The sequence below is a fragment of the Silene latifolia genome, chromosome Y (genome assembly GCF_048544455.1).
Source record: "Silene latifolia isolate original U9 population chromosome Y, ASM4854445v1, whole genome shotgun sequence".
NCBI lineage: Eukaryota > Viridiplantae > Streptophyta > Magnoliopsida > Caryophyllales > Caryophyllaceae > Silene > Silene latifolia.
The window spans coordinates 248,875,969-248,948,057 of NC_133538.1; positions in this window are offsets into that span (position 1 = coordinate 248,875,969).

A 72,089-nucleotide genomic window follows, 5' to 3' on the forward strand; every position below is an offset into this window, starting at 1 on the left:
GGCTCGCGCCTAAATCGGGTATTCAGACCAGAAATCAACCGTGTTTGTTCTCGTCATTTCCATTAATCCATTTTTCATATTTGTAATCGGTTTTTACCATTTCAAGTATTTTCGAAACCTTTTTGTTTCGTTTCACATGTTTTAACCATAAAGCATTTTTCACCCTTGGTTCTTCATACCATGACGGTTAAATCCGTGTTTCGGTGATAATATTTGGTTAATGACATTTAGAAGTTATTTTAAAGCCTTTTATTTCATTTCTTTACATTTCCAAATAAACATATTAGTCACCAACACAAAATCATCCTTGGTTCTACATACCATGCCGGATTTTAACCCGGGCACGATGACGAGTATCGACTAATTACATTCAAAATGGACTTAAAACAATTAGTCCAGAATCATTTTCCAAAACTATTCATGTCAAGTTTGTCAAATCGAACCCGACACCGAATATTATCAAATAATGATGATTATTCGTGTCTAGTTCTTCAAATCAACAAATGCGGTCTAAACGACCCTTTCAAAATCAAACCGGGTTCAAATACCCATTTTCAACACGTTTTATAACGTTTTCCAAAAGGTCAGAACACGGCATACAACCGTTGGCTAACCCGCGCCTCAAGCAGGCCTTTTCTTTCTCATTTTCAAAACCAGAGGGAGGCTCCTTACACCGCCGGCTGGCTCGCGCCTCTTATAGCCGCCGCCAGTACGGGGGCCTGTTCCCTTCCAACATTAGTCTAAGACGATCCCGACTCCGGCTAACCCGGATATAGGACGGATCAGATGACTATTCATTTATTCAAAACCATATTTGCAAAATTCCTTACTAAGACAAATGGATCATGTTATGCACCCTAAACCAAATACGGTAAATGGATGTTTAATTTCCGTCTTGCATGCAAATCAACCATTAATCCAATTCGACATCTTATACTTGATACTTGGATTAAATCAACCGACTTAGAAAGCTCTCACATGTTAGTTTTAAATCATTGGATGTGCATTCATGCATTTAAGCCGTTTTATCAACTTTTGCATTCAACCAACCAAGATCGATCAGTAGAGGCCGCTAAACGCTGGCGGGATTAGGTGTCTGATTAAAGGGCTTCCCAATACGTACCTTCACCTCTTACTCAAAAACTTTAGATAGTGGACGACCTTATCCAGGGCGTACGAGAGTCATTCTAGAGATAGGATGCTAAAGAGGGACGATTTCCTTATCTTTAGTACCTATGTCAAACGCTGCTTTGTGCTTCGATTTGACCGAGGTATAAAGTGAAATTCGAACGGGTTCCAGGCATCCCACAAATGCTTGGTGGCGACTCCGAACATCTCTAATCGTTTTGAGACCCTTACCGAGACGAAACCGACCGATCTAAAACGATCCGGTCGAAAGCATCTTTACGCCGCCGAGCGTGGCTTTCAAAAGACCGCTGCATGTCAACTGATTGGCCTGGCGTGCAGGTGGCCCGCGACTGCGGACCGGTAGGTGGCCCCAAATCCACAGACTGAGACGTGGCCCATGACCACAAATAGGTTGATCATTTTCTTTTACCAACGATTTAAGTTGACACTAATGTGTTCACTTAATAAGGTAAAAGGAGAAATCTTTTAAGAAGTTCAAAGAGTTCCAGGAATCACGGTTTAGTCGTGATGGGATTATCAAAGTAAAGACTTTGATATAAGCCAAAGATAATGTGATATAGTATCACAAGTTAATCTCTCTTAGCGCGCATTATGGGATAAGGTGTGGTTAAATGAAAATATCACACCTTATTCGATATGGTTTGGACTTTAATCAAGTTACTTTAAGTTACTTGATCCTTTTTGGGGATTTTATCATTTTGTCTAAATTTATTTTTACCACTAAATCTAAATTGATTCATATGAGATATGAAAAAGTAAGGTACCATGCTTGTAAGTTTTCACAAGAAACAAATGCTCATTTTTCTTACAATAATCCGAGTACAACGGGTTTGTGGCTCGTGAAGCTGTCTTTCTAGAATACAAGTTTATTTCTAGAAGACAGAGTGGGATAAAATATTCAAGAGCCACAAAATAATTGTGTCAAAATTTGTATGAAATTGTATGTCGCAAGAAACTGTATTTTCTTGGCTACATGACGTTGTTTCTTCGAAACCTAGGAAGTTAAATTCATCACTTGTTGAAGATGATGAATTCATGTTACTTTTAAGAAAGTAAAGAGCTTACAACTTACAAATAAATTGTTTGATTCAAGTTACTTATGGAAAGTAATGAATATATGACTTACATGAGAGTGGTTAAGTCACAACTCAATACAAGGCTTAGAGCCATGAAAATCCGAAATAAATTCCAAGTGAATTGTTAGATATCAAAACTTGATTGGTGGCAAAGGGTTTTGCACTAGTTGAAATGCTTAGGTCTATTTGGATCTTCTTAGGGATTGTGTTTCATTATGAGATATATAGCGAGTGAATCTAAAACCCACTTCTTCAATTAGAAAGAATGTATTCAATACATGTCTTGAGTTTTGTAGATTCTTGCAATCCTAAGATAATGTGAAACTTAAGAGAGGGTCTTAAGTAGGACATCAATGAGTTGGAATCAATGTTTTGATCATGTTATAAAACTGTTCTCGATAAGTCGTGAAGTTGTGTTTATACATCGAGTTTAGTGGGAGTTACGGTAATTTTAATTAGTGTAATATGTGGATGACATATTAATCATTGGGAATGATTTAAGACTTGGAGAAATATAATACATCTTTAATATCTAGATTTATGGAGATAAATCCACATGATATTAGCGTCAAAAAAGAATTCTTATGTTGATAAGATTCATCACTAGTTCAATCAAGTTGAACATATTTGATTGATTCCATTTGCTTCCGCTGCCGGGTCATTAAATGAGTAATGATGTATAGCACTTCATATACTTTGAGTATGATGAATTGTTTTAAAATCGAATTTAAATAATAGTTATCAAATAGCCATATAGATTATTCTTAAGTGCTTGAAGAAGCATTAAGGATGGAAAGTTAAGTGTTTTTGATGCAATACACAAATTTTGTAAGGGCTTACACTAATAACTGTTGAGATTGCATAAGGTTTCGGACAAAAACCGTATTCGAAACACCTAAAGATGGTTAAAGAACCATTGTGGCTATGTTATTTAAGAAATGGATTTGCTAGAATCGTTCCAGGAAATAAAGAACAATGAGAGATGCTTACAACGGAAATTGAGAGATGTGCGAGAGGGATGGGTCCCGCACATTGTGAAAAACAGTGGGAGCTATTCTATGACTAGAGAGCTTTTCTCTAGATTGGATCTTGACACGTACTCAAAAAGTTTTGTAATACAAATATATACATTACAAAGGAAAACGAATATGTAGTAAGGTTAAGTAAGGTAGAAGAAGTTGATAAAACCTACTAACCAAAGCCTTCTCATAGGCTTAACATGATGAGTCATGTCATTTCAATTGGATTGAGATGAACAACTACATACATGATCAAATTTTATTATAAGAATATGAAGTAGTAATCAGGTATTGACTACATATATGATAATCACATTTGTCGTTCGAGTTTTTATCTAAAAACTCCTTTTATACTTTGTTACATCCAAATGGGTTGTGGAGACAATGTTAAACCCCGTTAAAGTGAATTCGGATTAACATAGTATTCGCCCATAATCACTTGTATGAGGTGACATCTCGAAGTAACTAGAGTGTGATATGATTGATGGCAAGTTCATGTGCCATAGAGTTATATGAGATGACTAGTCGATCACATAGGCAGACTGTTAGGAACACTTTGTCGGGCAGTGATCGCTAATAGAGTCCTGGCAAATTTATAAAGCCTGGCCGTGGCGAGAGCTACTATAGTATTCTGATGAGTTGATTCTTTTGACTAAAGACTGTTTGCCTAAGGTGGCACGGTTTCAGATTAACTTTGATTTATGTTACTACGACCTTCGTAAATGGGGTCAAATGGGCATATTTTGGGTTATGATGGCTGTCGCTAGTCGAAGGGAATAGTGCGATAGGAATTGTCCACACCTTGTCAGGGTTAAAACAATATCTCAGGGCCACTCGAGGAGTAATAAACTGGAAATGCGTGGCCACGCTCGGAAGGTATCTATGGTAGATAATTCCCGTCAAATCAGTTGTTCTCCAGATTAAGGAAACCACTCTCGATATGATCACTTACAATTACGACTCGAAAGACATCTTGCATTGAGTGGGAGATAGTAATAGGACAAGAGAATTGTTGACGCACACTTGTCGAGGAAAAGTGGGAGATTGTTGGAGTGTCCCTGACAATAATGCGATCACATTGTCAATGTCATAATTAAATCTCATAATAAGAATACGCAAGGGATGATTCAATTATATAGTCAACTGATCAACATTAATCGGTAACGATTGGCTTGCTAGAGTTTGACGTTACTGTCGTGGGACGGTGGTGGTCAGTTGATCCCTAAGGTCACACCTAAAGGATGATGCCCTTATCTGTAAAGTTGATTAATTGTATGACGATACGAGTTAATCAATTCCTTAAAATTGAACAATTCATTTGTGAGAGAGAATATATTCATCTTATTGTAATGGGATTAAATAAGATTTATTTTAGTAATAAAAATGCTTTGTTACTAAAATTGTTTATTGTTTGAGAAACAATAGAGATAAGAATGAATGGTTAGTTATAATTACAAGATGTTATGAATTATAATTATATGACCCATTTTATTTATGTGATCAAGTATCACTAGTCAATTTGTTGTATGTAATTAATTAATTCATAAAATGATATTTATGTGATAAATATGCATTAAATTAATTAATAGCATGTAATATACTACGTGTGACATATTGTGTGACAATTGACAAAATAAAATGGTAGTCCATTTTATATAAGTGGACCGAAATAATGAGAGTAATGGGTGTTAGTGGGTGAATTATTTTATGAGATAAAATAAGCTAATGATACCTAATCTACACCTAGCCTTACAAGCCTAAGGTATTGATAAGAACAAAAGGAAAAGTGAAGGACCATATATTAGTCCTCCTCCTCCCCAAAACCGGTGGACACTCCCTTATTTTGGAGGTTTTTTGTTCTTCATTTATTCCTCTTATAATTATTCATTCACATGCATCATTTACTTATGCATCTTTCCTCTTTTCTCTTCCATCTTTCTCATAAACTTGATAAATGATGATCCAAATTGTTTAATCACATGACTAATATTTTACATGTAATATATGAGTATTAGTAATCAATTTTAAGGTAAACTACTAAACAAATATCTAGCACATATTATTTTGTAGAGATAAGGGATAATCTTGGGTGAAATCAAGAGGAGTGGCTTCTATACATGAAGTCTTTGGAGGATCATCCTAACATATGGAAAGCTCAAGAACAAGTGAGGTAGGAGACTTCACTTGTGCCCAAAATGGCCGAAAATAAGATGGTGAGAAATCGTTTTTTCATCTTTTTTTATTAAGTTTGCATGTATAAGATCATGTATTTATTTTATGACTAAATAAATAAATTAATATATGAATATGTATCTTATTGAGTTTAAAGAAACACAACACTTCCCACTGAGATCAGCCTTCAACTCGTCTGGTCAGCTTCATAAGACCTTCCTTCACGCATTCTGAGGTACGACTCTTGCTCTAATATCTCCGTCTTCTCACAATGCATGCTAAATAGGACGAATAAGATTCGATTCCACTACTTTTGGGTCCATTTATGCAATTAAGACAAAACAAACCAAAGTAGCCAATTCGGGGCATTTTGCAATACAAAGCGATACAAATAGAATAGAAATGCGTGCAATAAAAGGCTAAAAAGTCTATATAAATTGCACGTATCAGCACGCATTTAGGGAGTTGGAAGGTTTTGAGCAGAAGTAGTATGCCTCGGGAAGCGTGACGGAATCTCAGAAGCTAATGAATGATGAAAACGAGCTGTTTCAGTAGCTGAGCACTCGATCGAAGACTTTTGTTAGTCCTTCTATTCGATCGAGTTAGTATGGTGGTCCAAGATGCTCGATCGTGTCCCTGCTGAGCTCAATCGAAATGCGCTGATTTAAAGGTTGTCGATCGAAGTCCCTAATTGTTCGATCAAGAGGATTGGTTGAAGGTTTGCTCGATCGAGTAGATTAAATTTATTCGATCGAGTAGATTGATATATAACACAGGATTTTATTCCGTGTTAGACTTAATAAGTATCTTAGTTTGTTTATTAAATATCTTCCCTATATAACGTGAAGACGTCATTAGGTTAAGATATTAGGTTTATTTACCTCTTATTAGACTCCTCTAATAATGAACTAATTAACGTTTTAATTATTTGTTCTTTAGATCTAGTGCATGCATAACAAAATAAGAGATTTATAAGAAAAACAATGTCCCTTACATTGTAAATTTCGGATTTATGGGCACAAGTAAGGTCTCCTACCTTCACTTGTTCTTGAGCTATAATGAATATTAGGATGATCTTCCAAAATCCCAATGTAGAGATTCTCCTCCTGATTGCACCCAAGATTAGCCCTTATCTCTACTAAATAATATTTGCTAGATATTTAGTTAGTAGTCTACCTTAAACTTGATTACTAATACTCATATATTACACTAATAATATTAGTAATTTATTTGAAAAATTTGAATCAAAACTTCTCATGTTTTGATGAAGAAGGAATGAATATGTGAGAGGTTTTTGCATGTTATGAACATAAGCATCTTTTGAGAGAATAAAATGAGAAAAAAAAGAACAACAAAGTGTTGTGTGCTCTAGTGTGGTCTGGCCACTATGCTTCCTTTTTTAGCATTTTTTTCTCTTCCCAATTTGTCTTATGCAAATAGTGTAGGTAGTAGGCTTTAGTAAAGTGTTGTCATAAGTTGTTGGAGCATCTTTCCAACAACTAAATGACAAAAACAAAAAACTCCACCATCTTATGTTTTGGATGGTACATATGTACCTATATGGGTCCATTTTTGTCTTATAATATTTGTTCCAAATATGCTTATAAGTCTTATGTTTAATGATCTTACATAATTAAATATTAATTTAATCACACAACAATTATGTGACAAATTAATAAACATATATTCACTCAACTTATTGAGTAATATTTTATCATTATATCAACATATAATGGGTCCCATAATAGCTAGTTAGTTAAATTTACAACCTCTTGTAAATGTAAATAACTAATTACCTCTACCTCGAAATATTTATAAAACCTTAACATAATTTAGTGAATTAACATATTAATTTACTAAATCGAATCTTATTTAATCAAATTACAATAAGATACATATTTCCTCTCATAAATATAAATTGTTCATATTTAAGGAATTAATCAACTTGTATCGACATACAATTAATTAACTTTACTGATAAGGGCATCATCCTTTAGGTGTGACCTTAAGGGATCAACTGACCACCACCGTCCTACGACAGTAACGTCAAACTCTAGCAAGCCAATCATTACCGATTAATGTTGATCAGTTGACTATAAAATATGTGGACAAGGCCCTCGGGAACTGCGTCCGCGGGATCCACGCTAGGCATAATCGACTCGAGGTTCTTTCGAATCGAATTAAGACAAATTAGAGTCGCCACCAAGTTTTTTGGGAACTTGGAATCGTTCAAGTCAACTTTACACCTTTCATCGAAAAGCATAAAGCCAATCGACTACGAGTGATTAAAGATAAAGACTTGTACCCTATATCACTCGATTTGAATGACTCTCGTAATCCAATGGTATTTAGACGGATCCACAAACCATATATCTTGTGTAAGGGGTGAGGGTACGTGTTAGGAAGCCCGTAAGGACACCTAACCCCGCCCATCAATAACGGCCTCTACTAAGTCAAGTGTCGGATTTCAAACAAGGTCATAGCTACTACGATATATGATATGCAAACATCGTTTTCAAAACCCTAACATGTGAAGTTTCTATGTCGATTTAGATGCAACTAAACTAACTTTGTCAAAGTTGTAATTTAGCATGTGGGTTGATTGATCTAACAACATATAAACGAAACAAACAAGGCTTGATGGGAATGGGGGAGCCGTTGGGATCTATCCTATTACAACCCAGGCATTTCATGCCGACACAACGATAAATTAAAGATACAACTCGATCTAAATACAATTGCTATACGCAAAACCGCACACAACGCATTACACGGCCATTCGGCCTAGGAAAACGTGCACAAGGGGGGGTGGCCCACGGCTTACAGGACTCACAGCCTTGGGTCACTCCTCGTAATGTGTGCTTTCACTTAATCTCATCGAATTAGACATATGGCTACGCACCAAAGCATGCATTAGCATAAATCGGGCCATGTTGCTTTAAACAACATGCGATTTAGTACGCTCTTACATGCATTGGGGCACAACCGTCTAACCAAACAAGACTAAGGTTTTAGGAAGAGGTTTTGACTCGATGAAAGAAAGCTAACTTGAAAATTACAACTCGATGAACAAACGATAAATTACAGGCGACAAAACAATAAAGAACAAACGATGTAAAACAAACGAAACAAGAAAGACCAAAGGACACGGCCAAGCCTCACGGCCTAAAGCCACGTCCAACCCTAGGTCCTAGGTCAGGTTCATTAGTTAGATCAATTGATTGCGAAACAAGTTCGAAAGCGGGCTAGAAAACAAGTTAGAAACGACGTTGATCGATTGAAAAGATGTCTTGCAAATGTGTATTCTACACGGCCTAAAGGGGTCAAATTAGGTCAAGAAGTTACGATATTAACGCTACTCATCGAGTGTTAATAGGAAGGTTTTAATCACGCACTCCTATGCTAGCGAGAAATCGAGTGAAAAGAGAGATGCGTTCAATTAGGTTATAGAATTGTTAGTTGATTTTTAAAGCTATGTCGATGTACCCTAACGTGTCAAATTAGGTTATTAAATTGATCTAATGTCATCCAAACGAGTTATATGTTAACAATCAGAGGTCATACTAACATGTGAATGGTCCTAAGGTGGGTCGAATTACACGAAACAAAAGAGGGATCAAAAGCGAGGAACGAAGTTAGAAATCGTTTTATTAATGCCCTACCTTGAACACGAGGATATGTAAATGAGACGGGGTGTACGACCGACCGATGTGGCGGATTTCTTTCCCATCTCAAGTCAACGCGGGTGTTCGTGGTGATACTTTAACTCATACTCGGACTAAACTAGTTTCATAGTTAACGATAACAAACGATAAACAAAATAAAACGAAACAAATAAAAAACAAACATAAAAAACGAAATAAAAGGGAGAAAGAGGAGGATTTGATGCACCCTCAACCTACATGTATCGTTGACACCGTCTTGGGTCGTAATCGATGGTAGATTTTATCTCGAGAGGCCGTCGTCGACGAAGAAACAAAGCAAACAACACGTTTTTTGCAAATCTGGACAACAACTTTCAAACTGCGATTTCTCCCTCGTTTCACGGTGAAAATTCGATTTAAAAGATGTTTTGAAAACTAGAAAGAGAGGAGAACAGATATCTTAAAACAATCCCTGCTCGTTTTGAGTTATTGGGCACGAAAAACGAGCACAAACAGAACTGGACAGACAGGAAAGGCCGCGAAAACAGAGTGTCTAACACTGTTTTTCGAGGGGATTCGTGTACTCTCAAGGGCAATTTGGCTCGTAAATCTTTGTCTAAGATTAAGATGGATGTTGTGTGGTTAATTTGGAACAAGAAACTAGAATTTTAATGGAGGTTTGATGGTTGAACGGACGGTTTCAAAGAGGACACACAAACTGATTCTCAGTTTGTAAGTCGGTTTCGTCGAGGGTTTTTGGGAGGCAATTAGGGTTTGTTTCTGGAGTTTAAAGCTTGTAAGTGAAGGTAGTATGTATGTAGAACTTAGAGGAATGAATGTATGGTGAAGGGGGGGGGGGGGGGGGGGTATTTATAAGGAGTTTCGAAGGGTAGAAGTAGGGCAACAAGCAGTCGGGCCTGTTTCGCATAGCTGCTGTCCATCAGCTATTCGTGAGGTTTTTAAGGTTTGTATGGGGGGTTTGCTTGGTGGTTAAGCTAAGGTAATATGGGTAGGATACTAGGGTATGGTGTAGGGTTAATGGGCACGGGTTTTGGTGGTGTTTGGAACGGGTTTTGGGCTCGGGATTGAGCACGCAAAACAGGGGGGGGGCTGCTTGTGTTGCGGGCTGTTTGGGGAGTATTTGGGACGGGAATTGGATGGGTTTTGTGGTGTTCTAGGTGCTGGGTTATTGTGGGTAATGTGGAGCACGGGTTGGTGGTGATGGGTTGCGGGTTTGGACCAAATTTGAGTCGGTTTAGAAGGACTTTCGATGGGCTATACAAAACGGGTAGAGGAGGGAATTGGGCTGTGTTGGGGGGATGTTTGGGACGAGATTTGGGATGTGGATAAGGGGGTTCGAACTGGGGTTGGATGGGTAGAGGCCTAGGTTGGTTAGTGTACTCGAGATTCGTGCCAACTCGTAAAGAAAACGGGCTCAAAAACCGAGTTATAATCGAGCTCCAAAACGCGTGTTTAGAACGGGTTTTTTCGATTTTTAAATCGATTTTTCAAATCGATTAACACATTAAAATAAATGATTTTTCAAATCAAATATACTCATAAAATGATTTTTCAAATCAAATATTTATTTTATTTTCAATAAAATAAACTTGAGAAAATAAATTCAAAATAAAATGAATTGAATTCACCTTAAAAAAAGCTTTAATTTAAAAATCATTTAAATTAATAAAATACTCCGTCGACAACGCTCATTCTACATCGTAAAACGAAACCCAAATAATGACAATGAAAACTAATAAATACATGTGTCCTATCATCATCGGGTGTTTGTCGGGTTCTCTATAAATTCCAATATCGACGGATACGGGTATCTACAGAGCCCCCACTTTGACTGAGGCTTGGACAAGGCGAAAGTCAAAGTATACCCCAGTCCCTTTCGACTGAGGATTCCGCTGGTCGTTTATAGTCCATTAGACTTGCGTATATAAGCTACTTTGCCATAAGAAGAGATCATACCGAAACTTATTTGGGGATTAACTCTTGCTTCTGTTGTGTCAAATTATCATCGTTGGTCATCGACCCATAAAATTGCATATATGGTGGATTGAGCCTTATCCTTAGGCGCCTACGTATCCGTTTCTGACGGAATCAAACCCGCGTCGTAGTTCGGCAACTACTGACACATGCCCAAAGTTTATCATCTGCTGGCATATGTCCAAAATTCATCATCTGCTGACATTTGCCCAAAATTTATCATCTGCTGGCGCTTGTCCGAATGGGACGGGACTTTCGAAGGAGGTTGCCGCCGTTTTCATCATTTGCTTTCAGCTACGGAATTCTTCCATTTCATACTCTTGTATTGAATTGAATTCTTGGTGGATGTCATCCCTTTCATCTTAATAATGGTCTCTGAAGCCAACGGCTTCAGAGCCCCCAGTTTGCAATGGCTCTAAAGTCGAAGACTTTAGAGCCCCCAGTTGAAGCATATCCTGCTATATTTGAAACACAAAAACGTACTAGCAATAAACATCACATAAGCACATTTGGATCATCGATCTTAAAATTGGATCATTTGAAATATTAGGTCATCGACCCGAAAATTGAATTTGAAAATTTTGAATAATTGGGCCATCGACCCGAAGTTTAAATTTGACATCACTTGGTATGTTGGGCCATCGACCCTTCAAAAATTGAATTTGAAATTTTGGAATAATTGGGCCATCGACCCGCAAAGATTCTATTACTTGGATCATCTGTCCACGATCCGCAAAAAGTTTTTGGAATTTTGAAATTTTGAAATTTTTGAAATCGAACCTTGATGGGTGAGCATGAACTATGACACAGACACTCTGTATGACCCGTAAACAAACGTGGGCGTAGCCCGCTACCGTAAAACAAAAAAGGAAAATAAAACCCTAAGTGTGCACGGGTTTTAATTCAATTATGGACTTGTTGGGGGTAAAAATGTAAATTGGCCATTCTGGCACCAAAAGATGGCAAATGGGAATCACTAGGTCGCCGGACTTGAGACAGAGATATCGTATGGCATGGGCGTGCTCCCAATGGCACATGGGAATCAAGATCACTTGGCATTGACAAGGTGGATTAAACTCATGGAGCATTAACGTTACCTTCGCCTAGACACTAAACACAGACTGATTTTATGAGAACAGTTGGATATCACACATCACTCTTGTTGGGAACATTCTGCCACTCTTCTCCTCGCCTCCTTTCTTTTCAGCGAGTATTCATCATTTCTTGCCACCGCCTTCTTTCTTTTCAGTGGGCTTTTACTATTTTTCTTCCACGCCTTCTTTCTTTTCAGCGGGTTTTTCATATTTTCTGTTCCCAACAAAAACCCACATCTATCTGACTGAGCATCTTTGCCTACACCGTTAGATAAAGCTCATTCTGAGACTTGATACTATTCATCTGAACCTATATCCTTATCCTAGCTTACATCGAGTACTAAGACCAACTCAAACTAAGGTGGCTTCATTTGGACTTGGTTAAAACCCGTAAGAAACCGACAAGATGACAACTTGGTTGATGAGTGGATTGAATCCCTTATTCTGAAGGACTGCCTACGTATTCGCGTGGAGCGAAATCAAATCCGACGTAGTTCGATCAAGGTGCGTAAACTTGGCATATTGATTGTGTGTACACACTCAAAGGTTTCACCTAAGGTATCATGTCGTATCCCATTCTAGCCTGTAAGGTACCGTTGTATCCCGTGTCTAGGGTTGGTACAAAAGGCTTGGATCTTTTGGGATGTGGAGCTTGGTAATAAAAAGTTGGAATGGTTAACCATCATTCTGAAGGTTTGTTTTGTGGTGCTAAGGCCAAGGGCTATGGCTGTTGATGTGGTTGGAATGGGTGTCTCGGGTTTGATGAACCACGAGTGCAAATGGGTTGAAAAATGATGTGGGTTCAAATTTCCATGTCTGGACCCTAAAGGTTGGGTGTAACAACACAAGCGGAATGATTCTCAAAATTCCCGACTATCCCCTTGTAACTGTCTCAGGAAGGACTTAGGGGTAAAGAGGTTACTACTTAAGCTTTTGGGCTTCGCCCATTGAACTTTAACTATGGGTACTTGACTTGACTTCTGGCTTCTGTAATTTCGACATTCAACCATAAACCTTTTGCAATAACTTCAACATCTTTTTTTTTTTTTTTTTCTATCATCACTTTTCTTTTTCTTCTTTCTTTTTTCGTCTCTTTTTCCTTTTTCTTCCTGAAAATGATCTTCCACCCATACTGCTTGTTACCATTGAATTCACACTGAAAACTGGGCTTCGCCAACTAAATTGGGTTAGAACTAACAATTCCTTGTTAAAATGGGTTGGTCTCTTCTCTCTTCGAGAGGGGATGATTCTGTGGGAAAAAGGCTTGCCTTCCATCATCGATAGGGAAACCAGGAGCTAGTCCGGGTTCATCATAGAATCATCTAAAGGCTTGTGTTAAGCATTGGTTTTGATGGAGGTTTTCTATCGCCAGACATGGAATAGGTAAAGGAATCAAACACGGGATCCTAGTGTACCTTACATTTTGAAACGGGACATATTTCTACCCCAGGGATGCCTTTGAGTGTGTTGTGCATTTTATCATATTTCGGAATGATTGAGGATGGGAAACAAGACATATTTGGAAACAAAACTGCAACTTTTTATTGGAAAGGCAAATGCTTAACAGACTCGAAGGAACGATTCCTAGGACACACCCTAGGTCACCGCGGAACAAACGACTCAACTTCAGGAAAAGAAAGTCCTAGACTCGACTCGGCTAAGATAAGAAAACAGATCCCGACTCATAATTTCAAATCTGGTCATGAGCTTTCCTTTGTTCAGCTGTCATCTTAGATGCTCGGCTCTTGTCCTTGATCCTTATGATGGTCTGCCTCCATTCCAAGGTAGTCCTCTGAGGATCTACGCCAGTGATGAAGGTTGGTGAATCGAATTGTCCTTTATTAACTTCGTTAACGAGAGGAGTACATTCTAGAGCGAGACTCCCGACTTGAATTTCATTCTTCGGGTTTGGCAAGAATTCAGAGCAATCCAAAAATATTTTCCCGATAAACACCCCTTTCAAGTGACATGGGAGGATAAGATGGGAGTAATCGACATTGTCTTCGATAGAAACAACGTTGGCGTGATCGCCAAATGGATTGGTGATGTTATTGGGTTTGACAGCTGGGATTGGGAGTGTTCCATTCTCAATCATGTCTTGGATTTCGTGCTTCAGTCGATAGCACCTTTCAGTATCATGGCCTTTCCCTTGATGAAAGGCACAGTAGGCATTTGGTTTATACCATTTACCTTGTTGATCAGCGGGAGGGTCCGAAGTTGGACCAATAGGCTTCAGCTTTCCTTGGGCTATGAGCCTTTGGAGAGCGTATGTATAAGTGCATCCGATATCGGTGAATGCCCTAGGTGTTTGGCGCTGCGACTTCTTCTATTGCCCTTCTAAGAGATTGATGTCTTCATCAATATGGGCCGTTGCTGGGGCCTTGCCCTTTGACGATGAGGCCCCTTGGTACCCTTTTGGCCTTTCAGCCTCTGCCCTTATGACATCATCTTCTACCTTTATCCCGATTCTTATCAATTCTTTTAAAGAGCCAAAATTCTGGTATTTCAGAGCATTGTGGTAAATAGGTCGTAGATTCTTTACGAACTTATCTACCATTTCAACTTCATCAGGCTTCTTGGCTAATTTCACGCTTTCAGCGCGCCATCTTGCAAGGAATTCAGTAAAGCCTTCTTTTTCTTTCTGTGTCATCACCTCCAATGTTCTTATGTTGGTTTGAATCTCGACATTATCAGCATAGTGCTTGCAGAACTCCACCGTAATATCTTCGAAGGTAGGGAAATTCTTAAGGTCCAGATTATAGAACCACGCCTTCGGGTGTTCATCTAGAGATTGAGCGAAAATTTCTGAGAGCATGTCAGCAGGTACTCCCTTCAGTGTTAAGTACCCCTTATAGGCCTTAACATGGTGGACCGGATCTTCTGTGCCCTTAAACTTTGGGATATCAGTGAGTACCATGTTTGTGGGCAACTTATCCTGAACTGGGGCATAGACCCTAGCATTTTCGTAGTGGATATTCTTCCCCTGAGAGAGTTTCAGACGGTCTTCGATGAACTTGAACCGTTTCTCCAGATCAGTCAGAGGTGGGGTAGATGGAGGGGAATCTTCACCCAGCTTAGATTCGATTGCATCCATTCAGGTCATCAAGAGGTTCACGGCCTCGGTGAGTTTGTTAACAGCAACTTCCATTGCTTGACGTCGGGTTTTTGGCGGCCTTTCTACAAGAAAACCCCGAACTGAGTCAATATTCGAATGTAAGAGCCCCTGCACACTTAAGGACACGACACCAACTTGACTCAAACAAAAACTCGACTTGAGACTGATTAACCAAAAGGTTCGACTCACGGTTGGATTTAGACCTTGATTCATTTTGGACTCGACAAAACGACACGATCCGAACCATCATAATTCGGTTCTAAACCGGACTCGTTATGACTAAACCCGTGATTGGACTAACATAGCCCATAGGTTCGCATGAAACGTCCACAATGGCCTAGCTTGGACGTTTCTGTGGACTATCCTAGACAAAAAGGTGGACCAACATGACTCGAATCCCAAGAGGTGAGCTTGGGTGACCTAACAAGGTCGTGTTCTAGACACTTAGGACGAAAACACGCCTAGCCAAACACGGCCAGGACCGGGACTCGACTTGACGCATTTCATGCTTGGTTAAGGTTCGAGAAACATTTTGGATTGAATTTGAAAAAAAACGAAAAATCGATTTGAAAATGAGATTTAAAATGGGCAACATGCCGGCTATAAAAGCTCATTTTGGGCCGAAAAATCTAGTTCTACTTGGGCAGCATTCCACGTTTTTAAAACCATGCTATTTTGAAAGTAAGTTGTTCAAAAGTTCGGTTTTGAAATCGATACGGAAAATTTTGAAAAAACTCGGGAAATTCATTTCGCACATTGTCATTCTCATGTTATAAGGATGTATGCTCCTAGCCATCTCTAAGTCTCGACAAGTCTTCTACAAGAAGGTCTATGCCCTCCATCCTTTTTGGGTCTTATAGAGCAAGGGCCTTTAGGTAGAGTACCTAGAAGAGCATCCCCACCATCAAGAACCACGACGAGGCGGAGTGGAAGCAAGCAATGTGCGAGTTCCTGGCAGGACGTCGCCCCCCACGCATCACAAAGAAACGCTGGGACGGCCCGGGAAAGTCCTTAAGGGTTTTTGCATGAATCGTAGCACTATGAGTAATGTTTTACTTTCCAATACTTTCTTTTCAAGTTTCACCTCGGAGGAAAAGACCCTAGAAACAAAGTGTAACTAGTCCTCTTTTCCCCAGCAGAGTCGCCAAACTGTGGACAGGGCCCTCGAAAACTGCGTCCGCGGGATCCACACTAGGCATAATCGACTCGAGGTTCTTTCGAATCGAATTAAGACAAATTAGAGTCGCCACCAAGTTTTTTGGGAACTTGGAACCGTTCAAGTCAACTTTTTACCTTTCATCGAAAAGCATAAAGCCAATCGACTACGAGTGATTAAAGATAAAGACTTGTACCCTATATCACTCGATTTGAATGACTCTCGTAATCCAATGGTATTTAGACGGATCCACAAACCATAGATCTTGAGTAAGGGGTGAGGGTACGTGTTAGGAAGCCCGTAAGGACACCTAACCCCGCCCGTCAATAACGGCCTCTACTAAGTCAAGTGTCGGATTTCAAACAAGGTCATAGCTACTACGATATATGATATGCAAACATCGTTTTCAAAGCCCTAGCATGTGGGTTGATTGATCTAACAACATATAAACGAAACAAACAAGGCTTGATGGGAATGGGGGAGCCGTTGGGATCTATCCTATTACAACCCAGGCATTTCATGCCGACACAACGATAAATTAAAGATAAAACTCGATCTAAATACAATTGCTATACGCAAAACCCCACACAACGCATTACACGGCCATTCGGCCTAGGAAAACGTGCACAAGGGGTGGTGGCCCACGGCTTACAGGACTCACAGCCTTGGGTCACTCCTCGTAATGTGTGCTTTCACTTAATCTCATCGAATTAGACATATGGCTACGCACCAAAGCATGCATTAGCATAAATCGGGCCATGTTGCTTTAAACAACATCCGATTTACTACGCTCTTACATGCATTGGGGCACAACCGTCTAACCAAACAAGAGTAAGGTTTTTGGAAGAGATTTTGACTCGATGAAAGAAAGCTAACTTGAAAATTACAACTCGATGAACAAACGATAAATTACAAGCGACAAAACAATAAAGAACAAACGATGTAAAACAAACGAAACAAGAAAGACCAAAGGACACGGCCAAGCCTCACGGCCTAAAGCCACGTCCAACCCTAGGTCCTAGGTCAGGTTCATTAGTTAGATCAATTGATTGCGAAACAAGTTCGAAAGCGGGCTAGAAAACAAGTTAGAAAAGACGTTGATCGATTGAAAAGATGTCTTGCAAATGTGTATTCTACACGGCCTAAAGGGGTCAAATTAGGTCAAGAAGTTATGATATTAATGCTACTCATCGAGTGTTAATAGGAAGGTGTTAATCACGCACTCCTATGCTAGCGAGAAATCGAGTGAAAAGAGAGATGCGTTCAATTAGGTTATAGAATTGTTAGTTGATTTTTAAAGCTATGTCGATGTACCCTAACGTGTCTAATTAGGTTATTAAATTGATCTAATGTCATCCAAACGAGTTATATGTTAACAATCAGAGGTCTACTAACATGTGAATGGTCCTAAGGTGGGTCGAATTACACGAAACAAAAGAGGGATCAAAAGCGAGGAACGAAGTTAGAAATCGTTTTATTAATGCCCTACCTTGAACACGAGGATATGTAAATGAGACGGGGTGTACGACCGACCGATGTGGCGGATTTCTTTCCCATCTCAAGTCAACGCGGGTGTTCGTGATGGTACTTTAACTCATACTCGGACTAAACTAGTTTCATAGTTAACGATAACAAACGATAAACAAAATAAAACGAAACAAATAAAAAACAAACATAAAAAACGAAGTAAAAGGGAGAAAGAGGAGGATTTGATGCACCCTCAACCTACATGTATCGTTGACACCGTCTTGGGTCGTAATCGATGGTAGATTTTATCTCGAGAGGCCGTCGTCGACGAAGAAACAAAGCAAACAACACGTTTTTTGCAAATCTGGACAGCAACTTTCAAACTGCGATTTCTCCCTCGTTTCACGGTGAAAATTCGATTTAAAAGATGTTTTGAAAACTAGAAAGAGAGGAGAACAGAGATCTTAATACAATCCTTGATCTTTTTGAGTTATTGAGCACGAAAAACGAGCACAAACAGAACTGGACAGACAGGAAAGGCCGCAAAAACAGAGTGTATAACACTCTGTTTTTCGAGGGGATTCGTGTACTCTCAAGGGCAATTTGGCTCGTAAATATTTGTCTAAGATGTAGACGGATGTTGTGTGGTTAATTTGGAACAAGAAACTCGAATTTTAATGGAGGTTTGATGGTTGAGCGAATGGTTTCAAAGAGGACACACAAACTGATTCTCAGTTTGTAAGTCGGTTTTGTCGAGGGTTTTTGGGAGGAAATTAGGGTTTTTTTCTTGAGTTTAAAGCTTGTAAGTGAAGGTAGTATGTATGTAGAACTTATAGGAATGAATTTATGGTGAAGGGGGGGGGGGGATTTATAAGGAGTTTCGAAGGGTAGAAGTAGGGCAACAAGCAGTCGGGCCTGTTTCGCATAGCTGCTGTCCATCAGCTATTCGTGAGGTTTTTAGGGTTTGTATGGGGGGTTTGCTTGGTGGTTAAGCTAAGGTAATATGGGTAGGATAATAGGGTATGGTGTAGGGTTAATGGGCACGGGTTTTGGTGGTGTTTGGAACGGGTTTTGGGCTCGTGATTGAGCACGCAAAACAAGGGGGGCTGCTTGTGTTGCGGGCTGTTTGGGGAGTATTTGGGACGGGAATTGGATGGGTTTTGTGGTGTTCTAGGTGCTGGGTTATTGTGGTTAATGTGTAGCACGGGTTGGTGGTTTTGGGTTGCGGGTTTGGACCAAGTTTGAGTCGGTTTAGAAGGACTTTCGATGGGCTATACAAACACGGGTAGAGGAGGGAATTGGGCTGTGTTGGGGGGATGTTTGGGACGAGATTTGGGATATGGATAAGGGGGTTCGATCTGGGGTTGGATGGGTAGAGGCCTAGGTTGGTTAGTGTACTCGAGATTCGTGCCAACTCGTAAAGAAAACGGGCTCAAAAACCGAGTTATAATCGAGCTCCAAAACGCGTGTTTAGAGCGGGTTTTTTCGATTTTTAAATCGATTTTTCAAATCGATTAACACATTAAAATAAATGATTTTTCAAATCAAATATACTCATAAAATGATTTTTCAAATCAAATATTTATTTTATTTTCAATAAAATAAACTTGAGAAAATAAATTCAAAATAAAATGAATTGAATTCACCTAAAAAAAAGCTTTAATTTAAAAATCATTTAAATTAATAAAATACTCCGTCGACAACGCTCATTCTACATCGTAAAACGAAAACCAAATAATGACGATGACAACTAATAAATACATGTGTCCTATCATCATCGGGTGTTTGTCGGGTTCTCTATAAATTCCAATATCGACGGATACGGGTATCTACAAAATAAATCATCCCTTTTGTATTCTTATTATGAGATTTAATTATGATATTTAAATCATGTGATCGCACTATTGTTGAGGACACATATTTCAACAATCTCCCACTTGTCCAAGACAAGTGTGCGTCACCAATTCTCTTGTCATATTACAATCACCCACTCAATGCAAGGTGTCTTGCAGGTCGTACTTGCACTTGATCATATCTTGAATGTTTCCTCGATCTGGAGTGTAACTGTTTGACTGGAATTATCTACCATACACTACTACAAATTTAGGCAACTACAACGCCCCTTTAACAACGATTATTCACGAAAATCACAATAGACGTTGTAGAATGTATGGCGCGAATTTAACTAAAATCAATTACAACGGGTATAGTTATAAAAACCGTTGTTATTATTTTTAACAATGGGTCACACATGCGGAACCGTTGTTAATAATTTGGCGCAAAATTGGCGCAAAGTTAGTGAAAAGTAATCACAACGGTTACTTTTGAAACCCGTTGTTAAAACATATTTGACAACGGGTGTTTTTTACAACCGTTGTTAAAACATATTTCACAACGGTTGTTGTTTAATAATCGTTGTCAATACCTTCCATACTATAAACCACACAAACAAGTCTGCTGCGTAGACCACAAAACACAACCCTTAATACACAAACACAAACACAACAGACAAACAAACACAAAACACATACACACTCTCTTTCTCTCTTTCTCTATTTCTCTCTTTCTCATCGTCGCTTTATCTTCTCGCCGTCATTGTGATTTCATCGTCTATTACGTTCTGTATTTATCAGGTAAATCTCGCCACTTTGTCATCGTCATTATTTTCTTTTTCTATTTATTTCTTTTGCATATATGTGTTTTTATCGACCATTATGTTATTTGTTTAAGTATTGTTCGCATAATTAGTTACTAAAACAATGAAGAATCAAGATGAAGAAGTAAGATAAACATAATTAATATATATATATATATATATATTTATAAATACATAAATTAAAAAAAAATTACATATGTAAAAATGCAATTCTTATATTTTCATGGAGGATCTTATTGTGCTCTATCGTATCCATCCTCTCCTCCTTGGCTATTTGGAGGTTCCGTTCGATTCTTGCTATATCGTCATATATTTGCAATCGTCTGCCTTCGTCAAGCCATCTTCTTTGGCGTGCTTGATGCGGATCGAGCTTCCGCAAGGTAGCTCCTGAAACTTTCCTCAATATGGAGGAACCGGCGGATGAAGTTGTTGTTGTTCTCGATCATGGTAAGAGTCTTTAGGATGAAATCATTCATTTTCTTAGAGTTTTTGAGTTTGATTTGAAAGATTAAGTAGAGTTTGTTTTAACGATTAGAGTTTGGAGATGAATATATGAGATAATGGAAATGTTAGTTGAGATATGCAATGTATTTATACTAAGCAATGTGTGGGTTGAGTTAATTGCTTTTTAATTAATATATATGTTAGGAAGTTGTGCCATAATCATCATCATCTCTCTCAATAATGCTGCTTCAAATCCTATTACTAACCCTTCTCATTCCATATTATCCGTTCATATGTACAGTGAATGTCAGTAATAATGCATGCATTGGAATTCTAACAGGCCGTAATTATGCATGCATCTAGTAATATTTAATTTTTTTTTTTTTTTTTTTTTTAAGAACAAACAACAACGGTTATTTTAAAACAACCCGTTGTCTTTAGTTATAACAACGGTTTTGTATATTACAACCCGTTGTTATAACTTTCCCCCCAAAATTGAGTCACACTTTCCACAACGGGTTTTTATACATAAAACCGTGGTTAATAGTTTTAACAACGGTTTCCTTAAGTAAACCAACCGTTGTTAAAACCTTCTACAACGGACGCTTTAACAACGTCCGCTTTTTTATATAACAACGGTTTTTGACCGTTGTTATAGCCTGTATCTGTAGTAGTGATAGATACCTTCCGAGCGTGACCACGCATTTCCAGTTAACTACTCCTCGAGTGGCCTTGAGATTTCAAACAACCCTGACAAGGGTTGGACAATTCCTATCGCACTATTCCCTTCGTTCAGCCACAATTCATCATAACCCAAAATATACCCATTTGACCTCATTTATGATAGTCGTAGAGCATAAATCAAAGCTAATCAGAAATTTGTGCCAACTTGGGCGAACAGTCTCTAGTCAAAAGAATTGACTCACTAGAATACTATAGTAGCTCTTGCCACAACCAGGCTTTATGAATTACCAGAACTCTATAAGCGGTCACTGCCCGACAGAGTGTCCCATACAGTCTGCCTATATGATCGACTAGTCATCCCATATGATTCTATGGCACTTGAACTTGCCATCAATCGCATCACACTCTAGTCACTTCGAGACGTCACTTCATATAAGTAACTAGGGGCGAATACCATGTCAATTCAGTTCACTTTAATGGGGTTCAATTTGTCTCTACAACCCATTTGGATATAACGAGGTAACGGGTGAGTTTAATAAAACTCAAACGATAAATGCGATTATCACATATGAATAGTCAATACACTATTACTACTTCATATCTTATAATCTTTAGTGTATCTTTTACACTAGTTAAAATGCAATAAAAGCTTGGCAAGTGGATATACCCTATATCCAAACATTCCAACTTTATCAATTGTTATTTCCTTCTTTTCAATGTTATTTCTAATAACTTGAATTTATCTCTAAGTATATGTCTAGTCTTCTTGCTAGACTTGGGCTCTTTAACTTGAAATATGCTCCCACTATTATCGCATAACTTGTGATAAAGTCATTTGTAGAGGGATTCACCCTTAATCCCTACGTTGACCATTTTATCACAATTTTCTTAGATTCCTTTTGTAGAATTGCTATGTACGAAACTAAAACACTTTTCTAGTCTTTTACCAAGTCAATAAGACATCCTAGATTTCAACAAATCCCTTTTGGTTTGGAAACTAAATTTTGTGCAACCCTTCAACACATAACTTAGTTTATCATCCAAACATATGAACGAATCCGTAATTCTTCTCAAGAATCTCAAGGATGTTCTTTAAGGCTTTCACAAGCTATATCATGGGAATTATCTTGTTATTGACTTATTATGCTCTTAGCATATGATACATCATGGCATGTGCGTCTGTTGGCATACATGATCATTCTAATGACGTAAACATTAGAGATTAATTTCATGTAATCAACAACCTAATAGGTTCAGTGAATGACTATGACTCCATCATAGTAATTCCACTTCCATCAACATGAATAACCCATTGAACCTTGTTGATGTTAAACATATATGAAAGATCTTATCCTGATAAGACTCTCAACTCTATGCCAATATTATCTCACATAGATTCAAAAATCTAGAATACTTTGCATCCCCTTCCAAGTCTCCAATCACTCTTTCACATAAGAGAGCATTGGTACATTATTCTCAATAAGTAATATGTCATCAACATATAAGACATGGAGAAACAATTCTAGCTCCCACTTAACTTCATGTATAATCATGATTCTTCAATCATGTGAATGAAACCATTCACTATTGTCACATGAACGAAAAGTATAATCCCTTTAATGCTTGCTTAAGACCATTCTAGGATCACTTAAGAAAGCTACGCATAAGATGTTAGGATTGTTAGATCTTTATCTAAGGTTTTGTGTTCCAAAGACATCCTTCTCTAAATTCCCATTTTAGAAAAGCGTATTTTTAATATCATTTGCCATCCTTCGTCAAAATGAAATGTGGCGATTCCTAACATAATTTATCTTGATCAACATCTTCATGTCAATCTTATGCATTTGAGTACTCTAAAGCTCTATTTACTTTTAAAGAGACCCTCGCTTTAAAGTAAATCTACTCTTTAGTAAAAATTTTTGGATTGTAATGCTATGGCTCATATGTAACAAGGTCAATTTGGGACAAGGTCATAATACCATTACTTTCACAAAGCAACATTTTAACAACAAAACATGTGTGCTAAACTCCCACTGAGCTATACTCCCATTCTATCTTTATAGATTATAGTTCCATTACTTTCACAAAGTAACTCATTAACTAAAAGACATGTTTGTGACGATCTAATCTACTCCCACTCTATCTCTTAGAAATACCTCTATCTTCTTAAGAGATAGCTTTGTGAGTTACAAACATATATTGTGGAGTAATTGGAAGTTCGTCTAGACTGACGTGTTAGCACATAAAAATACCATCTCTATCATGGCTGTTTTATTCATGTCATATGCGTTTCTGATCCATGTGATTTGTTAAATATACTCTCTATTTCAGGTAACACCTGGTTTACCATCCGTTTAGAATTATTTGTCTGTTTTGGAATGCAAATTCCCAAAATTGAGTTCAATAACTCAAACTGACTCATTTTAGTTTGATCTTATGGGTAGTGACACTTGGTCATAATCCATATTTTAATAAATCAAATTCATTACTTAGATCTTTGCCACTATGATCGAATCATAATGCTTTATTACTTTGTTCAATTGGTTCTCTACGTCATTTAGAAATTTCTCAAATTCCTCAAATGCTTCACTTTATACTTGATTAAGTAAATATACCCATATCTACATAAATCATTGGTAAAAGTGACAAAGTAGTCATAAATTCCCCTTGCGGGGATTCTCATTAGAACACATACATCGGCATGTATTAGTCCCAATAAATTTCTTGCTCGTGTCCCTTTACCACTAAAGGGAGTGCAAATAATTTTATGAAGGAGATAAGCTTCGCATATTCCATATGAGTGAAAATCAAATGGCCCAATAAATCTAGTCTACACTAGCCTTTTAATGCGTTTCTTATTTATGTGACCTAATCGAAAAAGCCAAATGTACAAATCATTTGGATTAGTAGTTTGAGTCTTTTGGATCGTATTATGAAGATATATTTGCTTGAGTTGGAAGTGTCTAAAACTTGTATATCATAAAGATAAGGGACATGGCTCACAGCCATGTCTATTTTCAACAAAATAAATCCTTTCATGTCTAACATGGAAATGCAAATAATGTTTTAGACAAGGTGAGTAGATAATAACTATTATGTAGATTACAACTCAAAGCTATTAGCAAAAACAAGTACATAAGTCCCTCTCGAAGTGGCGGCTACCCTAGCTCCATTTCCTTGTCGGAGATTTATCTCACTCTTTTTTAGCTTTTCCACATTTCCGAGTCCCACTTGGAGTAATAAGTCCAACTTTGATATCTCCCAAATACTTGGGGCAATTTCGCTTCCAATGGCCCATGACATTACAATAATGACATTCTTTATAAGATTGGGCACCGTTTTTGGTGTTGGTTATGGTAGTCTCACTATCCATTTCCAATTCATTATCAGGTTTGAGTTTCTTACCCATCTTTGCCTTCCCTTTAATAATACCAATACTCCTTTCAGTTGCAAGGACACTCTTACTAGAACTCCCACTCAATTTTATATTTCTCCTTGTTTCTTCAAACAAGGACGCCCTTGGTTTACTGAGATTTTCTTCACAAGATTTTCTTACCAAAGTGGTGGGCATTAATATTGGAGTGGGTGGTATGGAGGTGGTAAAGAAGCAAAAATTTCCATCCTGACCAATGCCAACGCGTAATTCTCTAATTGTATCATTGTCATACTTGGAGCATTTTTCATCGAATGATTGGAGCCATGAATCAATGGTGATTGGTGTAGGAGTATTGGATGAATTCATTGCATATAAGTAACTACAAAAATGGAAATGAAGGAAATAATTAACATCTATCGTTTTAAAATTACTTGTAAACAAGTATTGCATTTATATAGTGACCTCTACCCAACTATTATAAATGATTCCGAGATCCAAATTCATATTAATACGGGTACGGTGACCCGAGTCATCCCTTATTAATATAACTCGGTGGATTAATCTCTTAATCGATTCTACTTCTAGAGCTCTCGGTCGATCAAAATTACTTTAATGTTTATCTTTAGCCCGGAACACATGTGACTACGGTCACGAATACTTCCTTTGAGCTCAATCCAAATTTTGATGTAATAACATTTTATTACCCACTTACCTAACGTAACAAGTTTAGTACCACGGTGAGCCAAATCTACTTCCATATGAAATTGGGATTCATGGTTTCTACTATTTGGTAAGGATAATTCTCAATTATTAAAAGTGAGAGGTCTTGTCAATTGATTATCTATCACATTTTAAGTGAACTAAAGCGGTGAACTACGATAATTATAATTGACACGGTCGATGACTCGATATGATATGCATGTATAGTTATGGCGATTTGGCAATGCATGCAACATATTAAAAGAAATGCAAATCAATAATAGTAAATTCCTAGTATGACCTTCCTAAAAATAGAAAATCAAATAATTTATTACATATTCGGAAACCAATTCCTTTGGTCCCTTGAATCTTCAAGTGGCACGCCTCCCAAGAACACCGTCTTTGTCGGAACGCCTTTCCAAATGGCACCGTCTTGAAGAAACTCCATGATTAATAAAAATAATAAAAATACAAAGCTATTCCTATTATACATTTGTAATATGAAAAACTAGTAAAAATAAAAGTGATACGAGATCACATTAAATTACAACCGAATCAATATTCCCTTTCATTACGGGTAATATCGATTAAAACTAAGGCCATAATAAGATAAAATTACATAATTCAAAATTATATAAATAAAAGACATTCAACAATTGAAATATGCAGCATTATAATATGTATCCATCATGCCAAATTATGTGCCAAATCGCCCTATTTAACTTACATCGTATATATAACTCGGTTTTATGGAAATGCGTGATAATAACTTCTTAAAATCACAAATTAATACTTAAATCACATCTAAGCTCAAGTTAATTATTCTAACACTCTTAGGACTCAAAAATTAGTCATCACTCAATTTTTGACAATAATTCAACTTGATTTAGTTTTTATGCTCACTTTTGACCTTAAAAACATAACATTTATGAAATAAATCCAAATTAAATACAATAATTTCAAAATTTAAATTTTAAATTTTTGAACATTCTGGAATAATTCCATGACACTCATAATGTCAAAAATCATGGTTAAAAGTTTCGAATTAATTTCGAGAAAATATAGTTTATCCGTTTTATCTCATAAAACATCAAAAGTATATAAAAATCAATCCAATAAATTTTAAAACTATAGATCTGATTAGTGGGATATTTATGCAACCTAAAATACTTTTCTCATGCCATGCAATTCGTTTAGCTATTTATGCTAAAATAATCACTATTTATGCCATTTTTACTCTAAAAATTCATAAATAATGCTAAATGAGATAATTTGATCTCAAAACTTACATACACTCTGTAAATCATGCATGTGAAAACATATTAAACTGTCATGGCCTAATTCAAAATTTAACTATTTTTAACCATTTTACCTCTTTTAATCCATTTTTATCTCATTAAAATCATAAATCATGCAATATTAATCCAATTAATACGAGATTTTACACACTACTTGTAAAATATGCATGTGAGTCATTTTAACCTCTATTTATGCCATTTTTACACTAAAAATTCATAATCATGAAATATTAATCACATTAATATGATATTTTACATGCAATACATAAAATATTCATGTGAGGTCATACTAAAATACCACGGCCATTAGTGAAGGTTAACTTATTTTAGTGAATAAAAGTTCATTTTACTCATAAAAATGTAATAAAATCACTAAAAATCATTACAATGAGCAATAAATTTCCATAAATCATAAAAATGACCTAAAAAACATTTTAGGACCAGAATACATAACATGCAAAAATTTTTGTGGCTTTAACATTTTAACTCGGAAAAACAATAACCGATTATGCATGCAACATCCTATGCTCTGATACCACTTGTTAGGTTTATCTACCTCTTATTAGACTCCTCTAATAATGAACTAATTAACTTCCTAATTATTTTTTCTTTAGATCTAGTGCATGCATAACAAAATAAGAGATTTATAAGAAAAACAATGTCCCTTACATTGTAAATTTCGGATTTATGGGCATAAGTAAATTTCGGATTTATGGGCACAAGTAAGGTCTCCTACCTTCACTTGTTCTTGAGCTATAATGAATATTAGGATGATCCTCCGAAATCCCAATGTAGAGATTCTCCTCTTGATTGCACCCGAGATTAGCCCTTATCTCTACTAAATAATATTTGCTAGATAGTTAATTAGTAGTCTACCTTAAAATTGATTACTAATACTCATATATTACACTAATAATATTAGTACCTTCTTCGAACAATTTGAATCAAAACTTCTCATGTTTTGATGAAGAAGGAATGAATATTGGAGAGGTTTTTGCATGTTATGAACATGAGCATCTTTTGGGAGAATAAAATGAGAAAAAAAAGAACAACAAAGTGTTGTGTGCTCTAGTGTGGTCCGGCCACTATGCTCCCTTTTTTAGCATTTTTCCTCTTCTCAATTTGTCTTATGCAAATAGTGTAGGTAGTAGGCTTTAGTAAAGTGTTGTCATAAGTTGTTGGAGCATCATTCCAATAACTAAATGACAAAAACAAAAAACTCCACCATCTTATGTTTTGGACGGTACATATGTACCTATATGGGTCCATTTTTGTCTTATAATATTTGTCCCACAAATGCTTATAAGTCTTATGTTTAATTATCTTACATAATTAAATATTAATTTGATCATACAACAATTATGTGACAAATTAATAAACATATGTTCACTCAACTTATTGAGTAATATTTTATCATTATATCAACATATAATGGGTCCCATAATAGCTAGTTAGTTAAATTTACAACCTCTTGTGAATGTAAATAACTAATTACCTGTACCTCAAAATATTTATAAAACTTCAACATAATTTAGTGAATTAACATATTAATTTACTAAATCGAATCTTATTTAATCACATTACAATAAGATACATATTTCCTCTCATAAATATAAATTGTTCATACTTAAGGAATTAATCAACTTGTATCGACATACAATTAATTAACTTTATTGATAAGGGCATCATCCTTTAGGTGTGACCTTAAGGGATCAACTGACCACCACCGTCTTACGACAGTAACGTCAAACTCTAGCAAGCCAATCGTTACCGATTAATATTGATCAGTTGACTATAAAATAAATCATCCCTTTTGTATTCTTATTATGAGATTTAATTATGATATTTAAATGATGTGATCGCACTATTGTTGAGGACACATATTCCAACATAAGAAACATCTCTTAATCACTCTTTAATATGAGAAACTTAATTACTACTTAGACTCTTTTCTCTCCTTTTGCTACGTTGCTTTGTTCATTTGGCCGGATTCTAAACTTTGTAATCTTTCTCTACTCTTTATACTTAATTTAATTTCATCTTTTGCATCCGTAATTACTAGTCTCTTAATTACTGTTTTAATTAATTATTTTTATTAGTTTATGCAATTTCATTCTCTTAATCCCTATATCATGTCTCTTGCTATTTCATCCATTGTTGTTATTGCCTATTTCATTAGAACCATGAGTAGATAATTTTCTTGATGTTAGGATAAGGGGAGCCATGGTAGTGAATTAATGATGTTGTGAATGGATTAGGAAGTTTACATGTGAGAACTGTTTTATGACAATATAATTGTAATCGTTTAGTTGAGTGCACGCTTCTAAATCGGTTAATTTGGTTAAATTCAGAACTAGATCGAGAGATTGGAATGAATAGACCTGTTATGAACAGTAGACTACACTAATGAGGGCGAGAGCTAAGTTAGTTGTATTTTAGGGCAGAAAGTGGACCGAGAGGACCTTTACTTTACCCTTATCACATTTAGACCGACTAAGCTATTTATGACTGAATTGACTAATTGCCATTGTGAACCGACATCCTAGAATCCTTCTCTTTATTTGATCACAACTTATTTCTCTTTATTCTTATTGCCCTTTTTCTCTTGCCTTAATCTCATTTAGTTGATTAGAAAATAAATCAAAACATCCAATTGTTACCGTGACAGACTTAGATAGTAGGTAGATATAATAGCCTCCCTGTGGAGTACGATACCCGACTTACCTCTATTATATTTATTTTGGCGCCGTTGCCGGGGACACAATTAGCCTATTTATCTGCTTATTTTCGTTTGTCTCAGTCTCAGGGAATTTTTATTTCCTTGAGACAGTTCTTATTTATTTTCTCTAGTTTTGTTTATGCCCAGGTCTAACAGGTCAGAATTAGTACCAGCTGATCCTGAACCCGAGCGGACTTTTCACTATAGACAAAGTTTGTTGATAAAGAATCGTCAAAAGGAAGCCTTGAGTACTTTTCACCCTGATATTGAACACTTTCTATTTGCAGAAGCCCAGTCTTTTAAAGAAGATACTTCTATTTCTGCAGCCAAATATGTGAAGATGCCTAATACCGCGAGCCATTCTAAGCCTACAGCTGACTCCATTCCCAAAGGTTTCAACCTTGGAACTGAAGATGGTAATACATTTGATATCCAGCCATCTTATATTAATTTGGTTGAGAGGAACTTATATCGTGGAGTAGCCGGTAAGGATCTGCAAAACAACATGGAAGTTTTCATAGACTACTGTTCTACCATTCCCGCTACAAAGGGAGTGACCCAACATAAGATTAAGGAGTTTCTATTTCCTTTCTCTTTGACTGATAGAGCCCGAGAGTCGCTCACCGATCTTGATAGGACTACAGCTGGGATTACCAACTGGGAGACCCTGGCCCTAGCCTTTTACAAAAGGTGCTTTCCTCCACAGAGAACTAATAAATTGAGGGGAAAGATTACAAGTTTCAAGCAAACTCCAGATGAGAACTTGTATGAGGCGTAGGGAAGGTTCAAAAAGCTAGTTTGGTCCGTCTCTCATCATGGTTTCAATCAGTGGCTTTTGTGCAACCAGTATGATGACCACCGTGCCATATTAGATGCTACAGCCAACGAACGATTCCAAAAGAATATTGATGATGACAAAGGTTGGGGAATCATTGAGGAGATGGCCACCCATTGTGCTGAATATGGGAATCCTAGAGGGGGTATTTGGACAGTTTCTAGTGTTGATAGTGCACTTGTGGCCCAGCTGGAAGCCATGAATGCCAGATTTGATAAACTTGAGTTGAAGGCAGCAGGAGATCAACAGACGGTTCACTTGTTGACTCGACAAGAAACCGTTTCATGTGAGAGATATGGTGGTAATGACGGTCACACTACTATTACAATAATCAAGGTGGAGTCCATCCTAACTTAAGATGGACAAGTCAAAATATTTTGAATCCAACACCTCCACCGCAACAACAACAGGCTTATATACCACCTCACAAAGCTTAACAACAAGTCTTTCAAAAGCGTCCATCTTTCCCACCGCCGCAACAAGGTGTCTCTTCTAGTGGAATAAATGATGTAGCTGAGCTGAAGTCGATGATACAGTCATTGACCATTCAATTGCAGAAAAGTGACCAACAAAAAGATGACTCTATCAACTCACTGGAATCATAAAATAGCTCAACTCGCTACCAATCAAGCTTCGAGCCAACCGGGTCATTTACCGTCCCAATCTGAAAAGAAACATCACGAGACGGTAAATCTGATAAATTTGAGGAGCGGTCTTTCCTATGAGGTACCTAAAATGCCGACTTAAAATGATAAATCAGACCCGAAAGTTGAAGTTCCTATGTAGAAACAGTCGTCATCTGACGAAATATTGCTGAATCCAAGAAAAGTACTCGATCGATTGATATCTGGAGGTCGATCGAGAGGAATTGCTGTGGAAGTTGCTCGATCGAATGGTGATGTTGCTCGATCGAGCACTGTTGAAAACGGAGCTCTCGATCGAGTGAATGTAAGTACTCGATCGAGTGAAGTTGCTGAGAATGTTACTCGATTGAGAGGAATTGATACTCGATCGAGTAAACCTGATGCCGATTATGAGAATTTGTTGGCAAAAAGAAACGAAGGACTAGGTATTCCCATTACGGTCCCATTTTCGAGGCGATTGCAGAACAAAAAGGTCGATCAACAATTCGGTAAATTTGCTGAAATTTTGAAGAGCCTTCATGTCAATGTTCCCTTCGCCGAGTTGCTAACCCAGGTAGCCTCTTATATGAAATTTATGAAAGAAATTTTAACACATAAGAGGCACATTGATGATTATGAGACGGTTGCTTTAACCGAAGCGGGCACTGCCCTAATTCAAAATAAGACTCCACCTAAATTATCTGACCCAGGTAGCTTCTCTATTCCGTGTCATATAGGGACCCACTTAATCGATAATGCATTATGTGATTTGGGAGCTAGTGTGAGTATCTTACAGTTGTCTTTCGCTAAGAGACTCGGTTTGACCAAATTTCATTGTACTAATATGACTGTGCAGATGGTCGACTTTACTTTATCACGGCCCTTAGGTGTCTTAGAGGACATACCTGTTAGGATCGGGAAATTATTTATTCCCGTTGATTTTGTAGTCTTGGACATCCCCGAAGACTCTCACACTCCTATCATTTTAGGACGACCATTCCTATTTACCACTTGTATAGTAATAGTTGTCGGGGGGAAGACTCTAACCTTTCAGGTAGGCGATGAAGAGTTAACTTTTTACCAGTCTAGCGTTCGTAGGGCTCCTATGTAGGTACAGCCTTGCTACGCACTTGTAACACCCCCGCACACCAGGATGCCTTACCAAGCAACATCCCAGTGTATGAAGGTGTTACCATCTCGGTCACCCGAGGTAGTAGATCAACCAAACAATGGAAGAATGTTCATATTATAGTACTATAAGTCTTTACAATCAAACTACAAAACGTAATACAAAGTGATAGTTATGACTATTATAGAACTCGCGCGTCAAGACATCTATTCCGATGGCGTGGTGACTCGAATCCCTCTAAGCCCATCAGCAAACAGACCAACTGTACCTGCTAAATCAACTGCTCACCATCCCCGAATAAATCACCACAGTTTTGAAAACACAACACGGGGTCAGTTACTGAACAATTAAAGTAAGACAAGTACAATATGCAACCAGCTGATCATCCTCCTCCGCCGGTCTCCCGATCTCACACAGTAACCGACTACACACCGAAGTGTGTAGCCCTGCCAGATTACCCATCGCAATAGGTAATCCTCGCCGCCAGTGGGGGGACCGTATCCAATCCCCATCAAAGTCCTGCTCATCAACGAGCGATATCCCTGTCAATTAATGTGCACATCCCCTCCCGTGGCGGGTTCCACGGAGAGCGAACTAGGGTGTGAAGCTACTCCCACAAGTGACCCCACCCCAATCATCATAACACCAACACTATCACCACACCAACACCGCACCAACACTCCAACGATGATCAGTACACTAACAATCGTACGCAAAACAACATAATCTCAAATCAATTAAACAAGAACTGAGTAGGAAAACCCAACCTCGTCGCCAACCATTTAAAATGCTTCCACAAACAGCCAAGCAAGACTCCGAGACGCATCCTAGTGAAGCGGACCAACGGTGACAAAGACGACATCCTCGCACGCATACTCCTTATGTACACCCATCCCCTTCTATGGTTAAGGTCTAGGCTATATGAGAGTGAAAGGAGATATAGGTGATAGGTGAGAGAGAGAGAGAGAGAGAGAGAGAGAGAGAAAGAGAGATAAATTAGGGTAGAGTGAAATGGAACCGTCGAAAAGAAATGAGACTTGCTAACTTGCATTTTATATTAACTTGTCAACAACAGCTATACTCGGTCGAGTACTCTCACACTCGGCCGAGTAAGCTCTACTCGGTCGAGTATTCACACTACTCGACCGAGTAGTCCTTATTAGGTCGAGCAACCATTCTCGTAAGACATTTATCTTTGCTTAACCTCTTACCTATCCCCTCCTCAGGTCTTCTATGGTCAAAGGGTCGGTCAAAAGGGTCCTTAAGCATTGTGCGTATTACAGTCTTCCCCCCTTGAAAGGAGCTTCGTCCTCGAAGTTCAACCCATATGTCCTAACTGCGAGGGTCGCCGGCTAAGCGACGTTCGATACTACATGCAAGATGTACAAGACTCCGACCATCACAAAACACACAATATCTACCACTACCAAAACACACAATACGCAAGACTCTGACCACTACAAAGTTCGTGACCACATTGCCCAGATATAGCATCCAATTCTAATTCTAATTTAGTTCGTGGCAACATAAAAGAAAAGATGGCATAGAAAGAGGGCATCATAGATTTCACTTTGGTTTATATGATTTTTTTTTTTATATGAACTTTATGTCGCGATATGTTATCTACCCCTCTAAAAAGGAACTTTGTCCCGAAGATCGCTTCTCCCAACAACTACGATCAACCGAAAGTCAAACAACCGTTATGTAATATATATATATATATATATATATATATATATATATATATATATATATATATATATATATATATAAATATTTTGGTGCACATGAAACGCACACCTCTACCCGTAATTAACCAACCGCTTTATGAGTACCAAACAAGAGAATAAAATATATCACTCACTTAACAAACTACAAGAAGCAGAGAACATCATAGTACTACTACTATTGCGAACACAAACACACCACGTATTACCATTACCACTATACCTGAAACTCTACCATAGGTTATATTTACTAGTACAAGATACCCTATACCAAGGTTCATAGATGCAACCAAGACATTACAGTACCCTAAGAATCAAAGAAGTGACCATATAAAATTAGAACAATTTTCGATAATATAACATGAAATATCCTGGTAATCGGCCGAGTATAAGAGGGTACTCGGCCGAGTAAGCTCTACTCGGTCGAGTATTCCGTATACTCGGTCGAGTTTTCGCAGGTAGAGAGCAATTTTCGGTGTTGAGGACACTTTCGCCATATTCTTAACTACACCAAGTCATATATACCCAACACAGTTGAAAGTTTATGTCTAGCAAACCTCAAACATAGTATATAAAAACAAGTAGCGATTTTAAATCATGAAATTGTGTTTGTGACGGCATAGACGATGTTTGTAAGCAACAAAACTCAAATATCAAAGGAAAGACACAAATTTCAGATTACACATGGTAGGGATTCGAATTTTGGCAAGTGCATACCATTAATTGAAAACAAATTGAAGAAATTGGTTAAAACTTTACCTTGATTGAGGTTTTGAGCAAGCAAAGAGGAAAAATCCACAAGCAATGACCAATAAATTGTTGGGAAATGTGTCCTCAACAATAGTGCGATCACATGATTTAAATATTATTATTAAATCTCATATAAAGAATACGTAAGGGATGATTCATTATATTGTCAACTGATCAACATAAATCGGTAACGATTGGCTTGCTAGAGTTTGACGTTACTGTCGTGGGACGGTGGTGGTCAGTTGATCCCTTAAGGTCACACCTAAAGGATGATGCCCTTATCCGTAAAGCTGATTGATTGTATGACGATACAAGTTAATCAATTCCTTAAAATTGAACAATTCAATTTGTGAGAGAGAATATTGATATCTTATTGTAATGGGATTAAATAAGATTTATTTTAGTAATAAAATGCTTTATTACTAAAATTGTTTATTGTTTGAGAAACAATAAAGATAAGAATGAATGGTTGATTATAATTACAAGATATTGTGAATTATAATTACATGACCCATTTTGTTTATGTGATCAACTATCACTAGTCAATTTATTGGATGTAATTTAATTAATTCATGAAATGATATTTATGTGATAAATATGCATTAAATTAATTAATAACATGTAATATATTACATGAGACATATTGTGTGACAAATGACAAATTGACAAAATAAAATGGTAGTCCATATTATGGAGGATGGACCGAATGGAGGGAGTTGTGATGGTGTAAGATTGATTTATTTTATGATAAATAATCATAGGCCTTGCTTTTGTAGCCTTACATCTATCCTACTTTGTCTTACACACCTACACATTGTGAAGACAAAAAGAAAGGAAAAGATACTTTCCTTGTCTCCTTCCCACCGGTGGCATGCATTAGAAATGAGAAATTTTGTTCTCATTTTTTATTACTAATTCATTCTCTTCATGCATGAAAAAGCTACACATGCATTCTTCTCTCTATCTTCATCATCTTTCTCAAAAACTTGAGATTTTTGATTCTAATTATTCCAAAAGGATTACTAAAATTATTAATGTAATATATGAGTGTTAGTAATCAATTTTAAGGTAAACTACTAAACTAATATCTAGTTAATATTATTTAGTGGGGATAAGGGATAGTCTTGGGTGCAATCAAGAGGAGAATCTCTACTTTGGGATTTTTGAATGTTCATCCTTATAAATGGATAGCTCAAGAACTAACAAGAAGGAGATCTTGTTGGTGCCCATTTGACCGAAATTTATTTGGTGAGAAATTGATTTTCTTATCTTTTTGTTTTAGTTTGCATGCATAAGATCTAATTTTAATTTTATGACTAAATTAAAATGATACATATATGAATATGTTAAGTAATGAGATATAAATTTCTAACAAGCGGTATCATGAGCACAAAGTTGTTTGCATGAAAATCGGTTATTGTTTTTCCGAGTTATATGATTAACAAACAAAACTTGTAAATTTGTGATATTATGATATATCACGAAAATAATTTATGCATGTTAAATTTTCTGATCCTAAAATGTATTTAGGATATTTTGGTTAATTTATGGATTTTATTGTTCATTTTATATAATATTGGCATTAAAATGTGATTTTTATGATAAAAATGTCATTTTTGGACGAAAATTAGTTAAACTTCGAATTTTCCAGTGGTTTTTGGATATGTTTTTACATATATTATTTTTAGATGATCTGGAAATTTTCATAATTTTATGAGTTCTTATGCTCGAAAAATGGATTTTTCATGATAAAAATCGGATTTAGATGAAAAATAGGTTAATATGAGAAATATTTCGAATCTGGTCATAGAAATTTAGTATGTTGTCATATGCAATTTTAAAAGATGTGTGTAAAATAATAGGCTATAATGAGATCTTCATGCATGATTTATGGATTTTTGATGAAAAATAGCATAAATAGTGACTTAATTAGTGAAAAATTGCTAAAACATACTTCATGACTAAGGAAAAACGTCACATATTGCATTTTATTATCTTTTTCAGATCTAAAATTGAAATGTTGATGAATATAATTTTTCTCATGTTTTTATGATTTTTATTGATAAATCCCATAAACCGCAACATTGTTTTTCCCGATAACTTTCAAAATTTTTAACCTAAGTTTTTGAGTATTATGAGTGTCATGGTATTTTTCCAGAATGTTCATGAGTTTAAATTTCAAATTTCAAATTTATTTGAAATTTTTGTGATTTATTTGAAGTTTATAGCATTTTATTGTAATTTTGAGTCCTTTTATGAACAATATTAGGAAATATGAGTTAATTATGGTCAAATAGTTAGTGGAGACTAATTTTGAGTCCTAAGAAGTTAGGGTAATTAATTTGTGCATAAATATGAATTTATGTAATTTTTGTGATTATAAAACGTTGAATCACGCAAATCCGTAAAAAGCGTGTAATATACGATATTGGCTCCTTAAAGGCGATTTAACATAAAATTGGGCATGTTCATACATATTATAATGCTGCATTTTCTTTATGATTGTCATAATTTTATTTATGTAATTTTGAATTATGTAATTTTTACTTAGTATGGCCTTACTTTTAATTGGTATTACCCGAAATGTATGGGAATATCGATTCGGTTGTAATTTATTGTGATCTCGTATCACCGTTTTGTAATTTAATAGATTTATTTTATTATAGTTACAAATGTATAATAGGAAATTATGTAATTTATTATGTAATTTTATTCATTTCGGAGTTCCCAAAGACGGATTTCTTCAAGATGGTGATACATAAAGACGGTGTTACCTCGAGATGCGTGCCACAACCGAAGTTTAAGGGACCAATGGAGTTGGTTTCCGAATATGTATTAGTTAAATAGTTTTCTATTTTAGGAAGGCCATACTAGGATTTATTTTTATGCTCTGCATTTTATTTATATGTCGCATGCATCGCTAAATCGCCATAACTAAAACATGCATCTTTATCTAATCGAGTTTATCGACCGTGTCAATTACAATTATCGTATTTCACCGCTTTAGTTCACTTAAAACATGATAGATAATAAATTGACATGACCTCTCGCTAAAACAATCAATTGAGACATAGCCTTACCAAATAGTAGAAACCATGAAAACCTATTTCGTGAGGGAGTGCACTCGGCCACACCGGGGTACAAACCTTGTTACGTAGGGGAAGTGGGTGATAAATGTCTATCCACCAAATTCATGTTGATAAGGGATGAATCGGCCACACCGTGCCCAAGTTAATGTGGGTTTGGATCATGGACACATTTATTCGAAATTTGGATTGAACTCAACAAAAGTTTTTCGATAAGGGTTTTATCGGCCACACCGTCCCCTTGTTGAATGTGTTTTGGGCTAAAGATAAATGTTAATGTAATATTATCGACCAAGAGTTCTAAAAGTAGAATCGATTAAACGTTAATCCACCGAGTTATATTTATAAAGGATGAATCGGCCCCACCGTGCCTAAGTCGATATGAATTTGGGTCTTGGAATCATTTATCATAGTTGGGTAGAGGTCACTATGTAAATGCTTTACTTGTTGCTTACAAATATTAATAAAACGATAAATGTTATGTTTTCCACTATTCCGTTATCATATTGTTCTATTTCTTTACCACAATTCATATACGATATCATTTCGATTTTGATTCAAATCTCCATTAAAACATCGTAACTAAAGACAAAATTTGAATTTTCTTCTAAAAACCTCAAATGAACCATTGCTAAGGATCTCTTGTAAAGAGTATAGATTAAAGTTATTCATTATCAAACAGGTTTTTGATTCTTGACTAACACATCTACTTACAATGAATTGTTTCTAATTTTGGTAACTAGATTTGTTGGAAATCAAAATTGACCAAAATAACGCAACCACTTCAATGAAAGTTTTTAAAACTAAAACGAACAAATGAAGAGTAATCTTCATGAATTCAATTTTGCTTCTCAAAGCAAAGACTCATTGAAATGAGTGGGAGCATTCTCTTAAACCGTTAAGATGAGGACGAGGTTCAAGAAGTAAAGATAATAATGGAATTGATACAAGGTAATGTTAAAAGTAAAGTTATTGAGAAATGACGATACTAAACCTATCAATCCCGACCAATAAAGTTTCCATTGTTTTAAATGTTGGACACAAGAAAGGAAACTACCCCAAATAATTGAAGAATCAACAAGTTAGTTGTGGGACATTTAATGGGACCTTCTTCTCTAAATGTTTATTTGATTAAACATAAATTTTGCTAGTACCACTTCGTCAATATTAGAAACCAGTGGAGGTTTTCATCATTGTATTCGACACATAAGATGATTAGAATATGACGACTAGCAACAATAATATCGAGAGATAGAGTAATTGTGTACTCAATCTAGTTTTTAGATTTAAAGTTGTACTTAATTATGACTATTAAGTACATAAACTCTAAATAAGAATATAAAATTGTTAAGATACAAAAGAGGTTTTCACTTTTGTGACCCTATACACCACGATTTGCTATATGGCTAGCCCATTATCAAGGTGATTATATTCTAAACCAAACTAGAATGATATATCATGTAGATGATGGAAGATTCAAATTGGTAACCCAAGATTAAACCTTAAATTTTGGAATGATGAACGTAAAGAGTTATCGAGTACTCTTGAAACCATTAGATTGTTAATGGTATATGTGTATCTTGTATTCAAAGCAAGATGTCTCGTGCCTTTTGGTTGAAAAGGAGATCGAGGTTGTAAATCATCGATCCAAAATAGGTTGATCATTTTCTTTTACCAACGATTTAAGTTGACGCTAATGTGTTCATTTAATAAGGTAAATAGAAAAATCTTTGAAGAAGTTTAAAGAGTTTAAGGAATCACGATTTAGTCGTGATGGGATTATCAAAGTGAAGACTTTGATATAAGCCAAAGGAAATGTGATATAGTATCACAAGTTAATCTCTCTTAGCACGCATTATGGAATAATGTGTGATTGAATAAGAATTCAAACGCTATTCGATATGGTTTGAAGTTCAATCAAGTTACTTTGAGTTACTTGATCCTTTTGGGGATTTTATCATTTTTTGTCTAAATTATTTTTCCACTAAATCGAATCATATGAGATATGAAATGGTAAGGGTACCATGTTTGTAAGTTTTCACAAGAAACAAATGCTCATTTTTCCCTTTTCAATTATCACGAGTACGACGGGTTTGCGGCTCGTGAAGTTGTCTTTCTAAAATACAAGTTTATTTCTAGAAGACAGAGTGGGAGAAATTATTCATGAGCTACAAAGAATGCCACCGAGAATGTTATGTCGCAAGAAACTGGTCTTTCTTGCCTACATGAGACATTTTGTGTAAGAAATTGGTTCTTCAAAAGGGCTTGATTAGTGACAAAGGGTTTTGCACTAATAAAGAGAGATTTCAAAGCAAGATTGGTTGCAAAGGGTTTTGCACAAATTGAAATGCTTAAGTCTATTTGGATCTTCTTAGGGATTGTGTTTCATTGTGAGGATACGCATACATCATGTGAATCTAAAACCTACTTCTTCAAAAGAAGGAATGTATTCAATACATGTCATAAAACTTTTCTCAATAAGTCGAGAAGTTGTGTTTATACATGGAGTTTAGTGGGAGTTACGGAAATTTTTTATCAGTCTTATATGTGGATGACATATTGATCATTGCGAATGATTTAAAACTTTTGGAGTATTATAATACATCCCGAATATCCGGTTTTATGAAGATAAATCCACATGATATTAGCGTCAATAAGAAGTCTTATGTTGATAAGATTCATGACTAGTTCAATTAAATTGAACATATTTGATTGATTTCATTGCTTCCGCTGCCGGATCAATTAAATGAGTAATGATGTATAACACTTCATATACTTTGAGTATGATGAGTTGTTTTCAAAATCGAATTTAAGTAATCTTTACCAAGTAAGCCATAAAGATTACCCTTAAGTGCTTGCAGAAGCATTAAGGAAGTAAAGCAAAGTGTTTATGATGCAATTTTGTGTAAGGGTGTTACACAAGTGACAATTGACAATTGAGATTGCGCATGGTTTCCGACAAAACCATAATCAAAACACATTAGGATGGTTAAGATACCATTGTAGCTATGATATTTAAGAAATAGATTTTCTAGAATCGTTCTAGAAAATAAAGAACAATGAGAAATGTTTACAACGGAAATTGAGTACACTTGCAATAATGAGATGTGCAAGAAGGATGAGTCCCGCACACTGTGAAAACAGTGGGAGCTATTCTTAGGCTAGAGGGCCTATGTCTTGATTGGATCTCGACACGTACTCAGAAAGTTTTGTAATGCAAATGTATACATTACAAAGGAAAACGAGTATGTAGTAAGGTTGAGTAAGGTACAAGAAATTGATAAAACCTACTAACCAAAGCCTTCTCAAAGGCTAAACATGATGAGTCATGTCATTTCAATTGAATTGAAATGAACAACTACGTACAAGATCAAATTAGATTATAGAACATGAAATAGTAATCAGGCATTGACTATTCATATGTGATAATCGCATTTGTCGTTCGAGTTTTACTTTAAAACTCTTTTATTATACTTTGCATCCAAACGGGTTGTAGAGACAACATTAAACCCCGTTAAAGTGAACACGGATTAACATTGTATTCGCCCATAGTCACTTGTATGAGGTGACGTCTCGAAGTGACTAGAGTGTGATGCGATTGATGGCAAGTTCAAGTGCCATAGAGTCATGTGAGATGACTAGTCGATCACATAGGCAGACTGTTAGGAACACTTTGTCGGGTAGTAACCGCTTATAGAGTTCTGACAAATTTATAAAGCCTGGTCGTGGCGAGAGCTACTATAGTATTCTAATGAGTCGATTCTTTTGACTAAAGACTCTTCGCCTATGTAATACTCCGTATTTATGAGTCTTTGGGTACTCTATCGAGTAGGCCTTACTCTGTCGAGTAAGGGTGAGTTGCGTTTTAAAATAGTTTCTGACCTGTTGGGTACTCGATCAAGTAACTAAGATACTCGATCGAGTAAGGGGGCACTCGATCGAGTACCTTAGCTACTCGATCGAGTAGCTAGGTTTCTGGGATGTTTTGTCGGGTTTTGTTAAATGATGCGAGATAAGTATAAAAGGTTGTCCGTCACTTTTCTTCGTTTCTTTTATCTTTTCTAAAACCTAAGTGAGGAGAAAAGGAGTTACGTAGTTCGTCTGTCATCGCATCATTAGCAAATCCCGGAGCTAGAGGTGTCGGATTTCATCGTTGGTTATACCGTTGAGATCCTTGCGTCGAGGGTAAGATCTATGTACCCTTTTTACTATTTTTCCTTTAAGTTGGTTAAACCCTAATATGGGGATTTGGGGGTTTTGTGTAGATTGTGATTTGGTAGTGTTTATGTGTTTGTTTGATAGGAGGAGGTTTTGTAGAAGAGCCTTTTTGATACAAATTTGTTGATACCGCCTCGATCGTTGTGCTTTCAGTGCAGGATTTCCTACTCAGTATTAGTCCCATAATGGGATGATTGTTGATGTGTTGTGGTTGGTTGAATAATATAGTAATTGTATTGTGACGGTTTGTTAATTGTGATTGTTTGTCTCTGGTTCTCAAGGCGTGTCCTCGGCTGAGTGGGGTCACTTGCGGGAGTGGCTTCACGCCCTAGTTTCGCCCTTCGTGGAACCCGCCACGGAAGGGGATGTGCACATTAATGGACAGGGTTATCGCTCATTATGAGGAGCGGGGATTTGGTGGGTACGGTGCGGTCCCCCACTCGCGTGGTGGGTCCAAAGTGGGGTCGGTGATTGAGATTGTTGGGATTGGTGTGATTGTGTGTGTGTGACGGTTAAGTCGTCTGCTTATGTTATTGTTGATATATTGAGTTGTGTGATTAGTCGACCCCGTTTAAATGTTTTAAAATCGTGGTGATCCATTCGGGGTGGTGAGCGATTATTGAGTAGGTATGGTATGACGCGTATGGGATAGCCGGGATGAGTCATCACGTGGCACTTAGAAGTCTTCCGCCGTGTCGACGATGTTTTATAGCTTTAATAGTTTTAGCAAAGAGACCGTCTAAGAGTCTTGTATTTCTTTTTATCGATTTGGTATTGCTATGTAATCACTTTAAACTTTATTTTCTTTTAAAGTTGTTTCGTTATTGTCTTATGAATATCATGCCTCGGGTAACCGAGATGGTGGCATCCTTATACCTGAGTGGTCCTGGTAAGGCACCTGGAGTATGGGGGTCTTACAAATGGTATCGAGCGACGATCCGAAAACTCGTAACCAATGAACCCAATGAATATAGGGAGTCAATTAAAATGAACCGGGGTAAAGGTTGTAGGAGCTAATGCAAAGACTTGGGAGACGTCCTAAAGTCGCTAACTCGCCCTACAATTTTGAACCGGTCACCATGGGATATGAGTCGGGATCGCTATGTGTTTATCCTGTGAATGGTGTACCTATATGGTGATGTGTGGCATGAATCAGTGGATGTATGTATGTGGAGAATGAGGAATGTGTAGAAAAGATGGTGATAATGTGATTTCGTATGTTGTTGATTGAAAGTATGTTGCATGATAGTTGGTTTACCATGTTGGTTGGAATTGTTAGAAAAGTGTATGAGAATGATGAGTAATGTGTTGGAAATGGATGAATTGATTGGAAAAGATGGGGTAGCAATTGCATGAGAATATGAATTTTGTGATTATGAATATGTTTAAGTGACGAAGTGTATTTGTAATGTTGTTGTATTAGTAACATGGAAATAGGATTTGTAATGTATGAGAATGTTGTGTTACGAAAAGTTATAAAATTTAAAGTATGCGGTTAGTACATGACTAATGAGTTAAATAATATATGTGCATGATGGACGTTGTTGCTTAATTTTTGAAAATAGTAACATATGATTATGAATACTGGTTTTATGAGTTTTGGACTGGTTTTGTTTGCTTGGTTGTTGTTTATGTTGTTTGGAAGTAAAATCAAGTAGTTGTGTTTTTTTCGATTATAAAGAGGTTGTCTTTAAACTGTTATAACTTGAAATGCATAAATGATTTTGATGTGATTCCAATTGGAGCTGATAGCTTGTCCTTTTACGATTCTAACGATAGGTCACACGCCCAAAACGACCAAGAAATGAGTGAGTTATGACTGTTTTACGAAAAACTGGACAAGTCTTGAGAATTGGGATACTTGATCGAGTATCCTTGGTACTCGATCGAGTAAGGGGAACTCTCGATCGAGTACCTTAGCTACTCGATCGAGTAGCCCTGGTGATTTGTTTTACGTGCTTTTGATCTTCACCTACTCGATCGAGTAAGTCACTTACTCGATCGAGTGGCCTGATTTCGATCTAGTGACCCCTGTTTTGGGTCATATGCTTATCTTTTGACATTCGTTGCATATTATGTTTAATTCAAAGTTGTTATTTTACTTCTTTATGCATTGTTTTACATGTAAGTTGGTCTTGATACGTAAGTTACCCAATCTTATGTGGTTGTCTTTGAGAAGTGGAAAAAGAAAAAGAATATTGATGAGCTGATTGAGGCATGGTGCAAGTTTTGGTGAGACGTGGTGAGTGATTTGTTCGCGAAATTGAGTGATGTAAAAGTAAGTGAAATTGGGCAAGGGATGATGTGGGTCTAAGGAACGTGAGAATGAAAAGATTGAAAGGAAGGTTTGGATAGTGGCAACTTGAGATGTGTAAAGAATTATGGAGTGAGATGGTTAGAGTCGTGTGTGGGTTAAGAATATACACAAGTGAAAGTTCGTTTTAAAGGGGTTGAGAAGAGTAGTATATAGTGAACTTTATGGAGACATGTTGCGAGGTGGATTTGTAGACAGTGAGTGAGTTTGGGAGATTTGGTTTATTAAGAGGTGAAACTACGTGTGATTTCTTTAGGCATTTAACGGCATGAAATTAAATGAAGTTGTTTAAACAGTGAACGTTGATTTTATGGATAGGTTAGTGACAAGTGTGAGCGATAGCATAATAAGAGAAGATCCATGGTAAGAAAGAGTGAGATGATATCGACATGAAATAATGGGATTTGAGCTTTGGCGGAATGAGAAGGTAATTGGAGCACTAAAGGGTTAGGTAGAAGTAATAAGGAGTTGAGATATTAAATGGAATTGTTGAGTATAAAGAGAAAAGAAGGATAAAAGTAAGCTGAGAAAATTTTCACCGGAGTTATGTGATATAAAGGTAAGGAATCATCGAAATGTGTGATATTATCATGAGGATGTTAGTTAATGGTTATATGGGAGCTTCAGGACAACATGATTAATAATGAGTTTCGAGGAATTAAGGGAGTAGGAGTTGGTGGAGTATTTACACGATATGAGATTTTTGGTGGAAAGTTAGATGACGATACAATTAAGATAGTATTGGGAATAATGTTGAGGTAATTTTGTTGATGGGTTTGATGTTCTTTATTTGGGGATGTTAACCAAAGATAGGAGAAAAACCGTGTTGTTTTGATACGAGTGTAAGAGGTTTGATATACGAGCAGTGGTGGTATTGTGGTGTTGTCACTAGTGGTTAAGGGTGATGATAGATAAGAAAGACAGCAGTCCTAGAGAGGTTGATTTTACAAAGGCCGGATTGATATGTATGGTTGTAAAGGAGTATAAGATGTGGTTATTCGAGGCGAGCGCTAGTGGTTGAATATTAATGGTATGGCATGAGGTGATGGTTATGCGAATGGGAAAATATGTTATGAGGGGCATATGAGTTAAGCTCTGGCGACAGGTAACCTTTATCGAGTGGTAACTTACGTGATCGGGATTGACTAGTTGGATGTGATTATGGGTCTATGATGTGTATAAATGTTTGTGTGAGGTTCTGACCTCACGAGAAGCGTTATGGTGTGATAGTTATAAAGATGTTATATGAATATTTGTGATATATGTAGGGTACGACAATCTGATGGAATGAGGCTAAATAGGTAATAATTTGATTGATTTGGCATGGCTAGTTATAATTTTATGTGTATTGATAACACATGCGTATTCCGTGAAATGGTAGAGATGATGTTCATGAGGTGCTTATCTGTTTATCCATATAATATGTTGCGTTGTGATTTAATGAAGTGGATTTGAGTAAGTTTTTCTTGTCTGAGAAGTTATGCTGAGTCAGTGTTTATAGGTTTGAGTAAGTTGTGATGTCTATCGGTGCGGTTGTGGTGCCTCAGGTGGTGATCCGGGCACGGTATTTAGTGTTGTGATGCGGGTATTTTCGCATCTGCGGTGTGTTGTTTGTTGGTGGCGGTGTTGTGATGCCGTCACCGGTTGTGGTGGAGTAGGCGGGATGATTATGATTCGAGTTTGAAAGTACATACCAGTTATACATAAATTGTTGTTTTGTTTGATGTTGCTTCCTGTGAGTTTCGGTTTGTACAGGATAGACAGATTTGTTTTGTTATCGATATTTCTTACCGATTAAGTTTTGTAATGAGGGTAGAGTATGATATGAAAAAGAGTTGTACATGTTTTCGTTGTTGTCATGGTATAGTGACATTCTGTTGATGGGACACGCTTGTGAGAAATTGTTACAGTAATTTTGATCTTGTTTTAAGATGAGGCATCGGCAGTCATAGTCATGGCAAGTGATTCGTAGAACATGTGTGGTAATGATCTGATATATGCAGGTAGTTCATAATCCTTTGTTGAGACAGTGGGTGTAGGGTGTTGAATAATAAGTGTCGTGTTAAGTTATGTATAAGTCTTGCAGTAATGAAAGAAAGGAACTTAAGGATCTAGTGTGAGTGTACGTAACAAGTGTAGATCGTGAGTCATGCTTTTGCCAATAAGCGTTTTAGATAGTTTATATAGAGAGGTGTGTCATGTTGCGGTAATAGGGAACAAGTGATGTTTTGGGTTAAGCTAAGGATTTTGTGGTATAGGTTAGGTGGTGTGACGAGTGAAGTGAAGTATGAGAGTTGTTTAAGTAAGAGAGCCTTGGATATGTCCATGGCGAGTGTTTACATTATAGGTGGTTATCTTTGACATGCGGTGGTGATGAGGATAATGAAAAGATATATCTAGGATTTAGTATTAGCGAGTTACGCGGACGTAACATTTATCTTAAGAGGAGTAGGATGCGATAAAAGAGATTTTGATGGGTGTGCATATGGTAATACATTTGGAAGTTTGAATCTTGATGTCGAATAAAAGGTTGATTCGTGTTGTGGTTAATTTTGTTAAAGGTCATGACCGTGCTTGTAGTAGTTTGATGTTTAGGAGTGTGAGAATATTTCACCAGTGTTGACAGTTGGATGATGATGTTTATGAGTGTTAGTAAACTTCGAGGACGAAGTTCCTTTTAAGGGTGGTAGAATGTAACATTTCGTTTGATGTCTATGAGTGTCTTGATTTTGGATTTGATAGTGGATGATACTATGGAGCTAGCAGCGTTAGAGGATAGTAGTTGGTGGTGTTCGGAGTTGGTGTCGAGAGAGAATATGATGTAGTTGATACGATATCGTGAGACATGTTGTGGAGTTAAGTATAGTTGGTGGAGTTGGTGTTAAGCGTTTATGGTTTCATGTTTGGTCGGTTGGGGTTTTGTTTTGAGTTCTTAGTTGGTTGTTGTGTCTTGATCAAGTTAGTATGTTTGTTTTTGAGTATGGGTTGAACTTCGGGGACGAAGTTCTTTTTAAGGAGGGAAGACTGTAATACTCCGTATTTATAAGTCTTTGGGTACTCTATCGAGTAGGCCTTACTCTGTCGAGTAAGGGTGAGTTGCGTTTTAACATAGTTTCGACTGTTGGGTACTCGATCGAGTAACTAATATACTCGATCGAGTAAGGGGCACTCGATCGAGTACCTTAGCTACTCGATCGAGTAGCCGGTTTACGGGGATGTTTTGTCGGGTTTTGTTAAATGATGCGAGATAAGTATAAAAGGTTGTCCGTCACTTTTCTTAGTTTCTTTTATCTTTTCTAAAACCTAAGTGAGGAGAAAAGGAGTTACGTAGTTCGTCTGTCATCGCATCATTAGCAAATCCCGGAGCTAGAGGTGTCGGATTTCATCGTTGGTTATACCGTTGAGATCCTTGCGTCGAGGGTAAGATCTATGTACCCTTTTACTGTTTTTCCTTTAAGTTGGTTAAACCCTAATATGGGGATTTGGGGTTTTGTGTAGATTGTGATTTGGTAGTGTTTATGTGTTTGTTTGATAGGAGGAGGTTTTGTAGAAGAGCCTTTTTGATACAAATTGTTGATACCGTCGATTGTTGTGCTTTCCGGCAGGATTTCCTACTCGTATTAGTCCCATAATGGGATGATTGTTGATGTGTTGTGGTTGGTTGAATAATATAGTAATTGTATTGTGACGGTTTGTTAATTGTGATTGTTTGTCTCTGGTTCTCGAGGCGTGTCCTCTACCGAGTGGGGTCACTTGCGGGAGTGGCTTCACGCCCTAGTTTCGCCCTTCGTGGAACCCGCCATGGAAGGGGATGTGCACATTAATGGACAGGGTTATCGCTCATTATGAGGAGCGGGGATTTGGTGGGTACGGTTGCGGTCCCCCATCGGCGTGGTCGGGTCCAGTGGACGATGTCGGTGATTGAGATTGTTGGGATTGGTGTGATTGTGTGTGTGTGACGGTTAAGTTTGTCATCTGTTTATGTTATTGTTGATATATTGAGTTGTGTGATTAGTACTGACCCCGTTTAAATGTTTTAAAATCTGTGGTGATCCATTCGGGGTGGTGAGCGATTATTGAGTAGGTATGGTATGACGCGTATGGGATAGCCGGGATGAGTCATCACGTGTGGCGATTAGAAGTCTTCCATTTGTGTCGACGATGTTTTATAGCTTTAATAGTTTTAGCAGTAGACCGTCTGAGAGTCTTGTATTTCTTTTTATCAGTTTGGTATTGCTATGTAATCACTTTAAACTTTATTTTCTTTTAAAGTTTTTTCGTTATTGTCTTATGAATATCATGCCTCGGGTAACCGAGATGGTGGCATCCTTATACCTGAGTGGTCCTGGTAAGGCACTTGGAGTATGGGGGTGTTACAAATGGTATCAGACCGACGATCCTGAAACCTGTAACCAATGAACCCAATGAATATAGGGAGTCAATTAAAATGAACCCGGGGTAAAGGTTGTAGGAGCTAATGCAAAGACTTGGGAGACGTCCTAAAGTCGCTAACTCGGCCTACAATTTTGAACCGGTCACCATGGGATATGAGTCGGGATCGCTATGTGTTTATCCTGTGAATGGTGTACCTATATGGTGATGTGTGGCATGAATCAGTGGATGTATGTATGTGGAGAATGAGGAATGTGTAGAAAAGATGGTGATAATGTGATTTCGTATGTTGTTGATTGAAAGTATGTTGCATGATAGTTGGTTTACCATGTTGGTTGGAATTGTTAGAAAAGTGTATGAGAATGATGAGTAATGTGTTGGAAATGGATGAATTGATTGGAAAAGATGGGGTAGCAATTGCATGAGAATATGAATTTTGTGATTATGAATATGTTTAAGTGACGAAGTGTATTTGTAATGTTGTTGTATTAGTAACATGGAAATAGGATTTGTAATGTATGAGAATGTTGTGTTACGAAAAGTTATAAAATTTAAAGTATGCGGTTAGTACATGACTAATGAGTTAAATAATATATGTGCATGATGGACGTTGTTACTTAATTTTTGAAAATAGTAACATATGATTATGAATACTGGTTTTATGAGTTTTGGACTGGTTTTGTTTGCTTGGTTGTTGTTTATGTTGTTTGGAAGTAAAATCAAGTAGTTGTGTTTTTTTTTCGATTATAAAGAGGTTGTCTTTAAACTGTTATAACTTGAAATGCATAAATGATTTTGATGTGATTCCAATTGGAGCTGATAGCTTGTCCTTTTACGATTCTAACGATAGGTCACACGCCCAAAACGACCAAGAAATGAGTGAGTTATGACTCTTTTTACGAAAAATGGACAGTCTTGAGAATTGGGGTACTTGATCGAGTATCCTTGGTACTCGATCGAGTAAGGGGGAACTCGATCGAGTACATTAGCTACTCGATCGAGTAGCACCGTGATTTGTTTTACGTGCTTCGATCTTCACCTACTCGATCGAGTAAGTCCCTTACTCGATCGAGTGGCCTGTACTCGATCTAGTGACCCCTGTTTTGGGTCATATGCTTATCTTTTGACATTCGTTGCATATTATGTTTAATTCAAAGTTGTTATTTTACTTCTTTATGCATTGTTTTACATGTAAGTTGGTCTTGATACGTAAGTTACCCAATCTTATGTGGTTGTGCTGAGAAGTGGAAAAAGAAAAAGAATATTGATGAGCTGATTGAGGCATGGTGCAAGTTTTGGTGAGACGTGGTGAGTGATTTGTTCGCGAAATTGAGTGATGTAAAAGTAAGTGAAATTGGGCAAGGGATGATGTGGGTCTAAGGAACGTGAGAATGAAAAGATTGAAAGGAAGGTTTGGATAGTGGCAACTTGAGATGTGTAAAGAATTATGGAGTGAGATGGTTAGGAGTCGTGTGGGTTAAGAATATACACAGTGAAAGTTCGTTTTAAAGGGGTTGAGAAGAGTAGTATATAGTGAACTTTATGGAGACATGTTGCGAGGTGGATTTGTAGACAGTGAGTGAGTTTGGGAGATTTGGTTTATTAAGAGGTGAAACTACGTGTGATTTCTTTAGGCATTTAACGGCATGAAATTAAATGAAGTTGTTTAAACAGTGAACGTTGATTTTATGGATAGGTTAGTGACAAGTGTGAGCGATAGCATAATAAGAGAAGATCCATGGTAAGAAAGAGTGAGATGATATCGACATGAAATAATGGGATTTGAGCTTTGGCGGAATGAGAAGGTAATTGGAGCACTAAAGGGTTAGGTAGAAGTAATAAGGAGTTGAGATATTAAATGGAATTGTTGAGTATAAAGAGAAAAGAAGGATAAAAGTAAGTGAGAAAATTTTCATAGGAGTTATGTGATATAAAGGTAAGGAATCATCGAAATGTGTGATATTATCATGAGGATGTTAGTTAATGGTTATATGGGAGCTTCAGGACAACATGATTAATAATGAGTTTCGAGGAATTAAGGGAGTAGGAGTTGGTGGAGTATTTACACGATATGAGATTTTTGGTGGAAAGTTAGATGACGATACAATTAAGATAGTATTGGGAATAATGTTGAGGTAATTTTGTTGATGGGTTTGATGTTCTTTATTTGGGGATGTTAACCAAAGATAGGAGAAAAACCGTGTTGTTTTGATACGAGTGTAAGAGGTTTGATATACTGCGATTGGTGTGGTGGTATTGTGGTGTTGTCACTAGTGGTTAAGGGTGATGATAGATAAGAAAGACAAAGAGATCCTAGAGAGGTTGATTTTACAAAGGCCGGATTGATATGTATGGTTGTAAAGGAGTATAAGATGTGGTTATACGAGGCGAGCGCTAGTGGTTGAATATTAATGGTATGGCATGAGGTGATGGTTATGCGAATGGGAAAATATGTTATGAGGGGCATATGAGTTAAGCTCGGGAGACAGGTAACCTTTATCGAGTGGTAACTTACGTGATCAGGATTGACTAGTTGGATGTGATTATGGGTCTATGATGTGTATAAATGTTTGTGTGAGGTTCGAACCTCACGAGAAGCGGTATGGTGTGATAGTTATAAAGATGTTATATGAATATTTGTGATATATGTAGGGTACGACGAAATCGATGGAATGAGGCTAAATAGGTAATAATTTGATTGATTTGGCATGGCTAGTTATAATTTTATGTGTATTGATAACACATGCGTATTCCGTGAAATGGTAGAGATGATGTTCATGAGGTGCTTATCTGTTTATCCATATAATATGTTGCGTTGTGATTTAATGAAGTGGATTTGAGTAAGTTTTTCTTGTCGAGAAGTTATCTTTGAGTCGGTGTTTATAGGTTTGAGTAAGTTGTGATGTCTATCGGTGCGGTTGTGGTGCCTCGGGTGGTGATCCGGGCACGGTATTTAGTGTTGTGATGCGGGTATTTTCGCACCGCGGTGTGGTTGTTGGTGGCGGTGTTGTGATGCCGTCACCGGTTGTGGTGGAGTAGGCGGGATGATTATGATTCGAGTTTGAAAGTACATACGATCATACATAGATTGTTGTTTTGTTTGATGTTGCTTCTGTGAGTTTGAGTTTATACAGAGATAGAAGCGATTGTTTTGTTATCGATATTTCTTACGATTAAGTTTTGTAATGAGGGTAGAGTATGATATGAAAAAGAGTCGTACATGTGTTCGTTGTTGTCATGGTATAGTGACATTCATTGATGGGACACAGATTGTGAGAAATTGTTCTGATAATTTTGATCTTGTTTTAAGATGAGGCATCGGTAGTCATAGTCATGGCAAGTGATTCGTAGAACATGTGTGGTAATGATCCGATATATGCGGGTAGTTCATAATCCTTTGTTGAGACAAGTGGGTGTAGGGTGTTGAATAATAAGTGTCGTGTTAAGTTATTTATAAGTCTTGCAGTAATGAAAGAAAGGAACTTGAGGATCTAGTGTGAGTGTACGTAACAAGTGTAGATCGTGAGTCATGCTTTTGCCGATAAGCGTTTTAGATAGTTTATATAGAGAGGTGTGTCATGTTGCGGTAATAGGGAACAAGTGAAGTTTTGGGTTAAGCTAAGGATTTTGTGGTATAGGTTAGGTGGTGTGACGAGTGAAGTGAAGTATGAGAGTTGTTTAAGTAAGAGAGCCTTGGATATGTCCATGGCGAGTGTTTACATTATAGGTGGTTATCTTTGACATGCGGTGGTGATGAGGATAATGAAAAGATATATCTAGGATTTAGTATTAGCGAGTTACGCGGACGTAACATTTATCTTAAGAGGAGTAGGATGCGATAAAAGAGATTTTGATGGGTGTGCATATGGTAATACATTTGGAAGTTTGAATCTTGATGTCGAATAAAAGGTTGATTCGTGTTGTGGTTAATTTTGTTAAAGGTCATGACCGTGCTTGTAGTAGTTTGATGTTTAGGAGTGTGAGAATATTTCACCGTGTGTTGTAGATTGGATGATGATGTTTATGAGTGTTAGTAAACTTCGAGGACGAAGTTCCTTTTAAGGGTGGTAGAATGTAACATTTCGTTTGATGTCTATGAGTGTCTTGATTTTGGATTTGATAGTGGATGATACTATGGAGCTAGCAGCGTTAGAGGATAGTAGTTGGTGGTGTTCGGAGTTGGTGTCGAGAGAGAATATGATGTAGTTGATACGATATCGTGAGACATGTTGTGGAGTTAAGTATAGTTGGTGGAGTTGGTGTTAAGCGTTTATGGTTTCATGTTTGGTCGGTTGGGGTTTTGTTTTGAGTTCTTAGTTGGTTGTTGTGTCTTGATCGAGTTAGTATGTTTGTTTTTGAGTATGGGTTGAACTTCGGGGACGAAGTTCTTTTTAAGGAGGGAAGACTGTAATACTCCGTATTTATAAGTCTTTGGGTACTCTATCGAGTAGGCCTTACTCTGTCGAGTAAGGGTGAGTTGCGTTTTAACATAGTTTCTGACCTGTTGGGTACTCGATCGAGTAACTAATATACTCGATCGAGTAAGGGGGCACTCGATCGAGTACCTTAGCTACCCGATCGAGTAGCCGGTTTACGGGGGATGTTTTGTCGGGTTTTGTTAAATGATGCGAGATAAGTATAAAAGGTTGTCCGTCACTTTTCTTAGTTTCTTTTATCTTTTCTAAAACCTAAGTGAGGAGAAAAGGAGTTACGTAGTTCGTCTGTCATCGCATCATTAGCAAATCCCGGAGCTAGAGGTGTCGGATTTCATCGTTGGTTATACCGTTGAGATCCTTACGTCGAGGGTAAGATCTATGTACCCTTTTTGTTGTCTTTCCTTTAAGTTGGTTAAACCCCGATATGGGGATTTGGGGTTTTGTGTAGATTGTGATTTGGTAGTGTTTATGTGTTTGTTTGATAGGAGGAGGTTTTGTAGAAGAGCCTTTTGATACAAATTGTTGATACCGATCTCGATCGTCATTTGTTGTGCTTTCCGGTAGGATTTCCTACTCGTATTAGTCCCATAATGGGATGATTGTTGATGTGTTGTGGTTGGTTGAATAATATAGTAATTGTATTGTGACGGTTTGTTAATTGTGATTGTTTGTCTCTGGTTCTCGAGGCGTGTCCTCGGCTGAGTGGGGTCACTTGCGGGAGTGGCTTCACGCCCTAGTTTCGCCCTTCGTGGAACCCGCCACGGAAGGGGATGTGCACATTAATGGACAGGGTTATCGCTCATTATGAGGAGCGGGGATTTGGTGGGTACGCAGCTGCGGTCCCCCCGGCGGGGTCCAGTGGACGATCGGTGATTGAGATTGTTGGGATTGGTGTGATTGTGTGTGTGTGACGGTTAAGTTGTCTGTTTATCTTATTGTTGATATATTGAGTTGTGTGATTTAATCGACCCCGTTTAAATGTTTTAAAAGCGTGGTGATCCATTCGGGGTGGTGAGCGATTATTGAGTAGGTATGGTATGACGCGTATGGGATAGCCGGGATGAGTCATCACGTGGCGATTAGAAGTCTTCCGCCGTGTCGATGATGTTTTATAGCTTTAATAGTTTTAGCAAAGAGACCGTCCGAGAGTCTTGTATTTCTTTTTATCGTTTGGTATTGCTATGTAATCACTTTAAACTTTATTTTCTTTTAAAGTTGTTTCGTTATTGTCTTATGAATATCATGCCTCGGGTAACCGAGATGGTGGCATCCTTATACCTGAGTGGTCCTGGTAAGGCACTTGGAGTATGGGGGTGTTACAAATGGTATCAGAGCGACGATCCTGAAACCTGTAACCAATGAACCCAATGAATATAGGGAGTCAATTAAAATGAACCCGGGGTAAAGGTATTAGGAGCTAATGCAAAGACTTGGGAGACGTCCTAAAGTCGCTAACTCGGCCTACAATTTTGAACCGGTCACCATGGGATATGAGTCGGGATCGCTATGTGTTTATCCTGTGAATGGTGTACCTATATGGTGATGTGTGGCATGAATCAGTGGATGTATGTATGTGGAGAATGAGGAATGTGTAGAAAAGATGGTGATAATGTGATTTCGTATGTTGTTGATTGAAAGTATGTTGCATGATAGTTGGTTTACCATGTTGGTTGGAATTGTTAGAAAAGTGTATGAGAATGATGAGTAATGTGTTGGAAATGGATGAATTGATTGGAAAAGATGGGGTAGCAATTGCATGAGAATATGAATTTTGTGATTATGAATATGTTTAAGTGACGAAGTGTATTTGTAATGTTGTTGTATTAGTAACATGGAAATAGGATTTGTAATGTATGAGAATGTTGTGTTACGAAAAGTTATAAAATTTAAAGTATGCGGTTAGTACATGACTAATGAGTTAAATAATATATGTGCATGATGGACGTTGTTGCTTAATTTTTGAAAATAGTAACATATGATTATGAATACTGGTTTTATGAGTTTTGGACTGGTTTTGTTTGCTTGGTTGTTGTTTATGTTGTTTGGAAGTAAAATCAAGTAGTTGTGTTTTTTTTCGATTATAAAGAGGTTGTCTTTAAACTGTTATAACTTGAAATGCATAAATGATTTTGATGTGATTCCAATTGGAGCTGATAGCTTGTCCTTTTACGATTCTAACGATAGGTCACACGCCCAAAACGACCAAGAAATGAGTGAGTTATGACTGTTTTACGAAAAATGGACAGTGCTGAGAATTGGGGTACTTGATCGAGTATCCTTGGTACTCGATCGAGTAAGGGGGAACTCGATCGAGTACATTAGCTACTCGATCGAGTAGCACTGGTGATTTGTTTTACGTGCTTCTGATCTTCACCTACTCGATCGAGTAAGTCCCTTACTCGATCGAGTGGCCTGTACTCGATCTAGTGACCCCTGTTTTGGGTCATATGCTTATCTTTTGACATTCGTTGCATATTATGTTTAATTCAAAGTTGTTATTTTACTTCTTTATGCATTGTTTTACATGTAAGTTGGTCTTGATACGTAAGTTACCAAATCTTATGTGGTTGTGCTGAGAAGTGGAAAAAGAAAAAGAATATTGATGAGCTGATTGAGGCATGGTGCAAGTTTTGGTGAGACGTGGTGAGTGATTTGTTCGCGAAATTGAGTGATGTAAAAGTAAGTGAAATTGGGCAAGGGATGATGTGGGTCTAAGGAACGTGAGAATGAAAAGATTGAAAGGAAGGTTTGGATAGTGGCAACTTGAGATGTGTAAAGAATTATGGAGTGAGATGGTTAGGAGTCGTGTGGGTTAAGAATATACACAGTGAAAGTTCGTTTTAAAGGGGTTGAGAAGAGTAGTATATAGTGAACTTTATGGAGACATGTTGCGAGGTGGATTTGTAGACAGTGAGTGAGTTTGGGAGATTTGGTTTATTAAGAGGTGAAACTACGTGTGATTTCTTTAGGCATTTAACGGCATGAAATTAAATGAAGTTGTTTAAACAGTGAACGTTGATTTTATGGATAGGTTAGTGACAAGTGTGAGCGATAGCATAATAAGAGAAGATCCATGGTAAGAAAGAGTGAGATGATATCGACATGAAATAATGGGATTTGAGCTTTGGCGGAATGAGAAGGTAATTGGAGCACTAAAGGGTTAGGTAGAAGTAATAAGGAGTTGAGATATTAAATGGAATTGTTGAGTATAAAGAGAAAAGAAGGATAAAAGTAAGCTGAGAAAATTTTCACCGGAGTTATGTGATATAAAGGTAAGGAATCATCGAAATGTGTGATATTATCATGAGGATGTTAGTTAATGGTTATATGGGAGCTTCAGGACAACATGATTAATAATGAGTTTCGAGGAATTAAGGGAGTAGGAGTTGGTGGAGTATTTACACGATATGAGATTTTTGGTGGAAAGTTAGATGACGATACAATTAAGATAGTATTGGGAATAATGTTGAGGTAATTTTGTTGATGGGTTTGATGTTCTTTATTTGGGGATGTTAACCAAAGATAGGAGAAAAACCGTGTTGTTTTGATACGAGTGTAAGAGGTTTGATATACGAGCAGTGGTGGTATTGTGGTGTTGTCACTAGTGGTTAAGGGTGATGATAGATAAGAAAGACAGATCTAGAGAGGTTGATTTTACAAAGGCCGGATTGATATGTATGGTTGTAAAGGAGTATAAGATGTGGTTATACGAGGCGAGCGCTAGTGGTTGAATATTAATGGTATGGCATGAGGTGATGGTTATGCGAATGGGAAAATATGTTATGAGGGGCATATGAGTTAAGCTCGGGAGACAGGTAACCTTTATCGAGTGGTAACTTACGTGATCAGGATTGACTAGTTGGATGTGATTATGGGTCTATGATGTGTATAAATGTTTGTGTGAGGTTCTGACCTCACGAGAAGCGTTATGGTGTGATAGTTATAAAGATGTTATATGAATATTTGTGATATATGTAGGGTACGACAATCTGATGGAATGAGGCTAAATAGGTAATAATTTGATTGATTTGGCATGGCTAGTTATAATTTTATGTGTATTGATAACACATGCGTATTCCGTGAAATGGTAGAGATGATGTTCATGAGGTGCTTATCTGTTTATCCATATAATATGTTGCGTTGTGATTTAATGAAGTGGATTTGAGTAAGTTTTTCTTGTCAGAGAAGTTATGCTGAGTCAGTGTTTATAGGTTTGAGTAAGTTGTGATGTCTATCGGTGCGGTTGTGGTGCCCTCGGGTGGTGATCGGGCACGGTATTTAGTGTTGTGATGCGGGTATTTTCGTGCTGCGGTGTGGTTGTTGGTGGCGGTGTTGTGATGCCGTCACCGGTTGTGGTGGAGTAGGCGGGATGATTATGATTCGAGTTTTGAAAGTACATACCGGTCATACATAGATTGTTGTTTTGTTTGATGTTGCTTCCTGTGAGTTTCAGTTTGTACAGATAGACAGTTGTTTTGTTATCGATATTTCTTACCAGTTAAGTTTTGTAATGAGGGTAGAGTATGATATGAAAAAGAGTCGTACATGTGTTCGTTGTTGTCATGGTATAGTGACATTCATTGATGGGACACGATTGTGAGAAATTGTTACAGTAATTTTGATCTTGTTTTAAGATGAGGCATCGGTAGTCATAGTCATGGCAAGTGATTCGTAGAACATGTGTGGTAATGATCTGATATATGCAGGTAGTTCATAATCCTTTGTTGAGACAGTGGGTGTAGGGTGTTGAATAATAAGTGTCGTGTTAAGTTATTTATAAGTCTTGCAAAGAATGAAAGAAAGGAACTTGAGGATCTAGTGTGAGTGTACGTAAAAGTGTAGATCGTGAGTCATGCTTTTGCCGATAAGCGTTTTAGATAGTTTATATAGAGAGGTGTGTCATGTTGCGGTAATAGGGAACAAGTGAAGTTTTGGGTTAAGCTAAGGATTTTGTGGTATAGGTTAGGTGGTGTGACGAGTGAAGTGAAGTATGAGAGTTTTTTAAGTAAGAGAGCCTTGGATATGTCCATGGCGAGTGTTTACATTATAGGTGGTTATCTTTGACATGCGGTGGTGATGAGGATAATGAAAAGATATATCTAGGATTTAGTATTAGCGAGTTACGCGGACGTAACATTTATCTTAAGAGGAGTAGGATGCGATAAAAGAGATTTTGATGGGTGTGCATATGGTAATACATTTGGAAGTTTGAATCTTGATGTCGAATAAAAGGTTGATTCGTGTTGTGGTTAATTTTGTTAAAGGTCATGACCGTGCTTGTAGTAGTTTGATGTTTAGGAGTGTGAGAATATTTCACCAGTGTTGATAGTTGGATGATGATGTTTATGAGTGTTAGTAAACTTCGAGGACGAAGTTCCTTTTAAGGGTGGTAGAATGTAACATTTCGTTTGATGTCTATGAGTGTCTTGATTTTGGATTTGATAGTGGATGATACTATGGAGCTAGCAGCGTTAGAGGATAGTAGTTGGTGGTGTTCGGAGTTGGTGTCGAGAGAGAATATGATGTAGTTGATACGATATCGTGAGACATGTTGTGGAGTTAAGTATAGTTGGTGGAGTTGGTGTTAAGCGTTTATGGTTTCATGTTTGGTCGGTTGGGGTTTTGTTTTGAGTTCTTAGTTGGTTGTTGTGTCTTGATCGAGTTAGTATGTTTGTTTTTGAGTATGGGTTGAACTTCGGGGACGAAGTTCTTTTTAAGGAGGGAAGACTGTAATACTCCGTATTTATAAGTCTTTGGGTACTCTATCGAGTAGGCCTTACTCTCTCGAGTAAGGGTGAGTTGCGTTTAACATAGTTTCGACTGTTGGGTACTCGATCGAGTAACTAATATACTCGATCGAGTAAGGGGGCACTCGATCGAGTACCTTAGCTACTCGATCGAGTAGCTAGGTTTCTGGGGATGTTTTGTCGGGTTTTGTTAAATGATGCGAGATAAGTATAAAAGGTTGTCCGTCACTTTTCTTAGTTTCTTTTATCTTTTCTAAAACCTAAGTGAGGAGAAAAGGAGTTACGTAGTTCGTCTGTCATCGCATCATTAGCAAATCCCGGAGCTAGAGGTGTCGGATTTCATCGTTGGTTATACCGTTGAGATCCTTACGTCGAGGGTAAGATCTATGTACCCTTTTTACTGTTTTTCCTTTAAGTTGGTTAAACCCTGATATGGGGATTTGGGGGTTTTGTGTAGATTGTGATTTGGTAGTGTTTATGTGTTTGTTTGATAGGAGGAGGTTTTGTAGAAGAGCCTTTTTGATACAAAATTTGTTGATACCGTCTCGATGTTGTGCTTTCCGGTAGGATTTCCTACTCGTATTAGTCCCATAATGGGATGATTTTTGATGTGTTGTGGTTGGTTGAATAATATAGTAATTGTATTGTGACGGTTTGTTAATTGTGATTGTTTGTCTCTGGTTCTCGAGGCGTGTCCTCGGCTGAGTGGGGTCACTTGCGGGAGTGGCTTCACGCCCTAGTTTCGCCCTTCGTGGAACCCGCCACGGAAGGGGATGTGCACATTAATGGACAGGGTTATCGCTCATTATGAGGAGCGGGGATTTGGTGGGTACGGTGCGGTCCCCCATCGGCGTGGCGGGTCCAAAGTGGACGTCGGTGATTGAGATTGTTGGGATTGGTGTGATTGTGTGTGTGTGACGGTTGTCGTCTGTTTATCTTATTGTTGATATATTGAGTTGTGTGATTAGTATCGACCCGTTTAAATGTTTTAAAACTCGTGGTGATCCATTCGGGGGTGGTGAGCAGTTATTGAGTAGGTATGGTATGACGCGTATGGGATAGCTGGGATGAGTCATCACGTGGCAGTTAGAAGTCTTCCGCTGTGTCAGATGATGTTTTATAGCTTTAATAGTTTTAGCAGTAGACCGTCTGAGAGTCTTGTATTTCTTTTTATCAGTTTGGTATTGCTATGTAATCACTTTAAACTTTATTTTCTTTTAAAGTTGTTTCGTTATTGTCTTATGAATATCATGCCTCGGGTATTCGAGATGGTGGCATCCTTATACCTGAGTGGTCCTGGTAAGGCACTTGGAGTATGGGGGTGTTACAAATGGTATCAGAGCGACGATCCTGAAACCTGTAACCAATGAACCCAATGAATATAGGGAGTCAATTAAAATGAACCCGGGGTAAAGGTTGTAGGAGCTAATGCAAAGACTTGGGAGACGTCCTAAAGTCGCTAACTCGGCCTACAATTTTGAACCGGTCACCATGGGATATGAGTCGGGATCGCTATGTGTTTATCCTGTGAATGGTGTACCTATATGGTGATGTGTGGCATGAATCAGTGGATGTATGTATGTGGAGAATGAGGAATGTGTAGAAAAGATGGTGATAATGTGATTTCGTATGTTGTTGATTGAAAGTATGTTGCATGATAGTTGGTTTACCATGTTGGTTGGAATTGTTAGAAAAGTGTATGAGAATGATGAGTAATGTGTTGGAAATGGATGAATTGATTGGAAAAGATGGGGTAGCAATTGCATGAGAATATGAATTTTGTGATTATGAATATGTTTAAGTGACGAAGTGTATTTGTAATGTTGTTGTATTAGTAACATGGAAATAGGATTTGTAATGTATGAGAATGTTGTGTTACGAAAAGTTATAAAATTTAAAGTATGCGGTTAGTACATGACTAATGAGTTAAATAATATATGTGCATGATGGACGTTGTTGCTTAATTTTTGAAAATAGTAACATATGATTATGAATACTGGTTTTATGAGTTTTGGACTGGTTTTGTTTGCTTGGTTGTTGTTTATGTTGTTTGGAAGTAAAATCAAGTAGTTGTGTTTTTTTTCGATTATAAAGAGGTTGTCTTTAAACTGTTATAACTTGAAATGCATAAATGATTTTGATGTGATTCCAATTGGAGCTGATAGCTTGTCCTTTTACGATTCTAACGATAGGTCACACGCCCAAAACGACCAAGAAATGAGTGAGTTATGACTGTTTTACGAAAAATGGACAGTGCTGAGAATTGGGGTACTTGATCGAGTATCCTTGGTACTCGATCGAGTACATTAGCTACTCGATCGAGTAGCACTGGTGATTTGTTTTACGTGCTTCTGATCTTCACCTACTCGATCGAGTAAGTCCCTTACTCGATCGAGTGGCCTCGTATTTCGATCTAGTGACCCCTCGTTTTGGGTCATATGCTTATCTTTTGACATTCGTTGCATATTATGTTTAATTCAAAGTTGTTATTTTACTTCTTTATGCATTGTTTTACATGTAAGTTGGTCTTGATACGTAAGTTACCCAATCTTATGTGGTTGTGCTGAGAAGTGGAAAAAGAAAAAGAATATTGATGAGCTGATTGAGGCATGGTGCAAGTTTTGGTGAGACGTGGTGAGTGATTTGTTCGCGAAATTGAGTGATGTAAAAGTAAGTGAAATTGGGCAAGGGATGATGTGGGTCTAAGGAACGTGAGAATGAGAAGATTGAAAGGAAGGTTTGGATAGTGGCAACTTGAGATGTGTAAAGAATTATGGAGTGAGATGGTTAGGAGTCGTGTGGGTTAAGAATATACACAGTGAAAGTTCGTTTTAAAGGGGTTGAGAAGAGTAGTATATAGTGAACTTTATGGAGACATGTTGCGAGGTGGATTTGTAGACAGTGTGTGAGTTTGGGAGATTTGGTTTATTAAGAGGTGAAACTACGTGTGATTTCTTTAGGCATTTAACGGCATGAAATTAAATGAAGTTGTTTAAACAGTGAACGTTGATTTTATGGATAGGTTAGTGACAAGTGTGAGCGATAGCATAATAAGAGAAGATCCATGGTAAGAAAGAGTGAGATGATATCGACATGAAATAATGGGATTTGAGCTTTAGCGGAATGAGAAGGTAATTGGAGCACTAAAGGGTTAGGTAGAAGTAATAAGGAGTTGAGATATTAAATGGAATTGTTGAGTATAAAGAGAAAAGAAGGATAAAAGTAAGTCGAGAAAATTTTCAAGGAGTTATGTGATATAAAGGTAAGGAATCATCGAAATGTGTGATATTATCATGAGGATGTTAGTTAATGGTTATATGGGAGCTTCAGGACAACATGATTAATAATGAGTTTCGAGGAATTAAGGGAGTAGGAGTTTGTGGAGTATTTACACGATATGAGATTTTTGGTGGAAAGTTAGATGACGATACAATTAAGATAGTATTGGGAATAATGTTGAGGTAATTTTGTTGATGGGTTTGATGTTCTTTATTTGGGGATGTTAACCAAAGATAGGAGAAAAACCGTGTTGTTTTGATACGAGTGTAAGAGGTTTGATATACGAGCAGTGGTGGTATTGTGGTGTTGTCACTAGTGGTTAAGGGTGATGATAGATAAGAAAAAAAGTCGATCTAGAGAGGTTGATTTTACAAAGGCCGGATTGATATGTATGGTTGTAAAGGAGTATAAGATGTGGTTATACGAGGCAAGCGCTAGTTGTCGAATATTAATGGTATGGCATGAGGTGATGGTTATGCGAATGGGAAAATATGTTATGAGGGGCATATGAGTTAAGCTCGGGAGACAGGTAACCTTTATCGAGTGGTAACTTACGTGATCAGGATTGACTAGTTGGATGTGATTATGGGTCTATGATGTGTATAAATGTTTGTGTGAGGTTCTGACCTCACGAGAAGCGTTATGGTGTGATAGTTATAAAGATGTTATATGAATATTTGTGATATATGTAGGGTACGACAATCTGATGGAATGAGGCTAAATAGGTAATAATTTGATTGATTTGGCATGGCTAGTTATAATTTTATGTGTATTGATAACACATGCGTATTCCGTGAAATGGTAGAGATGATGTTCATGAGGTGCTTATCTGTTTATCCATATAATATGTTGCGTTGTGATTTAATGAAGTGGATTTGAGTAAGTTTTTCTTGTCGAGAGAAGTTATCTTTGAGTCGTGTTTATAGGTTTGAGTAAGTTGTGATGTCTATCGGTGCGGTTGTGGTGCCTCAGGTGGTGATCCGGGCACGGTATTTAGTGTTGTGATGCGGGTATTTTCGCACTGCGGTGTGGTTGTTGGTGGCGGTGTTGTGATGCCGTCACCGGTTGTGGTGGAGTAGGCGGGATGATTATGATTCGAGTTTCAAAAGTACATACCAGTCATACATAGATTGTTGTTTTGTTTGATGTTGCTTCCTGTGAGTTTCAGTTTGTACAGATAGACAGTTGTTTTGTTATCGATATTTCTTACCAGTTAAGTTTTGTAATGAGGGTAGAGTATGATATGAAAAAGAGTCGTACATGTGTTCGTTGTTGTCATGGTATAGTGACATTCTGTTGATGGGACACAGTTGTGAGAAATTGTTACAGTAATTTTGATCTTGTTTTAAGATGAGGCATCGGTAGTCATAGTCATGGCAAGTTATTCGTAGAACATGTGTGGTAATGATCTGATATATGCAGGTAGTTCATAATCCTTTGTTGAGACAGTGGGTGTAGGGTGTTGAATAATAAGTGTCGTGTTAAGTTATTTATAAGTCTTGCAGTAATGAAAGAAAGGAACTTGAGGATCTAGTGTGAGTGTACGTAACAAGTGTAGATCGTGAGTCATGCTTTTGCCGATAAGCGTTTTAGATAGTTTATATAGAGAGGTGTGTCATGTTGCGGTAATAGGGAACAAGTGAAGTTTTGGGTTAAGCTAAGGATTTTGTGGTATAGGTTAGGTGGTGTGACGAGTGAAGTGAAGTATGAGAGTTTTTTAAGTAAGAGAGCCTTGGATATGTCCATGGCGAGTGTTTACATTATAGGTGGTTATCTTTGACATGCGGTGGTGATGAGGATAATGAAAAGATATATCTAGGATTTAGTATTAGCGAGTTACGCGGACGTAACATTTATCTTAAGAGGAGTAGGATGCGATAAAAGAGATTTTGATGGGTGTGCATATGGTAATACATTTGGAAGTTTGAATCTTGATGTCGAATAAAAGGTTGATTCGTGTTGTGGTTAATTTTGTTAAAGGTCATGACCGTGCTTGTAGTAGTTTGATGTTTAGAAGTGTGAGAATATTTCACCGGTGTTGTGATTGGATGATGATGTTTATGAGTGTTAGTAAACTTCGAGGACGAAGTTCCTTTTAAGGGTGGTAGAATGTAACATTTCGTTTGATGTCTATGAGTGTCTTGATTTTGGATTTGATAGTGGATGATACTATGGAGCTAGCAGCGTTAGAGGATAGTAGTTGGTGGTGTTCGGAGTTGGTGTCGAGAGAGAATATGATGTAGTTGATACGATATCGTGAGACATGTTGTGGAGTTAAGTATAGTTGGTGGAGTTGGTGTTAAGCGTTTATGGTTTCATGTTTGGTCGGTTGGGGTTTTGTTTTGAGTTCTTAGTTGGTTGTTGTGTCTTGATCGAGTTAGTATGTTTGTTTTTGAGTATGGGTTGAACTTCGGGGACGAAGTTCTTTTTAAGGAGGGAAGACTGTAATACTCCGTATTTATAAGTCTTTGGGTACTCTATCGAGTAGGCCTTACTCTGTCGAGTAAGGGTGAGTTGCGTTTTAACATAGTTTCTGACCTGTTGGGTACTCGATCGAGTAACTAATATACTCGATCGAGTAAGGGGGCACTCGATCGAGTACCTTAGCTACTCGATCGAGTAGCCGGTTTACGGGGGATGTTTTGTCGGGTTTTGTTAAATGATGCGAGATAAGTATAAAAGGTTGTCCGTCACTTTTCTTAGTTTCTTTTATCTTTTCTAAAACCTAAGTGAGGAGAAAAGGAGTTACGTAGTTCGTCTGTCATCGCATCATTAGCAAATCCCGAAGCTAGAGGTGTCGGATTTCATCGTTGGTTATACCGTTGAGATCCTTGCGTCGAGGGTAAGATCTATGTACCTTTTTTACTATTTTTCCTTTAAGTTGGTTAAACCCTAATATGGGGATTTGGGGGTTTTGTGTAGATTGTGATTTGGTAGTGTTTATGTGTTTGTTTGATAGGAGGAGATTTTGTAGAAGAGCCTTTTTGATACAAAATCTGATGTTGATACCGTCGATGTTGTGCTTTCCAGGTAGGATTTCCTACTCAGTATTAGTCCCATAATGGGATGATTGTTGATGTGTTGTGGTTGGTTGAATAATATAGTAATTGTATTGTGACGGCTTGTTAATTGTGATTGTTTGTCTCTGGTTCTCGAGGCGTGTCCTCGGCTGAGTGGGGTCACTTGCGGGAGTGGCTTCACGCCCTAGTTTCGCCCTTCGTGGAACCCGCACGGAAGGGGATGTGCACATTAATGGACAGGGTTATCGCTCACTATGTGGAGCGGGGATTTGGTGGGTACGGGTGCGGTCCCCCATCGGCGTGGTGGGTCCGGTGGACGATCGGTGATTGAGATTGTTGGGATTGGTGTGATTGTGTGTGTGTGACGGTTAAGCATCTACATTTTATGTTATTGTTGATATATTGAGTTGTGTGATTAGTATCGACCCCGTTTAAATGTTTTAAAAAGCGTGGTGATCCATTCGGGGTGGTGAGCGATTATTGAGTAGGTATGGTATGACGCGTATGGGATAGCCGGGATGAGTCATCACGTGGCTGTTAGAAGTCTTCCGCGTGTGTCGACGATGTTTTATAGCTTTAATAGTTTTATGAGACCGTCCGAGAGTCTTGTATTTCTTTTTATCGATTTGGTATTGCTATGTAATCACTTTAAACTTTATTTTCTTTTAAAGTTGTTTCGTTATTGTCTTATGAATATCATGCCTCGGGTAACCGAGATGGTGGCATCCTTATACCTGAGTGGTCCTGGTAAGGCACTTGGAGTATGGGGGTGTTACAGCCTAAGATGGCACAGTTTCAGATTAACTTTGATTTGTGTTACTACGACCTTCGTAAATGGGGTCAAATGGGCATATTTTAGGTTATGATGGCTGTGGCTAGTCGAAGGGAATAATTGCGATAGTAATTGTCCACCCCCTTGTCAGGGTTAAAACAATATCTCAGGGCCACTCGAGGAGTAATGAACTGGAAATGCGTGGCCACGCTTGGAAGGTATCTATGATTGATAAATCCGGTCAATCAGTTATTCTCCAGATCGAGGAAACCACTCTCGATATGATCACTTGCAAGTACGACCCGAAAGACACCTTGCATTGAGTGGGAGATAGTAATGGGACAAGAGAATTGGTGACGCACACTTGTCGAGGACAAGTGGGAGATTGTTGGGAAATGTGTCCTCAACAATAGTGCGATCACATGATTTAAATATTATTATTAAATCTCATATAAAGAATACGTAAGGGATGATTCATTATATTGTCAACTGATCAACATAAATCGGTAACGATTGGCTTGCTAGAGTTTGACGTTACTGTCGTGGGACGGTGGTGGTCAGTTGATCCCTTAAGGTCACACCGAAAGGATGATGCCCTTATCCGTAAAGCTGATTGATTGTATGACGATACAAGTTAATCAATTCCTTAAAATTGAACAATTCAATTTGTGAGAGAGATAATTGATATCTTATTGTAATGGGATTAAATAAGATTTATTTTAGTAATAAAATGCTTTATTACTAAAATTGTTTATTGTTTGAGAAACAATAAAGATAAGAATGAATGGTTGATTATAATTACAAGATATTGTGAATTATAATTACATGACCCATTTTGTTTATGTGATCAACTATCACTAGTCAATTTATTCGATGTAATTTAATTAATTCATGAAATGATATTTATGTGATAAATATGCATTAAATTAATTAATAACATGTAATATATTACATGAGACATATTGTGTGACAAATGACAAATTGACAAAATAAAATGGTAGTCCATATTATGGAGGATGGACCGAATGGAGGGAGTTGTGATGGTGTAAGATTGATTTATTTTATGATAAATAATCATAGGCCTTGCTTTTGTAGCCTTACACCTATCCTACTTTGTCTTACACACCTACACATTGTGAAGACAAAAAGAAAGGAAAAGATGCTTTCCTTGTCTCCTTCCCACCGGTGGCATGCATTAGAAATGAGAACTTTTGTTCTCATTTTTGATTACTAATTCATTCTCTTCATGCATGAAAAAGCTACACATGCATTCTTCTCTCTATCTTCATCATCTTTCTCAAAAACTTGAGATTTTTGATTCTAATTGTTCCAAAAGGATTACTAAAATTATTAATGTAATATATGAGTGTTCGTAATCAATTTTAAGGTAAACTACTAAACTAATATCTAGTTAATATTATTTAGTGGGGATAAGGGATAGTCTTGGGTGCAATCAAGAGGAGAATATCTACTTTGGGATTTTTGAATGTTCATCCTTATAAATGGATAGCTCAAGAACTAACAAGAAGGAGATCTTGTTGGTGCCCATATGACCGAAATTTATTTGGTGAGAAATTGATTTTCTTATCTTTTTGTTTTAGTTTGCATGCATAAGATCTAGTTTTAATTTTATGACTAAATTAAAATGATACATATATGAATATGTTAAGTAATGAGATATAGATTTCTAACATAAATCACCCAAGCTTTGAGAGAGAAGAGGTTTTTTTGAAGTTTTTAGAAGTGAAGGAGTGAAATGGGAGGCGGAAATAAGAAAAGAGGTGAGATTATAGGGTTTTAGAGTTATTTGGCCGAGTCACGATAAAACCGTACCCGGTCGAGTATCACACCTACTCGGTCGAGTATCCCATTTGCTTTGTCGAGTATCCAGAGGTCAGTAGCGACTTATAAACTAAATTTTTTGGTACTCGGTCGAGTGCCACTATACTCGGCCGAGTGTGGTCTACTCGGTCGAGTATAAGCTATACTCGGTCGAGTCTCACAGAACAGAAGCGAAATTTCACAATTATTGAACCTGCAAAACAAGTATCGACGTTCAAGGTTCGGTATAATCGAGCTCGTCACCGTTAGAACTTAATTCCACCACATCAACACACACTACCCACAGTATAATTACTGCTAAGTCAGTCGACAAACCACATTTATTCCTCACCACAATTACAGTAAACAATTAGGTCGCGATCAACACACACAACTAAGATTAGATACACAACCTGTAGAGATAAAATCTATAACACTGCAACTTCACACCACATGATGCATTATTACACACATACCACAGAAATCTCACACAGCACTTGTCATGTATAAAACTTTATCATACTTAATTACAATTCTATAGCCAATCACCATCATACTCAAATCATCTCGTTCTCTAGCACGCACTCCACAAAATCACAAAACTCAACTATTCATAGCATTAGACTCACATTAATATACTAGTTATGACTGACAAGTACATATGACAACTGTTGGAGTAGTGTCCTCCACAATAAGTGCATTTACATAATAAATCTCCCAAAAGGAATATCAGGGATTTATTTATTTATTTGTCAGATGGTCATTGTTAATCGGTAATGATTGGATGACTAGAGTTTGACATTAATTTCGTGTGACGGCGGTGATCAGTTAATCCCTTTAGGTCACACCTATAGGATGATGCCCAAATGGAAAAACTAATTATTTGTATGAGATACAAATTAATTAAATCCTTGTATTAATTGACTTTTATCAAGTCATGTGAATATATTATTTGATGACGAGTTACGAACTTGGGCCAAGGGGATCTATTATTTAATTATTTGATAATTAATTAATCAATTTAATAATTAATAGTTAATTAATACGAGTTGTGTATATAAGTTTTGAGGTAAAGGTTATTAGCTATTTAATTTACAAGAGGTTGTAAAATTAGCTAAATGGGGTAGTATTGACACATTGTATGTTGATAAAATGGCCTTATGATTACTTAATAGTTAAGTTGTCATTAGTGGTTAATTTGTATTATTTAACCGTTAAATAATTAAATTAATATTTAATTATATTAGATAATTAAATATAAGACTTATAAGCATTTGTGGGACAAATATAAAAAATCGAAATGGACTAAATAAGGTCCATTTGGACCGAATTACAAGAGGTCATAAGAGACCATTTTTTGTCAACATTTGGTGGGTTAATCACATGGGATGTTCCTATCAATTGTTTACATTTTATACCACTTTAAATACCCCCTCATTACACACTTGCATGGGATGAAAAATTGAAGAAAAATAAAACAACCTATCACCCTCTTGGCCGGTTTATTGGAGAAAAAATATCCATTTTTTCTTTCATTTTCCTCTTCAAAACTTGATTAATAGTTGATCATAAAATAAAATATAATTCACATATAATAATATACATGATATAATATTATTAGTGTAATAATATTACATAATACAAGGTGACTACTAAAAATTACCTAGTTAGTATTTTAGTAGTTATTTGGGATAATTTTGGGTGCCACCAAAGGAGATTACCTATATTGGTAATTGGTGTTCTTGGAGGATCATCCATAGTTTCATAGCTCAAGAACTACAAAGATAGGAGACCTTTGTAGTGCCCATATTTTGCCTTATACCAATATAAGGAACTTTTGTCTTAAGATGGTTTAAAACCATTCTCTTGTATTTTCTTTTGCATGCATGTAGATTTAGACTAAAAAAAGTTAACTTATAATTTTAATATCATAAGATGAGTATTAACATGGTCTAAATTACTAACAAGTGGTATCAAAGCATTGTTAAATACATGCATGTTGTCTTAAGACGATTTTAGTAATAAAATGGCATAAAATTGAGTAAAAATGCATTAAAATTAATTAAAATTGATTGTATGTTTATTTTATGCATATTTATTTAGAAATAACCACATGCATATTCTATTTATGAGAAAAATATAAACTTTAAATTAATGGTTATTTTGCAAATTAATATTGATTTAACTTTAGGGCTCGAAATTTTTGAATTTTTAGCTCCTTGAAATTGTTGCAAAATGTACAAAATTTTATTCTGAGTCATTTCAATTTTTATGGTTTGATTTAGAATTAAATCGTAAAAATTGTCGCTTTACCGATTAAATTGTGAAATCGTTTTAAATAAATTTTAAAAACAAAAATTTTCACTTGCATGGCATTTTTGGTGTAAGACCAGAATGTTCATGGCTTTGAAATTTACTTTTCCATAAATTATTAAATTAAATGGAATTTTTGTATAATAATTGTGAATTATTATATCATTTTTGTCATAATTGTGTTTTAATTCCCATATAAATTCAAGATAATTGTTGAGAATAATTATTTTGATGTTAGACCATATTAGTATGATGAGTAAGTCTTAAAATTGTTTTAATAATTGTTTATGAATTTTTATTGGTAAATATTCTGTCAAAGCAAGCTCAAATGATCTATGTTGGTAAGTTAGACGATTTGGCATGTCATTTTCCATAATGCATTTTTTTATTCATTTGGATGAATGTTTTTTTTAGCACTACAATTATGTAATTTTTCCTAATATGGTCATAGGTAGAAGTTGGTATTTCCCTTAATGTAAGGGAATATCGACTTGTTTTGTAATTAATTGCGATTTCGTATCGCCTAATTTGTAATTAATTAATAGTTTTTATTTTAATTTTATTACAAATTTTATAATAGGGTATTATTATGTAATTTAATTATTAGTAATTAGATGAAGCATCTAAAGACGAAGTTTTCATGAAGACGGTGATTTCGGAAAGGCGTTCCGAAATCCTAAAGAAGGAGGCCAATTTATGAAGACTCAAGGGACCAAGGAGTTGGTTTCCGAAGTGTAATAATTTTAGTTAATTAGATTAACTAGGTGGCCATATTAGGACTTGTTTGTTTTAATTCTTATATGCATTCATGCCAAATCGTCACTACATGTTTTATTTTTGTTGTTATCGATTTAATCGTCTAGCATTCACTAATTTTGTTCACTTAAAGGTGATAGACAATTAAATTGATAAGATCTCTCACATTTGTTTAAAATTGAGATTAAGCCTTACCAAATAATAGTACCTATGAATCCCTTCTTCATTAGAGGTAGGTTCAGATCACCGAGGTACACTCTTTTTTACGTTGGGTAAGTAGGGTAATAAAGGTTATTATACGTGAAAATTGGTTGTACTCAACGGGATAAATATGGGTTGAATCGGTCCACCATGCCCATATTTATTTCTGGAGCTAAAAGATAGATTATAAGAAAATCCGTCAACCAAGAGTTCTAGTAGCAGAATCAGTCAAAATGTTGACTCACCAAATTTATATAAATATGGGTTGAATCGGTCCACCGTGCCCGTGTTTATATAAAATTGGATCTTGGAATCATTTATATAATTCAGTGGGAGATCATTATATAAATGGGAACTTGTTAAATAGTTTCACAAGTTAAATATTTCTAGACGATAAATGTTAATCTTTCCTTTATTTTCTTTGTAGTAATCACGATGGCTTCTACTAGTGAAACCGTCCCCATAGCTAGAGATTCATGGCTACGTTCTTTTATGGACAAATATGTATTAAAAGCCGACGGTAGTAATTTTAAAGATTGGGAGGAACAACTTCGATTATCTGCCGCAGGTGATGGCAAATTACGCTACATTGTCGATCCCTCTCCCCCTTCGCTTAGTACTAGGGCAACTGCCGATGTAAGGGAGGCTTTTTCAAATTATCAAAAGGAATCCGCTGCAATTAATTTTTTTTTGATTTTTTCAATAGATCCTGCTTTACAAAGGCAATGTGTCAAGTTTCGCGATACACATGAAGTATTCTCGAGGCTTTCTACTATTTTTTCTCAAGCCCCGAGGATAATCCAGTATGACACCGCAGTTCGTTTCTTTGAGGCTAACCTCAAAGATGGTCAACCTGTAAGTTCACACTTACTTAAAATGATTGAGTACGTGGAACCTTTAGAGGGGT